At 36.5% G+C, this 66333-nt stretch overlaps 1 protein-coding gene across 2 annotated transcripts; it reads right to left on the bottom strand.

Annotated features, from left to right (window-relative positions):
* Window positions 1-14989: 14989 nt before the first annotated feature.
* APOB (apolipoprotein B) lies at window positions 14990-52336 on the bottom strand. Of its 2 annotated transcripts, none has more exons than XM_005012904.6 (29): window positions 52179-52336; window positions 50518-50556; window positions 47666-47781; window positions 46629-46774; window positions 45375-45528; window positions 45034-45189; window positions 43902-44026; window positions 43629-43714; window positions 42674-42893; window positions 41469-41696; window positions 41075-41192; window positions 40830-40976; window positions 39504-39712; window positions 38905-39142; window positions 38172-38348; window positions 37678-37869; window positions 36884-37051; window positions 35468-35679; window positions 35027-35209; window positions 34686-34807; window positions 33813-34023; window positions 32330-32505; window positions 32013-32200; window positions 31588-31733; window positions 28748-29124; window positions 20082-27659; window positions 19150-19264; window positions 18119-18302; window positions 14990-16991 (listed from the first exon to the last, which is right to left on the bottom strand). In XM_005012904.6, exons 1-29 carry the CDS (start codon window positions 52234-52236, stop codon window positions 15171-15173), a joined length of 13890 nt encoding a protein of 4629 aa, XP_005012961.4. In that variant the 5' UTR covers window positions 52237-52336; the 3' UTR covers window positions 14990-15170. The 2 variants fall into 2 exon arrangements, with proteins under 2 accessions (XP_005012961.4, XP_071892588.1); XM_072036487.1 differs by having other exon boundaries at window positions 50518-50553; window positions 52179-52322.
* Between the last annotated feature and the right edge of the window lie 13997 nt (window positions 52337-66333).

The raw sequence follows: 66333 nt of genomic DNA on the forward strand, positions 1-66333 counted from the left end.
GGCCTCACATTTCCAGAAAAGGTGTTGTACAAGAAGTGTATTTTTAACATATATTTATGGGACCAGAACCAGAAACCTGATTGATTTCTACCAAGACTTGATGGGTTAAAAGCACCAAGACACTTCACACCAGAGCAGTGACTGTAGGGGACTGATGACCAGAGAAAATCAAAGCTTGTGAAACAAGTATTGTAAGTGCTGTGCTTCAGAAGTCCAACTTGTTGCTCTTCTGGTATTTAGGATCCCTTAACGCCGTTGCACATTCCAGCTGTGCATTCCAGACTGCTCCGGTTCTGAAAGTATGCTTGGCTTGACAAATACACTCTGTTACACTCTGTTTTTCATTTATTTATTTATTTTATTCCAAGTAGAGATGTATTCACTTGCAATCATCAAAAAAATATATATTTCTGGAGGAAAGCTTGGGCACAGCATGCCAATACACCGATTATATAGAGTAAAGAGGTACTGTCAGGCTGCATATGTTTTAAATATCTAACTGCAGAGACCAAACTATGTAGGGACATCAAATGGATCTGTGACACTTGGAAAACTATGGGTACATGTCTTCCAGTAAATTAAACAGTGTCAAGGCATTGGTACGGGTGCTGGAACATGCTCATCTGCTCTTTTCAATTGTTAGAACAGTCCTTGGCATGGTTTTGGCCCAGATCTACTAACAATCTCCCAGACAATTCCTAGGTATGGCTTGTGAGTTAGTACAGGCCAGGGACCATTGCCAATAGGCAACATGAAGGTGTCTGTCCTGTTCTAGAGGTTAACAGAGTTTAATATTATGGATGCAATCAGATTGTTCCAGATGGCTTGATGGCCCTGACACTGTTTAGTTTACTAATATAGACATAACCTTTAGTTTTTTTTAATACTCATCCACATGGACCTGTGACTCACATGTGCCAAACAAGCAGCTGTGGTGATTTAAGATGTTATTGCACCTGAGGTCTTTGTTACTGGCTCTTGCTGGAGGTTGCTGACCCCACTGTAGAGCTGCCAAAAGTAATGTGCTTCAAGTGTTTTAGACCAGTGAAGGTCAAGTAACGATGTGAGGTCTGTGCATATACTGAATATGGGGAAAAGATGGGTGTAAGAAAATCCTTCCTCCTCTCATTACATCCATGCATTTACAAGGCTTTTTCTCAGGTCAGTGCTGTCACTGGAGCTGTTGTTGTCTCATTCTTTAGCACAGAATGCTCTTAATCATGAATCACTTTTTGGATAGCACCCTTTTCTCAAAGCTGATGTTTGATTTCCATAGACTGCACTGCTTTTCCTTCAAACTGGTATTGCCCATGAGTTTTGCACCCTAAAATCTATATAGCAATGATATTTTCACCAATTATAATCACACGAGCTTTTAGAAACAAATTAGCTCAAAACAGTTCAGTGTCTGTTCAGTTATCCCAGGCAGCTTTACTGTGAAAGGAGTCTTAAGGCTACATACACAAAACAATTTCATGGCACACGCAGTCCTTTAGGTGCTTAAATCCAAAATTTAAATATCACAGAGATTAGAAATGTAAAATAATAATAATAAAAATAATAATAAAAAACCTCCTCCTCTCAGCTGTTGTTTAGTGACAGAAGGCATGAAGTCCTAGTGATGTGTTAGGTTCTGCTGATAAACCCCACAACATGTTTAGTTTTAAAATTTTAGTATCATTACCAGAAGATCTTAGGTCACCTCGGACTCTAAAGTCTATCAGCTTTTAATAGATTTCTAAGTCAATCCTGATTGTTCTGAATATTCTAGCTAATTTGGGATATTTATTTTGAAAAAACAAAAAATTTAATTTATTTTTTAACTCTTATCTACTGCTGTAAAAGAGGAAAGCTCAAAATGTAACAACTGTAGCTTCTCTTTCCTTGTAGTGCAGATGAGTTTGTTGCTGACAAAGAAGACTTGCTCTCTGTTTCTAGCTCTCTACTCACCATGTAAATTTGTCCCTCTAATGTTTTTGCTTCCCTCTCTCATTGCCATGCCCAGGTAAGGTTTTGGGGCAGGTTTCCCAGTCAGGGTGTGATTCAGAATGGGCCATTCCTCTCTGAAAGCTGCATTGCCCATACACCACTTACAGTTGGCCCTTCTGGCTGGCAGAAAATCTGACGAGTCTCATGCATATGCTATGAAATAAACATTTTTAGCCTGTCCCTTTCCCAGCCCTGATTTTTTCCGAAGCACTGTCCTCCTACTATAGTTACAAAGGCTGGTGGTTTGTAGAGGTGATCCTGTAGCTGGGAGAGACGCTGCGGAGAAAATGTGTATTCAGAAACACTGTGCGAACAACTCAATATCAAAAGCCTTCTCCTCTGTGGGATAGGTCCCCACTTTGAGATGCTTAATTTTCTAAGTTGTCTGACTATAGCCCCACTAGGATCAGAAAACCTAGCTGTGGCAAGGTAGATGTAAGACAGAGATCCTAGCACTAAGGATATATTGATGTGGTCTAGAAAGGAGAAGAGAGGTGAACGAAGGACACACAGAGTGGGAAAGGACTTCCTGAAAAAGTAGGGAAGCAGTAAGATCAGCCTATGGAATCAACCATCTCTGCCCCGACTGCAGCCCACTCAGGGTCACCTGGCCAAGCAGCAAGGTTACACACAGGAAAGAGGGAACTAGACATGTGAAAATAAAAATAAATAAATACATAAATAATAAAAAAGCCCAAACCACAGTATTAATTAGAACAATAACAGAAAAAATGTTTAATGAAGAGGGGCATTGTCTAAGAGTCTTTTGGTAGCCAGAGCAGTGGCTTAACCGAAGCATAAAATATGGAGAAATCCCCCCAAGCTTTATACCAGATACTTTCAGGGTCATATCAGAAGGGACATGAAAAGGACATAACCAACTTTGAATACACAGGATTGAAGAGCCAGCTGAAAAAAAAGATTCTCAAATTCTGTTTGCATCACAGTTGGTGTGTATATTGCAGTGCTATGGGCACTCCTAAAAAGACATGCACGAATACATGAATGCCCTTTTTTTTTTTTTTTTTTTTTTTTTTGTCCCAGAGGGCACTATCCCAGGCAACTAGACTTCACAGCCTGGTCTTAGAAGTAAAGCTCAGAAGTAAAGTTAATTGAGCATAGGCTGTTTGTCTTGCTCAGTTTCCTTGCTTTCCTATAGTGCTTCCTTGATTGGAGAAACACAGAGCAGTAAATGTAATTTAAAAGACATCCACAACATTTCCGACATCCTTAGCATCATAGCACATGCCATTCTTGTCCTCCAAAGTATGTGGGGAAAGTGTGGTCATCTCACACAGTGCACAAGGACAGCTGCTATTTAGTGGTTCTGTTAATCACAAGTGCATTTTAATAACAAACAAATTCTACTACTTCTTATTTTAAGCCAAGTTCATGTGTTTATTTTAAGAACAAAGGCCCAATTGCATAAAGTATCAGTGTTGCTCTAGCCAAAAAAAAAAAAATGTAGACATCTCACTCCTCCCTTCCCCAAAAGAAAAAAAGATGCCTTATCTGGTTGACTGCAAGAGCAACACTCTTAGATTAATCTCGAAAAGCCATCTAATGAGCAAGAGGAATGCATTACATCTAAACAAAAGATCACATTTATTGGCCTATCTTTTCCTGAAAGCAGATTCTACATGTGCTGAAGATAAACAACAGCAGCAAAACAGGGAGTCTATGGACATAAAATGTAATCTAGAGCAATTTTCTGTGACTTTCAATGGGAGTGGGGAACATGTGAGCTTCTTCCACTATACTAAACAGTTTTGAGAGCTCAAGAAGCACTGAAGTCAGGTTTAATACATGTTTGTGTTGCATGGTTGATTATGAATTCCACTGGAAGACTTTCCCGTGGCTGGGGCATTCATAGACTTTTCTCTGAGGAATCTCTAGCATTAAATGAGTATTAACTCACAGCCTTTCACATTTTTTGGGGTGCTTACATGTCCACACCTTCCCATGAAATTGAGTGAGTTGGAGTCAAATGTACATCTGGAGATCATCTAATCCAACACCCTGAACAAAGTAGAGCCAACTTTGAAGCTGAATTCAACTGTGAAGTCAGATGAAGCTGCTCAGGACTGTGTCCATTTGAGTTCTGAACATCTCCAAAGAATTTGATTCTAGAACATCTCTGGGCTCCTGTGCTAGTGTGTGAACAGTCACAGGGTGATGTTTTTTTTTTTTTTCTTTTTCACATAGATATTATCTATCGTTTGTTGTCTTTTCAGTCTGAGAAGAGATTGATTGTTTCTTCTTTTTAACCATGGAAGAGGTTGCAGAAGACACCAATAGTCTTTTCTTCTTGAGACCGAACAGCCCCATCTCCCTCTTGTTCATACACTGTATTCTGACCAGGTTGTTGGTCTCTGCTGGACACTGTGGTATGTTCATGACTCTCCTGCACTGGGGAGCCCTGGACTCTGAACCCTGGACAAAACAATCAGGATGTTTTTCTCACAAGTGCCAAACAGAGGAAAAGGATCTCTTCCCCATCCCACTAGCTGCCTTTGCTCAGCGTGCAGTTAGCCTTCTTGGGCTAGAGGCCATGCTGCTGACTCACGTTCAACTTCTTGTCCATTGGCAGACTAGAGATAGGTAGATATAACATCTAAATATTATGACCTAGCAGTGTGCTCATGTGGCCAAGAATGCCAATGGCATTCTGGCCTGCATCAGAAATAGCATGGCCAGCAGGACCAGGGCAGTGATTGTCCTCTTGTACATGCCACTGGTGAGGCTGCACCTCAAATATGGTGTTCAGCTTTGGGACCCACCCTACAAGAAGGATATTGAGTTGCTTGAGCATGTGAAGAGAAGAGCATCAAAGCTGGTGAAGGGACTAGAAAACAAAACACATGAGGGAACTGGGGTTGTTCAGTCTGGAGAAGAAGAGGCTGAGGGGAGACCTCATTGCATACTACAGATACCTGAAAAGAAGTTGCAGCAAGGAGGGTGTTGGTCTCTTTTCTCATGTGAAAAAACATTGATGCAAAAAATCTCAAATTGTGCCAGGGAGATTCAGACCGGATGCTAGGAAGAAATTCTTCATGGAGAGAGGGTTCAGGCACTGAAATGGGCTGCCCAGTGAAGTGTTGGAGTCCCCATCCCTGGAGGTTTTTAAGAGACGAGTAGACATGGCACTGAATGGCAAAGTTTAGTAGTGTGACAGGGTAGGTCAGGTTGATGGTTGATGATTGTGAAGGTCTTTCCTGACCTAGATGATTCTATGATTCTATTATTGTAAATGTGCATATTGCACATTGCATATTATATATTTTATCTTATACATCCAAACCTTTATACTACCCACAAGAAAAAAAGTGTTTCTGAAAAAGTTCTGTTGCAGACTTATCCACAGTAGAGTAAATGGGCTATCTGCTAACTACATTATTCTGGACATCAGTAATCACTATGGGAGTACTTGACTTCAGAAACAGAGACTGGCTGCACACCAGATACAGAGCAGAAGTGGAGACGGGGTGAAGAAGCAACTGATTTTAGCATCAGACTTTCCAGTATGTGCTGACTTGTTGGTACCAACCTTTGTAGGCTATGCTTTTCTACTTTAAACAGTTTTTTAGTTGGAATTATTATTATTTTTAATGGAAAAAAAAAGTTATGTAATTTTATTAAATAAATCATCTTCTCCCTGCAATATCTACTAGTTTGCATGCCTTGCTAAACATTAAACCAGATGAAATGGGGCTTGGTTACATACGGTTAAGTGGCACAATTTTTATGAACAGAAAATGAGATAACTATTTGTTATTTTTAAAACAAATGTTCACCCATAAAAAGAAACATCTCGATTAGACAGAAGGTGACTTCACAAAGGTGCATTATGTGGCAGCCAAAAATTGAAACGGGTGGTAGATTATTTCCAAAGTTAAAAGTTTATGGCAAAACCACGATATAAATTAACTGCTAGCAGCCGTTGAGTCTATTTCTCGGATCATTTATCTGTATGAGAGTGTTATATGTTTGATGCCTGGTATGTATGATGCTTTTGGGGTGGATTAGAGTGTTTCTGAGTGATTTAACACATGAAATCAGCTCCAAGTTTCTAAAACAATAAACATAATGATCAGAAAGAGAAGTCAATACATGCATCTTGATTTCTTGTTGCCATTACAATGTGCCTATCTACATCAAGGCCTTCAACACCATTAGATTTATTAGATTATCTCCAAGTCATGAATTAGTTCTGTTCTGACAACTCTGCTGAAATGCAGAGAAGTATAATTCCCATTTTACTGCTGGGAAATTAACATATGAGAAAGTAAAATGACCAAATCATGCAATGGATCCAAAGCTGGCCTAAGAACTGAACTTCAATCCAGAATGTCAGCTATTAAAACTAGATCCTGCCTCTGTAATAGGTAATATGTTGTAAGGATAATCAGTCATGGGGTATTTATTAAGATTTGCAGATAGCAGAAAGATAGAAACATTCAATAGCAAGCTTAAGAAGGAGGGCATGAAGGTCCAGATGGCATGGCTATGAAGAAGTCACCTGCTGCTGAGATCATCCCCCACTAGTAAAATAAAAATGCTAATTTTTTAAAACTAAAGTTTGTTTCTCAAAGGGTCTGAAAATTTCAGTTTGAATGATTTGGAGGAGGAACTGGCAAATGCTGAATATGATCCAACTGGACCATTTCACAAAACTGTAAAACAAATTCATCAGGGTGTTTCAGCTAAAAGGAGAAAAAAAAAAGTCAAAATGTTTCACTGTGACATTTTACAAATACAACTTTCTGATTCTTTGTTTAAACAAGAATTGAAGCTTTGGATGATGAACTTTGTGGAACATCATTGGTGAAGCTGCTGAACTAATGGGAGCTGAGTCGGAAGAGTTACCTCAGTTAGCTGCTGACAGTCATTTTGGGAAGGCTTGGCTGGCTCAATGTGCTGAAACGAAGGGGATGACCTAAGGATTAAGAATTAACTTTAGGCTTTTGACTTGACAGTAATGTACATTGTACATGTGCGTGTGTTTGCATGGATGTATGTGCATATAGACAGAAGTGTCTGAGACAAGGTTGGGTTTGTAGTGTTGTAATGCATTTGACTTCATAGCTTTGTGTATGTGGGCTGTGTGTGAGGGATGTGTTCTTTTGAGTTTGGCTGGCTTTCTGTTCCGCAACTTTCAAATTAAAGTTTTGCATAACTTTCTGTATTGTTTGTAAGTAGTTGTAAGCCAGTCATTACCATAGAGAAAAACAAAAGCTTATTAAAGAAACAAATGTAATAAAGACAGAGAAAGAGCATTATGGAGAGACAAAAAGCCTGTTAACAATGTGAAATGCCTGTCTGAAGTGTCACAGAAGACAAATGCAGTAGGTGTTTGTGTGACCTTTTTATTAATTAACGACTCCCTGATAATATTCCAAGGTAGTGACCCTGAAATAATTTAAATTAGAAGCAGGAAAGTGCAATTAACACATACACTGAAACTCAGAGACAGTCATACCACCTTCCATTTTTCTTCCTTTTTTACAGCAGTGTATTACAGCCCCAATGGGAGTGGGAGGTGTGGGGGAGTGCATGTACATGCAAGAAATGGGGATTTTTCTGGCTAAATGCAGAAACTCGATTCAGTTAGCATAGGGTTCTAAAAGCTTTTTGCTACTGGTTTTGAATCTTGACTGTCTTTCAGGTTGGCTACCAATTGAAAACTTAAGAATATTAAAGGCTTTAGGAAAAAAAAAAAAAAAAAGTAATTTCAGGGTCATTTGTGAGTGCCATGAGGGGACGATTAGGACACTGATGACAAAGCTGTACGTTAACAGATGGAGTGATTTCTGGGGGTTCCACCATAAAAAAAAAAAAAAATAATAATAATAATAATAAAAAAAAAAAACAACACACTTTTATACTTCAAACCTGCACAAAGAGCTATAGTTACCAGTGCTTTCAGGGCAATGGTACAGTTGAACAGAAGGGCACCCTTATATCACTTTTACAGAAGATGGTCCTGAATAAAAACAAAATCCAGCTTTTCAGAAATAATGTCCTACTATCATAGCAAATACTAAAAAAAGATACTAGTGCAAAATAGTGTGTGTATGCTCACTTATTTTCCTCCGTTTGGCTACAATTCTGGGTTACATCTAACTGTGGCAGAGGTAGTATTATCAGGAGAAAAGTGTGGGGAAAAGAAAAGTAAATTATGAAGGCTAAATACTTGTCATCCTTAGCCAAAGCTATACACAAAACAGAATATAGCCTCTGTGTATAACAGAGTAGAGTATAACCTCTGCTTACAGCACACACCTGGCAATCAAGTTCGGTGTATCTCACATAGCCTTTGTTATGTCTAAAATTTGGTGGCGGAACTGCTGCTCTGTGTTTGATCCTCTCCCTCTGCCAATGCCCAGACTAGCAGATGAGCCATCTCCAACCGTTCTGAGAAGATCTCTCAGTGCTCTTTGTTCTTTTAACAGCTACCAAAATCACAGTCAAAATACACTTTTGTGGTGTGTTCCTGCATGTTGGGAAAGCCTTCATGGTTTGGTAAGGCAGGGATACTTCTGTCTAAACTGTCATGAATCACATTGAAGAGAAAACATGAAGAATTGACTGAGAAAATTTAGAAGCCTTCAGAGCAATTCAGGATACTTATAGAGTACGAAACTGATAAAGATTACAGGATACAGCTGTGGGGAATGAAAGCATTGGCCACAAAGAATTTGTCATAAGTTGCTTATACTACCCATGTGATTTTGCAAATTTATGCTCATGTAGGTATATAGCCAGCATTATAGGAATGACTGACTGGTTATGGATACACTTACATACCCAATATATAGCAAGCTTGCAGAGAAGACGTACTTTAAGGAGGACGGTAGGGCAGGCCTTGGCCCATCCCAACTGCAGAGTGATTCACATCAGTAAAAGAACAGTGAGGTCTTGCTTCTTCTGAAAGAGAATGCAAAAGAAAAGGTTTTCAGCACAGTAGGTGAAAGCATGTTTAAAATCCCCTTGCTCAAAAATTCTGCTGCACCTGGAACCCAGAGGTATAAAAGAAATTAAGGAGGATCTCTGCAGTACATGGTCCAGGTTGATACAAGTCAGTATCACAGGCACTGAAGGTCAAAGGGAATGATGCATTATACTGAAGAATTGTATGAGATAGTTGGCAGGTAATACCCTGGAAACTGCAGATTCCCAGGGTGTTTGTGTGGCTGTGTATGGTTAAGAATGAACCTATTTTCTGGAGAGAAGACAATTCGAGTAGAAACAGAGTTACATAGTTGAAACATAGAGCTACTATGATATCTTACTGTCAATCTAAAGACAGAAGTTCAAACCTCCTAGCAAACATGCCCTGACACCTACTTCCCCTTAATTCAGCTGTGATAGATTATCAGGTTGCACAAACCAGAGATAGAGGATGCATGCATGTGAACCTGTTTCCTTGACCATTCTATTTAAATTCCTATTTTTGAAATATGCCTTAATCATACAAGTTCAACAGCATTCAAAACTAAAGGTTTTATCAGAAATATGCTGCTATGAAGTATTCAGATTAAATAATTAAATATGAAGTATTCAGATTATTTGTTGCATCTGCGTTTGATACTGTGGCCTATGCCTCATGGCTGGAGTCAACAATGGTGCATTTACACACAGATATTGCACAACTTCTATATTTTTGTGTAATAATGCATTGGAATTATGAGGAAGGCTATTTCTCATAAATTATTTACCAAAGAGTAAGTGTGGTGTTACATACTGTAACATAAAGCCACACCACTTTAGTCACAGAGGGTGATGAGGTAACTCAGGCTGGAAGGGACCTTGCGATGTCTTTAATGCAACTTCCCACTCAAAGCAAGGACAACTTTAACTCATGTTGGGTTGCTTGTTTGCCTGGTCACGTATTGTAAACCTCCAACATTTGCTTTTTTCTGCAAGGTCCCAGTTTCCCTCAATGCCTTGAATGGATAATGAGATGAGAGAGATGGTACTGAGAGGAATAAGCATATTTCCATGTTTTAAAATATGGGACTAGAACCCAAGATTTTTGGCCCTGGCATGCTTTCCCTGTGATATTAGGCAAAACTGGATATCAGTAGGTATGCAGAGAGACTCTGGTTAGCATTGAACAGGCAATCTTCATTCTGGCCTGTCTTGAATGTGTTAGTGCTTAATTTTTCCTGTCTGCATGTTTTTTCAAATATATATGTATATATTTGTATAGATTTTTATAGATAAAAAATATATATATTTTTTGTCCTACAGGATCCCAAAGTGCTTCTCAAATTATACTCATAACTAGCCAAAGCCTACGGCTGCTGAGGCCAGTAGACATTTTGCCATTGATTTCATTTGGGCCAGGATTTGGCTGCGTAGTAACAGAATACAAGCAGTTCTGTATGTCCGTATGACCTTTAATAAATTCTGCTTTCCCATCTGAGTAATAAATCTGCCAGCAGAAGAGGAGTGCAAAATTTGATGCCATTTACTGAATAACTCAATTTAAACTTTTTAAGGTATCAGTAGGCCATAATGACAATTGCTCTGCAATTATCAAAGGCATAAAATAGAGCTGGAGATGGATAATGCACTATACGGTAAGCTTGGATGTAGGTATGTGTGTAGAATCTGTGTATACACAGCAAATGCATACATGTATTTTTAAATCACTTAATAAAAGACCAAGTCCAGTTAGTTGCATAACCTAAATTCTGGAACATTTTTGCTGTCCTACGTCTGCAAAAGTTTTTCATTTAGGAACACACACGTTTCTTGTCAATGTTATTTCTACAATCACTTAGTTAGAGCAGGGCATATTGTTCTCTGAATTTCTTGTTAAAATGTTTCACTTAATTAAACTTTTACAACCAGTTCTGCTCTATGTCTGATACTTGCTGTAAATTATAAAGAAAAGCCCCTCTGGCATTTATGAGAATTCAAATGAGGAAGACTATAGGAAAAAGAGAAACAATGTCAGTGAGCCCCAGATAGTTGCTCGTTCCCTGTTATCTCCCACATAATTCAAATTAATGAAATATATTACCTCTTATTATATAAAATAGGTTGAAAATGAGGCCAAAATTGAACTAATAATATTTCAAATGATTATATTGCTAAAGTTTCATAAGTGGAGTCAATTGAACCATTATTTGAATGATTGTGGTTTTGCCTACATTTTATGTAATTACATGGGAAAAAGAAAAAAAAAAGAAATTAAAGAAACTTGCTAAAACAAATTTGCTACAACAAATTAGCTAAGAAAAAATTAGGAAAAATCAAACAGGAATAGAACTTAAAGTTACACATAGTTGTAACTGCTCATACATCATACCTGTGCATGCCAGACAACCCCCTCCCCTTCCTCTGTCAAAACGTGGCAGCACTATCAGAGGGGTGCTTAAGATGACACCTCCTGTGTGGGGATTTTACAGCAGCTAAGTTCCAGCAAGATCTAGTTTTTGAGATCAATGTTCTGCTTCTAGGCCCTCCCCAGACCGAAGGGGAAGGACTGCAAGATGGCTGTCACATCGATTACAGGGCTGAGAGCTCTAATCCAATTGGCGGCAACACTGCTATGAGACTTGGAAGTCTCCTCTAAACCCTAACCACAGTTTAGTGTGCGAACTATTGTGTTTGCTCTTGGGAATCTTCACTCTTGCCAAAGAGAGCCTGTATTTATGCTATTTGGCATATTTATTATCCAGTTAACCCATTCTTTTTAAGTAAATCCTTCTTCAGAATTTATAACCCTCCCAAGAACTATGGATGATGGACAGAAATAAATATCCATGAAGGGGAAAACAAAAGAAAACAGAACTTTAAATCACTCCTCTCCCATAACTTTTATATATATTTTTTTTCTATTGTCCTTTGTTTCACAGGGCCATTTTTCATGATGGATGGAAGCAAGAATCAGACAGGGTCTGAGAAATCTGGTTGTGCTTAAACATTTGTGAAATTCAGGGAAATGAGTTGTGTAATCTGACATCAAGTAAAGATCAGATGACACGGAGGCTTCAGTTTCCTTGTGAATGAAGGTGAAAAAGCTCTGCAGTCAACATCTTTATTTATCAGGATGCTCAAGAGAATGTGTAAACAGAGATTTTTATATCTCTGGTTCCCCTGGGCAGGGTGACATACACAGATCAGTTTTATTCAGGATGAGAACTTTAAAAAAAAAAATAAATAAACAAAACAAAACAAGAACTTCTGATGGCTAAAAGCTAAAGACAAAATTGAATTACCTTACTTTCTAAGAGATGCTCACTCTCTGATGAAAGCTAGATAGTTGTGTATATACAACTGTGCTAAATTCATTCTGATTTGAAGGTTAATTTAGCATATGTGAGAACAATCACGGAATCACAGAATCACAGAACTGTCAGGGCTGGAAGGGACCTTGAAAGATCATCGGGTCCAACCCCACTGCCAAAGCAGGTTCCTCAGATTAGGCTGCCCAGGTAGGAGTCCAGACGGGCCTTGAATATCTCCAGAGAAGGAGACTCCACAACCTCCATAGGCAGCCTGTCCCAACGCTCCATCACCCTCACCATGAAGAAGTTCTTTCGCATGTCAGTGCAGAACTTCCTGTGCTCTAACTTGCAGCCATTGCCCCTTGTCCTATCCCCACAAACCACTGAGAAGAGGTTGGATACATCCTTCTGTCCCTCACCCCTCAGATATTTATATACACTCAGGAGATCCCCTCTCAGTCTTCTCTTCTCCAAGCTGAACAGACCCAGGTCTCTCAGCCTTTCTTCATAGGGAAGATGCTCCAGGCCCCATATCATCTTTGTGGCCCTCTGCTGGACTCTTTCCAGGAGATCCCTGTCTTTCTGGTTAGCCCAGAACTGGACACAGTACTCCAGGTGAGGCCTGACCAGGGCAGAGTAGAGGGGGAGGATCACCTCCCTTGACCTGCTGGCCACACTCCTTTTAATGCACGCCAGGATCCCATTGGCCCTCTTGGCCATCAGGGCACATCAGTGCTGGTTCATGGTCAACCTGTTGTCCACCAGGACCCCCAGGTCCTTCTCCTCAGAGCTCCTCTCCAGCAGGTCATCCCCCAGCCTGTACTGATACTTTGGGTTGTCCCTTCCCAGGTGCAGGACTCTCTCACTTGCTCTTATTAAACCTCATTTGGTTTCTTCCTACCCTTCTCTCCAGCCTCACTGAATGGCAGCACAACCTCCTGGCATGTTAGCCACTCCTCCCAGCTTTGTGTCACCGGAGTGACATTACCGCCAGTCTTCAGGCACCTCACCCATTCTTCAGGACCTTTCAAAGACGATAGAGAGTGGTTCAGCATTCACCTTTGCCAGCTCCCTTAGCACACGCAGATGCATCCCATCAGGACCTATGGATTTGTGTGCGTTGAGCCCACTCAGACTCTCCCAAACCACTCTCATGTCCACCAGGGGGGAACCCGCCATTTCCCAGACCCTTTGTCCTATTGCCAGGGGCAAGGAGTCCTGGGGGAGTGTCCTTGAAGCAAAGACTGAAGCAAAGAAAGCATTCAGAATCTCTGCCTTCTCAGCGTCTCCCGTGACCAGGACACCCCCCTCATTCAGCAAGGGGCCCACATTGTCTCTAGTCTTCCTCTTGCTGTTTACATACTTGAAAAAAGTCATAATTTGTGGCAGACTTAAAATCATAGAATGGCTTGTGTTGGAAGGGACCTTAAAGATGCAAATTCCAATCCCTTCTGCCATGAGCAGGGACTTAGGTGATATCTGGTAATAGGATGTCAAAGCTATATAGCCCAACCTGCTCTGAGATCTTGCTAGATCAGCATGGATGTGCTGCAGAGCAGCGAGTGTTATTACTGCATAAACTCAGTGTGGGCACTAGAATCTCCTGTTTCCAGGACCTGAGCTAGCATGACGCTGCTCTGTACTGTAAATATGTATCTGCTCCCACAAAACTTACTCAGGTATTTGCAAACTAGTGATCCATTGCTTCCCATATGTAACCCATCATGCCATGGGATGAAACCAAGCTCTAAAAGTTCATGACTGCAAAAAAATGGATAATTTCTGTTTTCCCATTAATGAACCAGCAAAAAATCATATTTCAGACTGGATTGATTGTATTAAAACAAACATGTACACAGAATTTCTAGTCTTGTTTGTTAAAGAGTTTATTCTCAAAGAGATAACATTATTTTAGCCTAAGTAGGCTTTTTTCAAGGACTATCTATACAGTATTCCAATAGCTGAAAAGAAACCATTACAATTCCACACATATTCCACCCCAAAGTAGTCCTATTTTGTGAGTGAATTCTTCAACTTTATTAAATTCATCTTTGAACTTGGAATTCATTTAAATGAGGTCTAGGCTCCTGTTTTGGAGATTGAGGGGAAAACGCTTCTATTCCTGTCATATTCAGTGATGTCAGGGAAACTTTGTCAACTAAATTCATGGTAAGCAAAAGTTAGTCAGCTTGATGTCAAAACAGAAGTATCATGGGGAAACAGGTAAGAAACCCATGTATTTCTGAATGATAAATTAGCCAGTAGGAAAAAAAAAATCTAAATGTCTTTGCGAAGCTTTCTGAAAACTGATATATGTGTAGATTTCTTTTTCTCAATAGAATGTTGTTGTTATCTGCAATTGTCCAGGACTCAGATTTCTATTCAATGATAATCTTTTCTGCTTTTTGATATTTTTTCTGGAATTCATTACTTTTTTTCATATCTTATTTTTTGTATGCTCTCTTGTGCTCCTTTCCTCTTCTTTTTCTCCCAAACTCATCTATGAATGTATTTCTAAGTTGGGAAATAAATGTGTTTCCAAGTTGTTCTTCACCTGGCTTATAAATGTGACCTTTATTTTAAACCTTTTTATTCTGTGTATTCTGTAGCTTTTGCGACTATTTACAATATGTATTGCACATTACTGGCTTGATCCAACATACTGTGAAATCAATGCAAAGACTTCCTTTTGACCTTGAAGATTGTTGGATTAAGCCCTATGGTCCAAGTAAAACTAGCTGTAATGAATGACACAAAAATGTAATAAAGAACTCATTTATTGGCTTATTAAGCTTATTAAAATAACCTACTGTAGATTATTCAGTTTTCAGTTACAAATTCGGATTCAAACAGTATCTACCTGAAGTTCCAGCATGCTGATTGCTGTTATTTTTAAATACATTGTGGTATAAACTTATCACTTCTCTTCTGCATGTCCATTCAGGTCTTCATGCGCTTCTGTATGTTTTCCACAATCTGCTGAAGACTCAGCTGCTCAGTGGCAAGTTGTTCATCAATGAATTTTTGCATTTCTTCCCATTTCCTGGAGCCTTGTTCAATGCCTTGCTGAATTAGTGTGCGTGTTAATTCCACCTTTTTTCTGAGTGCCTCTCTGCTTTTCTGGGGCATTTGGTTAATGGACTCCCAATCAAATGGCACATCTATTCTAAGCTCTCCTTGACGAACAGCTATATATGGTTTTATGCTGTCAGCTGTTACTTGCTCAAGCCAACGAAGAAGCTCAGAGATATACTGCAGTAGTGCAGAGTACTTCTCTATAGTTAGATCAATTAACTTTTTGGCCTCACCGATTAGCTTTTCTTGAGAATCGCTAAGCTGCTCATAGATCTCCTGGAGTTTTGCCTTGACTTGCTTGTTATATTCATTGATTTTCTTTTTAGCAGCTGCAGACCAGTATCGGATCTTTTCCTGAGCAGCAGATGAGAGCTCCATGACCTTCTGTTTTCCTTTTCCTTCAACATCAGCTATAAGGTCATAGTATTCCTGGCTGTATTTTTCCACCAGTTCTCTTACTTGGTCTGCCAGGCGTGTAAATGAATCAGCAAGATCTCCAACATACCTGGTCTGCCAATTCACTAGTGTGTCTATTAGATTCTTCAGCCATCCTAATACCTTGTCTTCTACTTCATAGTATTTCAGTGACCATCCAAGTGTAGTTGGATCAAAATATTCCTCCCGCAATGCCCTTATATAGAGAAGCAGCTGGTGCAGCTTTTCTGAAAGCTCCTGGAATGTCTTCTGGCTAAAAACTTTCACGTGAGAAACGTATTTTTTAACATCTTCTGCCAAGGATCTAAGTTTCTGTGCATAGACTGAAGCCATTGCATCTTTGTACAGCTGTTGTGTTTGAACTTTGATGTCCTCAAAATTTTTGGACTGCAAGCTTCTAACTATATCTTCTGCTTTCTGAAAAGTTTGTTGCACTATTTGTTTAAGGTGGTTAAGCTTTCCTGCAAAGTCAGCTTCCTGGAGAGTAGCAAATGTCTGCCTGATTTTTTCCTGCAAATGTTTCAGCATTTCTTTAATTTGATCAAGTACATTACGACCTCTAAGAATTGTTTCAGAAGCAGGAACTCTGACTTCCAGCTCATTAATAGCTGCAATCAAGGCATCAAAGTATTCCTGAAGTTTTGAAAGGCACATATCAGCAGTTTTTGCTGCCTTCTCTGTAGTCATAAGGTATAATTCTTCACCAGTGTACTTTTCAGAAAGCCCAGGAACCTGGAATTTTGTGGTCTTCAGGAACTCAATGACTGAATCAATTAGGTGTTTTATTTTCTTGTGATACTCTTCAATTATGTCAATTGTAGCATCCAAAAGCTTTGCTTTTATTTTTTGATATTCAATCTGTCCAGCTTGATCTGCTGCTTTTTGATACAGCTGTTTAGCCTTCACCTTCATCTCCTGATATTTGCCAGAGGCCTCATTGGCAGCTGTGCGAAGCTTAGCATCTATTTGGTCTATTTGTTTTGCAGCAAATGCGTATGCTTTGTCAGCATTATTCTGCATGATATTCTTCATCTTCCAGGTGGCAGCACTAATATCCAGTCCCATATGCTCCTTATGGTACCAATTAACAGATCTATAGACTGCATTTGTCATTTTAGGTACTTTGTCTTTTAGACCCAACAGCAAGTCTTTGGCAGCATCCTCTTTCCAGTTGAATTTCATTTGAATCAGGTGAGGATTCTTGAAGGATATCTCACTGCTTAATATGTCAATGTCCTTCTGAGGTGCAGACTGAAAATATAAGATGGGATAACCAAAAGATAGCTTGTAAATAAAACAAATTCCACATTATTTATATTAAGTGTATTTCAATGTTCTCATTTTGCACAACTTTAAATTAATATTGTACTGGGTCTGTCCACCAAAAATGTATACATGTATTAAGATACATACACTACAAATTTTTGTCTACTGTATGTTTACTCCCATCTTGAAATGTTATTTTGGAAAAAATTATATTGTATCAAGGTGCTCTATGCCTCTTTGCACAGGAGTACCACAACATAATTTAGTCTTTTTGTTTGTTTTTAAAATCAGACTGTAAATAAGATTTTTCTTTCCTTTCTATTAAATGCCTATGAGGCCTCATAAAACCTGTCAGTTACTTAGGAAATGAGCCTTCAGCTCCTTCTTGAAATTATTTGAAGTGAATTTAAACAGCCTTTCCTTAATATGAAAACATTAAGAGGATTTCATTTTGCAATCATTTAAATCAATGAAACAATAAGTGAGAGCTACTTAGAGTAATACAAGACCCTCAAATCTATTTACATAAACACATTTTCCAGTTTTCAGTAATAAGTAATGAATTATGAGTTGATGGTGATTCTTAAATTAGTTTATCAACTTGGAAGGTAAAATATTAATTTTGTAATCGTTGTATGCCAATAATAGCATCTTTTGTTAGCAAATCTAAAAAATTTTTTACTTCTTATAATGTATTAATGGATCCAAAAAGAAGACACTCTAGGTCTGACCTCTTCCAGGGGCTTGATTCCTATAGGGGCACCTTTTGAAATAATTGTAAGTAGCCTGACAGGAATACACCAAGCCTGATCGTTCAGTTGTCAAAAACTGTTTCTGTACTTCACTTTTGGCAGGAATGTTTTCTTGATCATGGAAGAGGGTAAAATTAAGTGTGTGGAGAAGCTGAAACAGTCTCTTCACATAGATGCTACTTTTAGAATTGGCAAGGCCAGTGTAGGAAATAAAAAACATAATTACTGATAATACACTTTTTCTTTGGACAAAGGGTGTTTAACTTGTGTCTTAATATCAAAATACACAATCTTTAAAAGGAAGCTTTTTCTCTGACCACCGCCAACCTTTTTGCTTGCTATTGGTCATATCAAGCTTACCCGAGTTCGGTAGTAAACTTTCTTCTTCAGAATGTCAGTTTCTACTTCAATGAGATAGCCTAAGGTCCCAGCAGAAGGTGAAGATACTGAAGACGATATTGTGCTGTCAGTCTTTTGATAACGTACATGAACATCAGTAAATGTTGGGCTGATGATGTCTAATGATGCAGTGTTGGCCACAATTCTACAACAAAGAATACACAGCTATAATGAACACAAGAATACAGCACAGGCCCTAAGGAAGTACACAATGCAGTATGCCTAAACATAACACTACCTATGATATTATGTATATGTCCTTGTGAACAATACTTTTGTCATCAAAAGAAAGTAGGGCTTTATTATCCAAATTCCTTAGGGTTTAGCCTAATATATTCAAAACTTCATGTTACTCCAATTTTCCTTTTTTTTTTTTTTTTTTATTTTTAGATACTATATTGAGCTCGGTTGAGAATTTTCATTGAATAATTACAACAAATCAAAACCTGTAGCTGCCTTTTTGTAAGCTTTCTAAAGACTTCTGTAAGCCGACTTCAATTTTTTCCATCAACATAAGTTCAGGCAGTATTTTGTATCTGCATTTGTACTTGCCTTCACAGACTTCTGTCCCTTGGATATATCAGCACAACACTTGGACATCAAAACAGGCAGTTAGAAGGCCAAGTCTGTAATCCCTAGTACCAGGATTTGTGAATAAAAGTTACTCTTTAATGACTTGTGCTGACAGAGGGTTCCAATGAAAAAGCGTCGTTGATGGTCAGATCTAGAACCACTCTGAATATGAAATGCTGGGTTTATATCTTAGCAATTATGAAATAGGGCTGCTCAGAAAAGCTATGTTGGAAATACTGAGAGGGAATAGCATTTCAGCTATCTCAAGATAGAAAAAGTTATCACCAATAATGACAGATTAGTTACACAGGTTCTTACTAATTACAGCAAAGCACTCTGGGGCATTTGTGTTTAAAGCAACACGTACATCATTGGCACTTTTGTCTATTATAAATTAGATTGTCAGAACAAATCTTTACCCAAATCCCCGAAGAGTGACATCTTGCTTGTAGTTTGCACTCAAGTCACGGTGAGAAAGGCTGCCAGTGGTCTTCATAACAAACATGTCTCCTTCATATTTGCAGTTTGAAACAGCTGTGAAACAGATTTCAAATGTGTGTTTTACCAAAACAATACAAAATACATGTTGAGCTAGTCCACAACTAGGCCAGTTGTGGACTGTTTCATTTGTGTGCAAAATTATACTTCCAAATGACCATAATGCCCGAAATAAAAAGATACAAAAATACTTGTTCAACCAGAATATGTTAAAATTAAATTTCCCTCTATGTTTATAATAACAGGGGTATAACATTTTGCATTCATGCAGACCAGAAATGGGGATTCTAGATTCTAATCTCTTGAGAGTTTTATAATTTTGTTCTTATGTATTCTTTTACTATTATTCTAAAGTCTAGAAGTAAAAACTGTATGGGATGCCTGAGCTTTCTGAGTTGAAATATTTTGAAAACCAAATATGTTTAACTCTTAATGACTAATTATGAAAATTAATGGTTATTTATGAAAATTAATGGTTAATTCTATGATTCTATAAGAAAAAAAGGTAGGCATTTATTTATCTGAACTGAATTACATAAAAATTGAGCCCGCTTTCTCTCCTTTAAAGGTATTATTATCTTAAGTAATGGAGAAATGTTATGATGTCTGCAATTTAAAGTAAGAAACTGTTATATAAAAAAGAGATCTCTTCCATTTTTTTTCAGAGTATGCCATTAGTTATACATATAACTTGTAATTAGCCTTCAGGGTGTCTGACTGAGACTGATAATAATTTATGAAAAAATGCTGATGAAGACAAAAGGAGATGTATAATCTAATGTAATTGCTAAACAGAAAAACAGTATGGAGTGTTTAGCCCAGAACTGCGGCACGTAGCATTATAATATCTTACCATTCAAGTCATATTCCAGGAACAGTAATGTTGAGCTGCAGGTAGAGTCGACAGACAGTTCAAAGGAGTCCTTTTTATTTGATAAGTCTGTTCTCCAGGTGACATTGTACAAAGGGGAAACAGCTTTGAAAGATCCAGTCAAGGCACCAAATGATGGAATGTAAATTCCAGCAGGCAAGGACACCTTGAGAGGGGGGATCTCAATTTTCTGTTCGGGAATTGTAATTGTAGGGAAATCAAAATCTGCAATCTTATTAGCTACTTCATCCAGATTTATATGGAAACTGCCAAGAGAAATACTCTTTGGAAGAGTGAATTGAGACACAGTTATTTGGTATTCAGGTACAGTCAGCTCAAAATATGGTATCTTGTATTCTTCTAATGTGATGTAATTGGCTCCTACATCCACTTTGGGGAATCTTAGTCTTGGCAGCGTGGGTAAATTGACGTCAAACGGCATCATGTTTAGTGTCTGTGGAATTTTTATGTTGCGCAGGTCGATGGTGTAGGCTGGGACCTGCAGAGTGGTGAAAGGAACTCTGAACTCTGGAGTGCTGAAGACAGGACTTGGAACCTTTAGATGAAACTCAGGAATATTGAATGTGAAGCCATCGGTTAACTTATTCACAGGTATGGGGAAGAAGGTACCATCATCACTCTTTGTGTACACGAGGGATGCTGAAGCATTTAAGTATTGTTTTCTGTCAGCACTGGTAGTGACGTCCAACTTCAAGATATCCCATAAGCTCTTATCAGCAATGGGACACTTCATTTTTTTGAGGAAGTCTATGTATCCTCCCAAAGATCCAGAAATATCAAACTTTACCTTTGATTTTTCATTTAATAATTGCATATCATGTCCCAAAGATAATGACTGAATTTGGCTTTCACCCTTCCAGCCAACTTTCTGGTTCACAGTATTGATTTTCATTAGGACAACCTGATTAATTGAGGCTATGTCCAGGAAGGAATTTGGCTGAGTGGCTTGAATCTGAAGATCTGCTGACATGCTCCAAGGAGCCATCTCAAAGGTTGCTTTGCATTTTTGAGACCCCGTTGTTGTGAAAAGAGGTGTATATCGTGCATAGTTTTTGCCATTGTGCTCCCAGACTGCATAAACACGTCGAGTAGATGCTTCAACTGCAAGTATTTCTTTCATGTCACTGTTCCAGAGTCCGTCTGCTTGGGAGTTGGTCTCAAGCTTGAGAGATGACCGGGCTCCATTAGCATTCAGGTAAGTGTTTGCCTCGTGGACCAGAGTTCCAGAAAATGAATTTCCAGTGTAAATTACTCCATCAATATTCCCCTTTGTTGATGATTCTACTGATAGGTAAGATGTAAGGCTCTCTAAAGCAAATTTGTGAGTAATTCCTCCCTTAGCACTGGTGCCATATTTAGGAGTATTAAAATCATACATTACTTTTAGCCCAGAGGAAAGAGTGGGTTTAGACTTAGTATTTCCTGAAAGCTCTTGGCTGAAATTCACTTTTAAAACTGGTGTGTTAATTTGAGCATTTGTTGTCAATGATGCTTCCATGTTTCTCCTTGTGAGACTAATAGTGCTGTCATGACCTCCTCCTAGAAATTTGTTATTACTCAGAGAGAGTGCTGTGGCCAGTTTCAACCCCCTTTTTCTTGTCAAGCTCGTTGAACCATCCAGCTTAAACTGTAGTGCATCAAAGACAGATGAAGATGAGATGCTAAGTTGCCCAGCAATATCTGACTGATTAAACAGACCAGCATTTGCAGTCAAAGTGATCACACTGGATTTAAATGAGAAGTCATAAGTAATATTTCCCATGGCAGGAATTAAGATGTGGTTTGATGGGCTATTGATTCTGAATCTAGGAAGCTTTAGAGTGCGTAGATCCTGTGGAACATGAAGGACTGGAAGTTCCAGAGAAGGTAATACTAGTGTGTAAGATGGTACTGAAAAGCCAATAAATGGGACTGTGAATCCTGTTGTACTTATTTCTTTTGGGAGCATGTAACCAAAGGCTGGCATCTCAGCAGTAAAAGGAGAAACTTCAACATTCACGATTGGAATGGTGTATCCTGGAATCCTGAAGGTCCGTGGCAGTTTGTTCAGTGATGTTTGTATTTTGTATTTGTCAAATTTTGTTTTGGCTTCGTTATATGACTTTGTGAGAAAATCTAAAGCTGTGTTTCTTCCTCTCTCAAAATATTTGTTGAAGAAATTGATGTATTTATTAAGTGCTTCATGCACTGTTGCTAAAGGAAGTGGGATTACATGCATGTCTTTGTTTTTCTCATACTGAGCATTCAAATTTAAATCAAATGATTGCCTTGTAGTCTTCAGTAAGTCCTTCAGGCCTACCCGTTCCCACAGTGAAAAATCTTTTAGCTGAGGAGTCTGGATTCCAGTATAGGGAACATTAAGCTGAGGAATGGTTAGAGGAATATTTAGGAAGTCTAGGTTGGCATCTCCGCTCATTTCAACATGAGCTTCAATTCTGTCATCATTGTTGCCAGCAGACATATTATGGGAATACCTGTACTGATTGAACCTGCCAGTAGCTTGCCAGCTGACCTGCTGAACAGAAGAACTGAGTGAAAGACCATAGTTATTCAGGAAGTCAATTTTGCCAGTCAATTTCATTGGGAAGCTTATTTTCACGTTTCCATCATTGTTCGTTAATACTCGAATTTCAAAAGGCTGTGCCAAGAAGAAAACTTCATTATTTACAGTCCCAGTGATCCGTCCATTGAGACGAGCATTGTGAGAGCCTGTTAATTCTACTTTCATTCCTCCAAGCTGGACTGTACCTTTTACATTCAGAACGCTACGCCCCACACGCTGTGACTCGATCTCAGACTGAATCTGAAGCGTTGCATAATTTAGAAAACCACATTCATATCTCACAGCTTGGCTGACTTTCAGGTACTTATCATTTATTCTATAGTCACCAAAGAATATAATAATGGGACCCTCAACCCTGAAGGTGGCATGTGAATCATGAGTGCCTTCATCGGAGAAATTAGGAGAAGCCCATTTCCAATTTCCTTTACCATTGGAGGTAAATGATATATGTCCTGCTTCTACCTCTGTTGTCATATTATTGACGAAATCAGCCTGGCTGGAGAAGGGAGCTTGCGGAATATTCAGTCTGTGGGAATATGCTGTTCCACTCTGAATCCAAATTTTTCTTTGCAGCTTGACCATTAATTTATTCTGAAGTTCTATGGAATTTTTTGTTGTATAGAAGTTTGCTCTGGTTTCAGCTTCTCCTTCTACAGAAGTCCCTAAAAATACCAATTCATTGGTGTGATCAACTTTAAGGAACCTGTGGTTGACCTTCATGGAATTTTTAACGTTCAGCTGTTTCATCTCAGGGGCCAAGAGACGTGAATCTGCAATAACACTAAAAACTAGGAAATCTAATTTGGATGTTGTTTGAGCCGAAAGGGAGGTCACAAATTCTGGACTGTTTACAGATGTTGTAGTATTATGAACTTCAGCTTGTGTAGACAGAGTGAAGAATGGAGAGGTAACTCTGAAAGCACCAGACAGCTTGCCAAATGTAGGGACAGTCACTGTATGTGGGATACGTGGAAGTTGGAACTCTGGTATCTTCAAGTCAGGAATCTGGAGCTCATTTAGATTTAGCTTTGGAACCAATAATTCTGGTATTTGAAACTGAGGCATTTGTAATTCTGGAAAAGAAATGTCAGAAAAAGGCATATCTCTCATCTTTAGATCTTTAAAATACAAATCAATTGCTGGCAGCTGAAAATCACCAGACATGAGTTGGTCTATTGTTCTCACAATCTGCAATTTAATCTCATTTAGGTCAATTGTATAAGATGGAACTTTAAAGCTATTTAGAACAGTAAACTCTGGGGTAGTAAATTTCATTGGGATTTTCATGTCCTTTAATCTCTTAATATTTATCTCATAGGAGGGGATATGCAGATCAGTTAGTGGAACAATGAAGTCTGGTGTTCGAAATGTTGCTTCCTGGAGACTTCGGAGACTGAACTCAAAGGCAGGTATAGTGACTATAACAATTCTTATTTCAGGGACTTTAAATCCTGTTTCAACAAACTGGTTTAAATTTTCAGCCCAATTTTTTAGGTCATACTCTTCAGCCAAAATAACAATTTTTTTAAAAGCTATGTTCCACTGTTCAGAAATGTATATGACAGCAGAATTGTAGAATTGGCTTATCTTCTGAAGATACCATTCAAATTCTTTGGAGATATCCATGTCAGAAATCCTCTCTCGCAGGTCTTCCAGATGCTCATTTACTTTGGCTTTCAGATTAGCAAATGTTGTTGAGTTTATGAGCTCTTTCAGCCAGTTAATTATGGCAGCAAGCTTGGTGTCCTTTAATTGTTCTATGTATTTTGAAATCACAGCACTAAAATCTTTCATATACTGTTTTAATGCTTCTGCTTTCTGTGGAAGTTCTAGATTTCTGAGCTCTTCATTTATTTTTTGTGTTACTTCTTGGATTTTCTCATTTGTTTTATCAACAAACTGGTTATAATCAAAAGACTTGAGTTTTTTTATAACCATGTCAAGGAACTTGTTGACTTCCTTTATCATCATTTCATAATCAAAGGTTTGCACTTTCTTGACAGCATCATCAATAAAAGCAACAATTTTATCAAAGTAGGTCTTCACATCAATTTTTTTCAGGTAGACAGTCAGCTTCTGGACAGTTTCTTTTATTCTGTACTGGTTAAGAAGTTCTGTCATTCTGTCCATTAAAAAATACACCTGCTTATCGATTTCATATTTTACAATCAGTTTATGTATATGACCTCGGAAAGCACTGATCTTCTCGGACACTTCATAATCTTCCATCCAATTTAGAATAAAGTCTTTGATTTGTTCAAGAACTTCTTTCATTTTTTTAATTGGCAATGAACGCTTCAATTTTTCTAAAACTTGTTTAACATCAAATATTTTAATCTGCTGTTTCAATTTTTCTGCAATGCGTCTGACATCAATATTCTGAATCTGAATTTTGAGTTGTTCTAGGCTTTCCTGTATTCTAGCAGTGATTCTGTATTCATCATCTACGTTTTTAATCCAAGCCATTGTGCTGCTTCCAATTTTGCTGGGATAATCTTGAAAAAAAAATTGTAATCTCTGAAGAGTGTCAACTATAGTCATTCTTATGTTATATTTGTTATCTAGAGCTGTTATTTTTTCAACAACTTGATCAAGAAGCTGTGCAATAAGTGCTTTAATGTCAAACTGTTCAAAATTGTCTTTGATGTATTGCTCAAGTTGTATCAGATAGACCTGAAGCTGGAGCAGTATTTCTTGAAGATTTTCCAGGGCTTTTTCCAACATAATTTGGAGATCATCAGATGTTATTCTGTAGTCCTTTGTGAAAGCAATCAAATTAGTTTTCATGGTGCTAACTCTGCCTTTCAGATCTAATTTCTCCACATAATCATTAAGGTGCTGTGGGAGTTTATCCAAAGTTGCCTTGTATTCTCTCATATATTGATCTATGTCAATGTTTTTCAGGTAACTTTGTACAGCCTGAAGTGAGGTTAGCATGGCACCTCTGATTTGCTCAAAGTAGACTGGTAAGTGTTCCAGGAGTGGTAGGTTAATAACATGCATATCTTTATTTTTATCGTACTTCACAGAGCCAGAGATGCTGAATTCTTGAGGCTCTGACACACTGCCCCTGAGACCTAATACGTCAATGATGTTAACTTCTTCAGGTGTGAATGGCAGTGTGATTGATGTATCCAACACAGTGAGGTCTGCTAAAGCTCTTCCACTAAGTTCCACACCGGTCTTTTCTGCATCATTGTAAGCATTGAGATCTTGTGAATATACATTATTGTTCAGCTGACTTTTCAATTTCCAAGCACTGGACTGTTCTGATGGAGTAAAAAGCATATGAACTTTGTTATCAAGCTGAGTAGTGTATCTTCCTCTAGACTTGAAGCTGTGACTGGTAGATCCTCTGTAATCATGGGAGAAAGTGAAAGCAAGAGGCTCTGCTTTAAACAGGAATTTGCTGTAAAGGTCTCCTGTATGTTCACCCATAGCAATCAGCTTTCCATTACCATTGGTATGGACATCAGCAGTAACAGTAAATGGGGCCATAGTGGAACGCAGAGCATTGCTGAACCGGAGAGATTTAGAATCACAGTTTGTGTTCATAGTAACCGAGGTAGCCAGTCCTGCTATATTGAGATTAACTCTGTGACTCACTGCTGCACCTTGAACATTTGCAACTGTATCTGTTTTAAAGTTTGCAGCTAGATCAGCATATGTAATAGTGTAGGTATGCCTTATTTCATCTGATCCATAGGCTGCTCTCATATTGCCACCCAAGTTCAGCTTCAGAAGCTCGAGGAGGAGTTCTGCTTTGTTGGAAACTTCAGTTTTGGTGTATTTAATATTATTGCTCAGCTTAGCTGTGAGTGATCTAGGCTGCAGTTGCAGATCAAAGCCATGCTTGTGGAACTTGTCAAAGCTGAAGCTGTTGTCTAACTTTGAAGAAAACATTAGGGATAAACCAGGAATAGTCAAGTCATTTGAGTAATCCAGCTTAATCTCTTTGAATGACCCTTGCAAACTGTTTGAGAACTTGAGTCCTTCTCTATTAACTCTGAAGTTTAAAACATGTTTATTGTCCATACCCAGAACTGTACTTTGATATTCACTTCCCAGCGTTACTTCCATTAAGCTGACTCTTCCACCAAGATTGAATTTTGCATTGTTTTTACCGTAGCGCCCAGAAGAGGATAGTGACATAGAGCCTCCAGCAGTATCAAGTTTGGCATTCATTTCACTCTGCATTGTCAATGGACTAAATTGCACATTTGTAGTTGCACTGCTAGCTAGACCATACTGATTAACATTGAGTGATGACTTATGTGCTGCTCGATTCCTTTGATCAGTCAGAGAGATATCAGTGTTGAAAACAAGATCCTGGGAATTGAGAGAACCTGCAAACAAGGCATAATATTGAGCTTGCTTGTAAGTGGCTTGATACTCAGAGCGAAGTGCTGCCATCTTCTTTGACAAAATTAATTCAAGCTTATTGACAGCTGCAAGTTGCCGATACCTCCCATTTGTTTCAGATGTCATTTTCAGCTGGCTATTTTCATACTTCAGTGAAGCTGTGTTCTTTAATAGTCCACTTTGTACATCAGAAACCGAAGTAATGGAAAATACATCATCACTGTATCTACCAGATAGTTGATTGGTAGCTTGCAGGTAAGGAGAATCCAACTTCAGATTTGATTTCCCTTCCAAAACCCGTCTCTTTTCATTGTATGAGCTTGACATAGTATAAATGCTCCTTGCAAAGACAGAAGCCACTTCCAGTTGCCCTTCCATCTTGACATTATTGATGTTCATGTTATTTGTTTTTTCAGAAACAATATCACCAGAAAATGAAAGCTGAGGACCCAGAGTACTGGATGCCATAAGTGATACAGTGCAGTTTGAAACTAGACTAGGTTCATAACTCTTTGTCCTAGACAATTTAAAAACTGAAGTTAAAAGTCTGTGCTTGAGGTGATTTTCATATGCACAGGTGAATCCATTTCTATTATAAGATGCTTCACCAGAACCTGAAATAGGAAAAAGAAGACAAAAGATAATGATGTAATCTATACCGTTTTGTCTTTAAGATTTTGTCTGATGTCACTAAGCTTTTATGTTACTGCTTGAACTGCAGTTACTGTTACTATACCATTTTGCTTTAAAATAAAAAATGTTTTGGTTGATCCTGAATATTTCTAAAATAAATAAATAAAGAAATTATTTTTATATTTGGGACTAAATTTTCTGTGAATAAATCACAGAATCACAGAATCACAGAATTTCTAGGTTGGAAGAGACCTCAAGATCATCGAGTCCAACCTCTGACCTAACGCTAACAGTCCCCACTAAACCATATCCCTAAGCTCTACATTTAAACGTCTTTTAAAGACTTCCAGGGATAATCAATCAAATCAAATCTCTATGTTGCTGTATGAAATATAATTACGAGATGATGAAAAGTTATGTCATGATTTAAAATTTATTTAACAAGATGGACTCCCAAGAATAGCTGAAACTAAAACATAGCTAACATTCCCTTTTCTAAAAATGTCATTTTTATCATATTTTATATGAGGTGGGAAGTTGGTAAGAGACTAAAGTTAGCCTGACCTTTTCCAATTTAAGAACTATCTTAAAAGAAAACTAATTTTAACACCTGTCTAGTCTGAATCTGGGCTAACTCCTATATAGTTATGGCAGTATATGGACACATGTAAGTAATAAAACATATATGTTTGTGTACATATATAGAGAGAGAGACAGAGAAAAACAAACTGGAGGCATACCTACATGCATGTCTGATTTTGAAAACACTTGACTTGTGAAATACACAACTGTTTCTATGATCATGCCCTCAGTTCTAAAAGAACTGTGCCTTTGGTATGGAATATATTCTAAAATATATACCTTAAGTCTTTAGTAACTTATCTGAATTTACCTTTAGTGCCTAAATTAACGGATTCAAATAGTATCTTTAAAAACAAAGTGATTTGAGATTACACAACCTCTTTCTTTAAATAAGCAATGTAAAAATAAATGGGCTGTACCTGATACATATAAAAGAAAGTCATTAAAATAGTTTTGCCAGCCTTACGGTATTAGCATACACTCTTACCTTTCACATTGTAGGAAAGTAGCTCAAAAACTGAATCAGCATTTGTGGTGTAAGTAGTTCTTATGCTGGATGCTTTCTCTGTGCTGCTATTAGCCAAAGTGTATGCTCCTGTCCAGTTGTAATAGTTGCTGTACACATTAGTAGAGACCTCTAAAGTACCCAGGAGAGGCACAAGAAGAGGATAGGATTCTGGAACAGTAAATGCTGGGATTCTGTATTCCTGAGATGGTACATTTATTCCTATTGACTCCATTACCAGAGGAGGTGTTTTAACAGTTTGTGGCACCCTTATGTCATAGGATGATCTTCCACCAAATGGTAACGGAATGTTAATTAGAAAACTGTTCTTATTGAAGATGTATTTGATCCGGCCTTCACTAGAAAATAAAAGTGATTCTGTTAAAAGATGTGCAAGTCCACGACATATACACAGAAATGATTCCTACTATTCCCAGGATACTGGGCTTACATGGTTATATCAATGTCCCAACTTGACTTTTAGAGAGAAATGTAATGATCATCTCAACATTTTAGAAGCACTCATATATCAGAATCTCCTGAAAGCATTTTTGATATCTGATTTTGGTCAATGTTTTTTCCCCTTATTTTATAATCATGAAGACTGAGAGATCAAATAGGCATAGAATTATAGAATGGTTTGAGTTGGAAGGGCCTTTAAAGATCATCTAATTCCAACCCCCCTGCCATAGGCAGAGACAGCTTCCACTAGACCAGGCTGTGAAACCTGTAGACCAGAAACACATTATTTCCATAAGGCCTTGGATTAGAATTCAAACATTCCTGAGTCTTTGTTCAGAGCTCAACTAACCTTAGCTCACAGGTAGAGAGTGTCTTTCAAGGGGCCAAACATGCAATTGTTATGAATCTTGCATTTGATTTTATAATCTAAGAATCCAAATCTAAATCTGCCTTATGCACATTCTTGAAAAGATGTATTGTCATGAAAATGAAGGAATTTGAAAGAAAATTGCTGGTATACAGGAAAAGATAATTCCTCTAAAAGTTGTGCTGCACTTCAGCAAGGTGTCATGCTGAGTACCAGAAAAAAAAAAGTGATTATATTCTTTTTTTTTCTTTTTTTTTTTTTTGTGTGACATATTTTTAAAGATATGTATGAAAAGTCTCACTAGCATTAGATGTTGTAAGAACCTAAATTAGCAAGAATTTTTCTCTCTGATCACAAGCATTTCAAAAGTTTAATCCAAATATTCAGGATTTTTATTTATTTATTTTATTCTGAACAAAAATATATAAAAATGTAATAATTCCACCAGGATTTAGGACTGGAAAAATGGATTGTTAGCTGAAAAGTTTGTGGGGAAAATGTGTAGTTATGAAAAGGCAAAACAGGAGGAAACTTTGCCTTAATTTGTTCATGAACAATAAGCTGGCAAAGATGCTTTTCTTGTTTGTCTAACTGGTCTTTTATAATACCAAATGTTCTTTTTTACACTTAGAGCTATTTCCTAAGATGAAAATTAAGCAAACATTTTAAAAATTTGTTCCTTACATGAAATGGTTAAAAAAGCAACATCACAGAGAAGTAGAAATTCCTGTTATTCTAATGTCCACTATTGGTAAGAATGTAGAAGAAAAAAAAAAAAAACAAAACATTTTCCTTGCTTATACTTAGCTTAGGAATGCAATGAAAGAAATAGACATGTAACATTTTATATTACTACTGTGAAAGACAATATATGGAAAAACAACACTACAAGATAAAATGTAACGCATCTCCCCATCTGTTTATATAACCCAATCTTACACTAGCTTATTTAGTTCTTTGCATTAATTTTATGGATCAATATTTCCTTGACTCATTAGCAAACTATACAAACATGATTTATCAGAGTAGTAGCTGTGGGTGTACCACTGAAGATATTACCAAGCACCACTGCTCCTTGAATCCTTATGCATGAGAAGCAATATAGTATGAACACTATTTGGCAAGAACAATATATGCTAGAAACTGCAATGAGATCAAATTCTGGCAGGCACATGAACATTTTAATGACTGGATCCACTTAGGCTGATTTATTGTTTAATTTCCTAGAGACAGAAGGAATATACTATTTATTTGCTGCTGGTCTCTCTTTTTGTTGGTCAGGCCTTACCTTTCAGAAATGTTTTAATATATTGGATGATTTCTATCAAATTTGACAGAAGGGTAAAAGCCTCAAGAGTAATTACATTCATACAAACTCTGAGAAATCCAGATTAGGTGGAGGAAATGGTCTAAAACTAGTGCAAGTATCCAGCCCATATGTGTACAACCATGGCATGTGCTGCCTCTGAGCAAGTGACAGATGGAGTCAGGGTATTTATACATCTACTATACCAGTGAAGGTCAACCAGAGTGTTTAGGGGAGTAGGAAGAACTGTCCAGTAGGACTGCACAGGCAAAAGTATAGATGTTAGGGTTATGGCCAAAGACAAGGTGTCTGTAGGGATGCAGAACACAAATCTGTGTGAAATCTGTCTGCATTAATTCTGTGACTCCAGAGTAAAGGTTGTTGAACACTGTATTTTTGCTCAGTTCTCATTACTATACAACACAGGACTTCAGGATGTATTCATTCATATGCTGTAGGAGTGATTAGTGTAGATTCAAATCTGTATAATTTAGTCTCTCTTCTCCTAAAATTCTTTGTTATTATTCTAATGTTATGATGTTTACAACAATTCCACAATGCTTTATAAAATAAAATAAAATAAAATAAAATAAAATAAAATAAAACAAAACAAAACAAAACACACAAACATAGGAATAAATATCTGTTTTCAGTTTTCTGTGTAATTATCCTTATTTCTCTACCTACCTTGTCAGGAAAAGTTCTTCAGGAATGGTGATAACAGGCAGGTTAATTTTCTGAATGCTCAGTTCCTGCAGTCCACTTAGTTTGGCATGTAGAGTCTGGGCATAGGGGACATCTTTTGATGCCTTTTGCAGCCAGGTGTTTGTTGCCTGCAATGAGGAGAAAGGTTTTCCAAAGTAAAACAAAGATTTAGGACTTTCAAACCCTTTGAAGTTATGTAAGTTATCTGAAAGCCAGCATAACTATTAGTATAGCACTAGGCATCTGATAAAGTGGTTGGCTTGATCAAAGTTGAAAATATAAATCTTACTCAATCTGATGAGTGCTTTTACAAGTAGTACCCATTTTGTCTTCCTTGGGGGAGGCAAAAATTAATTAGAACTATGCAGTCATGTTTTAATTAATATCTACTGTAGGTTGAAACATACCACAATAAATTGTGATACAATATGTCGCATTGTCATATCCGTATGAGCAACCTTCTGATCCAGCAGTTCATTGGCATATTTCTCTAAAGTCTTTGGGTAGTCTGAAAAGTCCACTGGGAAGACAGAAGACATTCTTTTCACAGCAGCACTGGCACCTGAATTCCACTCTAGCTCAACTTTTTCAGAATCTGAAAATGATGATTTTAAAACAAAAGAGTAAAATTAGTATATTTTTGTTCTATTTAGGGATATAGTGTAAACTAAGGTATATGTTTAAAAGTATAGGTTGTACACATGGCTTATGTTTTTGCTCCTACCATAACTGAAAAGAACTCTTTCTGAAATTGTGTTTCCATGAGTTGTTGCAGATGAGCTCATCTGAAGATATCCTTTGCTGGGTGAATAATTAACCAATGCTTCAGATCTAAGTTCAGTTTGCAGGCGAGGAATAGAAATGGTGCCTCCTAACATTGCTTCTTCCATTCCAGCATATCTGTGAAAGCAAAATGTAAATATAAATATAAAACATTTCATTCTACGTTTTTACTGTTTCAGGAGAAATTTCAGTATCTAAATCTAAAGTAAAAGCATAATAGATGTTACAAAAAAATAGAATGAATAAGACTTGTAAACTTATTTATGAGTCAATTAATGTTTTCAGCTCCTGTCAGTTACTTTGTGAAATTTAAATTAAATTGTTATAATGCAGCTGTTTGGATGTACATAAGAACAATTCCGTATTATATTTCATATAAATCCGTAATACTGAAATGGATGAAAATATCTACCTGTCTGTTAATGCTCTACCTGAACCAAATTCTGAACTCAAGCCGAGTTCTCTATTAAGGATACTGAGTATGACCATGAATCAAGTAGAAGTAAAACACTTGACAAAATATATTATGCCACTGGGCTTCATTTTCCTTTACTCACATTTATTTTATCTCTGTAACTTTGTTGACTTGAGCAAACTTCTAATATTATGTTAGTGCAAATGAAAGGGAATTGAGGTCCCTGACATCTGTCCAAAGCTCCTACTGATATCAGAGGCAATTCTGCATGAACAGCAAAGACAAAGACTCCCTGGGGCACCATCAGGATCACAGAATTCCATGGAAGATTGAGGTTTATTAAAGAATGTGATCAGCTCATTTCACCATGGGCTTGTGAGGCAGACAATTTTAGAAACCCTGGCAGGCTGAACATTTTTGTTAGGTCCCCTGTAGATGTTCCCGGAAATATTCTCATCATGAAGCGTGGGAATTTTTACAGGAAGCTCTCAGTTATTTTTGGTTTTGTTGCTTATTGAGTGCTGTTAGATTCCTTCATGGGGAGATGTAATAACTTTTCTTCTTTTTTTTTTTTTTTTTTTTAAAAAAAAAAAAAGAGCTGAATATATCTACTAAACGATAATACCTCTCTGAACAAACCTTGCCTTGTTTATACCCTTCGACTATCACACCTGCAATAACACTAATACAATGTCATTCTTGTAATCATGTTTGCAAACATGGCAGAGCTACCTCAAGAATCTTCCAACAGAAATTATACATGTGGCAAGAAGGATCAGTTGGTGTATTGGGTATAGTTATTTTATGTACATGTGACGCGTAACAAATAAAATAACATTTCAAGGGTTTTTCAAGCGGGTTTGAAGAATGAGTTTATATGTCTCTATACATGAATGTGCAATTTCTCCAAAAATGAGAGATTGTTTTCCAGAATTTTCAACCTTCAATATAAACTTCAGCTATGTTATCCAAAGGTATCTGAAAAACTCTAAGTGGTTTTCTGAGTTACCTTATTTGGCCAGTAAGAGTAACTTCAGAAATCTTCTTGTTATTAAAGTCCAAGACAAAGGTATACGCTTTCTTCCCTGAAGTGGATTCATCACTAATTCTGAAGTTTGTACCAAAGTCAATATCAACCTCTGGAATCTGGACATCACTGGTCAAAATCTTCCTGTCTCTATTGTACTTGAAGGTCAGTGTGGCTTCATGCTGTTTTACACCTGGAAAATATGTACTCTGGTTATTCACAACTATGGAGTCTTGTGGATTTTTCTAAAAAGGAATCAAGAACCAATCAACTGGAAATTATATCATCCTGAGGATGTAAGGCAACCTTCGATGAATCTCAGTTAGAAACTAGGTCATCTTTTTCTCCTCATTTTCTAAATCCATCGTGGACTAATCCTGTCACAACTTTGTTACTTAAGGTTGCTGTTTCCCTTTAAAAACTTGCTTTTTATGCAGTTTTTCTTAATTTGTAAGCATTACTTTCATATTTCATCAGAAATTTTCAGGTATTTTTTTCTTACTTATATTGAACCCGTTAATTTCTCCTTTTCCTTTCTTTCATTCACCAACATCACATTTTCATTTAAAATACATGAAAGCACTTTTTGGGATGCAAAATCTGCCTCTCATCATGAAGATCTTTCATCGGGATTGAAAACATGAAATGAAATGAAATGAAATGAAATGAAATGAAATGAAATGAAATAATGAAATGAAATGAAAGTGAAAGTGTTGGCCTATTTGGGAGTGAAAACAATGTTATATGTTATACTGTAAATACCTCTATTGCGATTTATTCACAAAAGTCTTTTTCCAGTTCAATGACATATAGCTCAAAACTGAGCTAAACCATACTGATTTTTCAGACTCTTACCTTCTGCTTGGAGCGCAAACTTCAAAGTGTCTATCAGTCCATTTCCCTCTCTCTGTAGGTCATAGTTTGCACTTGCAGAGTATTCCTTCACTTCTCCCGTGGACACTATTTCAACTTCATATCTAAAGAAGGAGTAAACAGATGTCTTGTAAATAACTAATTTTGCCATGACCACAAACAGGAGAAAACATACAATTCTCTATAGCTCTCTTTCTGAGCAGCTCATGTCTGTGATTTGATGATTTTTAAAGCTAAGATTTATATGAGAGTGTACAGTAGATACTAAGCCCTGAGAAGGGAGATTATTTAACACAAAATAGACATAGTCGAAGTTTTCTTACCTGGTTTCTCCAGTCAAGGGATAATATGGAGCTGCATCTGTGGCACTGGCATTGGAGTACAATAATTTGGTGCAGAAATTTAGACCAGCAATGAGAGGCTTGCATGAAGTCCAGAACTCTCTGTTCTCAATCAGAGGTGGAATTTCTTCAGTTTTGGTTGGAGACACCAAATGTAATGTGTTGCTAGAACAGGAAAAGGAAAGTGTGCCATTTATTCCCAGGACAGGTGTTCAGAAATTATACATATTATATCTGATTAGTGAGGTTACAAAGTTACTTTCTGAATAAAAATAACTTACTGAGAAAGGGGCTTAATGAAATAACATTTGGTAGTTAACAGGCATTCTACTGCAATAATTTAATGTGAGAGAAGAAAAAAATAAAAAAAGAAAAGGGAAGGCAAAAACACAGCTTTGAAAGTTCTCATTGAGTTCCCATTACCTGATACTGAGGAGTTTTGTTGGGGTCTTTGGAGCAGGAATGCTGAATTTCAGCTGTCCAGCTTTCACACTAACATGTGCTTCAATTCCAGACTCATGGAATATATTGGAATTCATCTCCACACCACTTCTAGCAAATTCAGGCATGTTTATTCCCAGGTGTGTTACAAACTCAACTGCTACCGAAGGTTTAGCAATGAGTTCTGCTTGCATCTATTTAATAAAACCAAAAAGATGTATTTATTTTTACAATACACTTCCTATGCCTTTTAGAAAACAAACATAATATCCTCATTACTGATAAACTAGAGGTAGGTTTTGTATAATTGATTTTGCTATTCAAAATAATTGATTCCCAAGTCACATCAGCTGAAGGAGCACAGAAGTGGTAACAGTCATGTAGCAAACACAGAAAGATATCACCAAGAAACCTTATCTACTTTACTGTATAAGTACTCATGCTGCAGAAGGAAAGTATGTTAAGCTACTTGCATGTATTTTTAAACAATGGCTCTGAAAACAAGAGCCTGTTTCCCATTGTAGAAACAAAATATAGCAATTTTCAAATGCAATGAGTAAGGTATTTGGAAAATGAAAAAAAAAAATGGATCCAAGATTAGAAATTCTCTAAACAGAAGATAGCTAATGTTCAAGCTTTTGTTTAGCTATTACAGAAAGAAGGGACAGAATGCAAAATTCTTTAAAAATGCTCCACAAGATACTAAAAAGCAGCCAATAATAACTTTGAGGGCATTTTTTTAAATGTTTACTTAAATATGTTAAAAAAAAAAGTTTATGTGAACTGCAACTATTGAGGACTTTATATAAAATATTGACTAAAACAGAGTAAAATAGTTTTAGTTCTGGAAAAAGAATATAAAATATTTCATTTTTTTTTTCACTTTAACTGGAGAATTAATTTTGTTGCATCCTCTTTAACTTTTAAAATACTGAAATATGTTTAATTTTGTATAAAAAATGTTTCCTTTAGCTCATTTTTTCAATATTTAATTGGAAAGCAAATTTTTCACTTTGATTTGGTTACAACAAAAATTCTTATTAACTGGTCTGAACAACTAATTCACATGCTGTAGCTTTTGCTCTACTCTCATTTTGAAAGCATACAAAGAGAACTACACAGAGTTTAAAAGGATTACTGTAAAAGGGTGATTAAAATACATTTAATTCATACATTTCGTTATATCTCATATTTAATTTATCATATGTGTTCTCACTTCAATGTAAATATCCACATATTAACTGGTGACTTCTAATAAGTTAGTTTTGTTTTAGTTTTTGTTTTTTACTTTAAGAATATTTTGTAGTCTTTAACATTCTTTTGGTGTTACAGTCTAATCCCTAAATAGATTGTAGATTAATAGGAGAAGACAGAACAAAGAGAGCTGTTGAGACTTACACTTTTTTGATGAAGCTTCACAGCTACTTTGGCACCAGGTGTCGCTATTCCGGACAAGGCAAACTTCAGTTGCAAGCCTGCTCCAGTTGGGAGCTCAAACTCGTTGTCCATGAACATGTAGTGGACAAATAAGTCTCTGTCAACACCTTTTGAGATGGCCTGTGCAATCTGTGAATCAAACAAGAAAATTAACAGATCTATGCTGGATTCTAGATTTTATCTCCTCTCTTGACATACACATATGAAAGTGAGTTGGTTTAGATGACATGTAACATTCTGGCTTCTCCAAAATCAATGGCAAAACACTTTTTGACTTAATTGAAAGTAACATTTTACTAAATATTCCTAAACTGTACTACTTCCCCTCTTCTTTTTAAGATGATAGACTATTGCTTAATATTAATGTACATTTTTCATAATAAAAAAAAAATAGTAATATAACATACTGGCAAGCACTGAGATTTTGGGCATTGTTCCAGTAGATATCTCAATCATACAATAAGATCTGAACCCTCCTTTTTTTCTGCCCTTCCATTCACCCATCTTCCAGGACTCCACTTGGTTATTAAGGGGTCCTTATAGATTCCGCAGAGTCCTTCAGACTACATTTTGGTATTTAATTTTAAATAATTCTATTTTTATGTGACCAGCACTGGCATCAAACATCCATTCTTTATATAGAATGAATATATATCAACACAATCTAAGCTTTAAAAAAATGGTAAAACAAAACAAAACAAAACAACAACAACAAAAAAACATGAATAACACATATTAGTACACCAGAAACATACCATTTCGGGAATACTCTGGAGAGTTTTAATGCTCTTTAAAAGCATGCTTCCCAGCAATTTGAAATCATTGAGTTTCAAGTACCCAAGTTCTTCTCCCAGGATTCTCAGATATGCTCTTCCTTCAGGAGCTTCCTTGTTGCTTAATTCTTTTAACAGTTTTTCAAGGTTGAGCATTATTCCTTTCATGACCTCCTGAAAATTCAGTCAGAAAGTAGTAAAATAGATTTGTGAGAAATCTGTAAGATCATGCATTTATAACAATTACTCAGTTAATGTCAGGTAATCTGCACATGCAGATCTTGCCATTTTGTCTGCTTCCAGACAAAGGCCCTCCCACATGCAATTAAGAAAGAGCATTGCTAAATAGCATTAAAGATTTCCATTCTAGCGTACCAGAAAAGAAGAAAGCTCATATACACTAAGCATGTAAATGCTGTAATTACTGAGTAAATATAGGAATGCTGTACTGCACAGATAATGTTTTCAAGCTGTACCTGATCCTGCTTGCCATCCTGGGAGTAACCAAAGTAGTCAAAGAGAGCTCTGGAAACCTGCTCTGGCACTCTGCCGTCAACCCAGTACAGGGCCTTGCTTGCAGTGTCTGGGAAAAATCCTTTCTCTCCAAACAAAGCTTCCAGTGTTGGTTCAAAACCTTTACCATCCAAGCCAAGCTGAAATGAACAGAACAATGCCATAACTGAGAGAGCTTCCGAACTTCTTTGGAGCTTTACAACAAACAGACTTTCTAGGGAACAAAAAAATGCATTTAAAGTGTGTCCTACAAGTCTGATTCTTAAGGGAAGATATGTCACAGAAGAGAATACTAGGTCTTATGATTCACTTTCTTTCTTTGTCGAGGTCCAACATAAAACCTACACATAGGCTGTACCTCACTTAGAATCTACTGTGAGTACTTCAGTGTGCCAGTAATGACTCATTAGCATGAAGTCAATTTGTTACAGATGGGTTCATTTTACCCTAGCTGAGGCCTTCAATAACTCCAACAGGGTCGTCCATCCAGTCAGTGGCAAGTGACATCACATAATGGATGGCTTGCTCTAAAGCCCATTGAGATCAAATGAAAGTCTCCTTGTAAGTATAGTGATCTTTAGATTTCTCCCAAAGCTTGTAAAAACAATACATTATTCACTGAAAGTTGTTATAAGCAAACAGAAGTGAGAAAGAAAACAGCTGAATACTAGCAAAAGCTTTTGATAATTGTTGTACCTCAAAGATATCGCTTGGGCCAAATCCATATATATCCAGGGTGGTTTTTAGCATAGTCTCTTTAGGAACATAGCTGTTTGGATCAAATATCACATTTCCTTCTACTTTGGCAGAGATGGGATCAACTCCAGGTACTGAAACTTTTTTGGAAACCTGATAATTTTTTGAGAATTTTCTGAAATCTTTGGCTGTTGGAACCTCGTTTCCTTTCAGAGCTTCTTCAAGCCGGCTTTTAAGACTAGGAAAGAGGATAGCAATGCAAATATGATTAGTATGAATTCCAGAAATGCATTTAGGTATGAGATTTCTTGTGTCCCTTGTAGACATTCATACAGCTAAGGTAAATGGCTAGCTCTCTGCACATAATACTAATAAAAATAAGACTAAGGGCAAGAGTACAAGTTGGCAATGCTCTAACAAAACCATAGATTTACCCAGCTGATGTTCTTCTTCAAACAAATAAAACCAAACCAAACAAACAAACAAAAATGCAAAAACTGCATTTCTAATATCATCCTGGTGGCCAGGATGCAACCACTGCAATTATGGAAAAACTTTGTTCTTCTTAGAAGAGCAGTATATAACAAAATTTTACTTACTCTTCAATGCCTACTTCTTCAGAGTCAAGGATGTTGGCAATGTGTGAGGCTACAAAGCTTTTCACTTGCTCATTCTTCTCCTTTGTGAGGACTCTCAAAATCTTTGTAAGATCACTTGGGGAAGGATTTTTCATCAGTATGAGATAGGCTGCTAGACGTTTGTCTGCAGGTGCATCCCCTTGGAACACTTTCAAAAGTGCTGACCGGTCCTATGTAAACAGAGAAGGATATATTTTGCACTGATGTAGTAGACATCAGTGTCTGGCTACTAGACAATAGCGTCAAACTGCTTTGGGAATATATAGGGTGATAGAATTTCTAGAATACATTTTTTTCAGGACTGTGTAAATACAGAATACCTTGTTTCTAAAACTGACCAAATGTGTTTCATTGGTATTATTCTGATAAAGCTTCTTTTTGTGGATTTTTTTAAATAGAAATTACTGTTTTGATTCAAACAGATTTTCTTATCCTGTATCTGGCAGGTTATTTTTTTTTGTTTGTTTTGTTTAGAGTAATGATTTTTTGTTGTTGGGAATCTGAAGTGTTCTGGTCTGTGGAAAAAACACTTCAATTTTGGGAAAAAATTTGGGAAAACATTCAGTTTAGAAAATAATGTCATCAAGATACTCTGCTGCAGGAAAAAATGAAAACGTAGTTTGAAAATAATTAATAACAATAATAAAAGACAAACGCTTTAAATGATACTAAATCTGAGGATGTAAGCTCCAGGTGCCTTCAGGTCCCAGACTCCTTAAATCTTGTCTGGAAACAAGATCTCATCTTTTAGAGCAGGAACTTGTTGATGTTAAAACCGCTTTTCACTATACTAAGCTGAAGTTCACTGTATAATGTCACCTGTTCTGTGGGAGGTGCTTTCATATCACTGTGATATAAACATAAATCTCACTAGTACTGCTAATTACAATGACAACAAAGTGACAGTATAGAATAGAAACATGATTTTTCTTAGTTAAATCTATTTAAATCTGGATTAATTCCTTAGTTAAACCTAGCTTCAAATAAGAACTCCATTTAAACGACTCCGACAGGAACAGATCCAAACTTGCCATTTGAATTGAAACTGTCTCTATAAAGCAGCTTCATCTCAAAGGAGCAACACCCACTAACTCTGAAGTCTGCAGAACTTCTCAGATACACGAACAAAAAATAAACTATAAAGGAGTTCCAAAAAAGCTGCAGACAGCTAAAAGGGAGATAGCTAAAATATAAATTAATAGGAATGTCCTAGTTTATTCAATTATTTATGTGAACAGTCAGGGTGAACTGAAAGCAGTTTATGCTGGTTCTTGTGACCCAGTTTACCTCTTCAGTAATAGTCATTTTCCTGAATGCCTGGATGGCTGCTTTCTGAACTGAAAGTGATGCAGCTTCATTTCTAATACATGTCTTAAGAGAAGATTTCAGGTTGGGTTTAGCTTTCTCCATTACTGCACCCATGTTTCCAATAGCCTGTCAGGGATAAAAACATAGAAAGATGATGAACTTTTTTTCTCCACCAACAAAAGTAAAATAATATACATGCTACAATAAGGAAAAAATAAAAATACCCGAAGTGTGAGGTATGTGAGTTCAGCATCCCCAGAACAATCAGTGCCAAGCAGTGATATCATGAAGTCTGCAACATTCATTATTTCCTCTGTCACAATCATCTTCTCATTATAGAACCTAAAGCAATAAAGATATTAGAAACAAAAGGAGAAAATAGGAAATGCCTATTTACTTTTATTCCAGTAGAACAAATTCCAGAGACTAACAAAAAAATAAAATAAAATAAAATAAAATAAAATAAAATAAAATAAAATAAAATAAAACAAAATAAAAATAAAAATAAATAAATAAATAAATAAACAAACTCAAAGAGGACTACTCTTAAGGTTTACTCTAAGCATGGTAATGTTTTCTTGAGGTTATTTTGTAAAATCACATGCTACCATTACTTACTTAGTAACAGAATGACTCAAGCCATAAAAGGAAGCTCTACTTGGCTGATACTGGGCCATGTTAAGAATTTCCTGTATTCTTTCTGGAGTTGGAGAAGGCAATAATGCCAGTGTGTATGTAACCAAGTCTACCACAAGTGGATTCACATTTCCAGTTCTCAGTATTTGAAGAATGGCGCTATAGCACTCTGGAGTCCCACACTGAATCAGGGCCTGAACTGTGAAGGAACTGAAAAGAAAAGGGATGGCCTTGGTTAATTAATTCTTTGTTTGCTGTTATCCCTGCATGCTTCATGTCTGAAAGAAACATTTGACAAGTTTATTAAGGTGGTTAATATAAATCATGTATGCTAATGTGTGACTGGAAGCAAGTCATGCAATTGCTTATCAGAAACGAGTTTCTTAGTTTTACAAACTACGATATAATGACTAGATATGAACAAGAATAAAGTATTAACAATACTATCATTACACAGACATATCTTTTTTTTTTTTTTTTCCCTCCACAACCTCATACTTTCCCATACATTTACGTATTAAAATACATTGAACTAGGCTGAGGCTTTAGTCCCTCTACAGACTGAAGACATGAAGTATGTGTAAATCCAGCCAGGACAGGAATAGTCTGGGTGGGGAGTGGAGGATAGACCAAAGATTTGTGCCCTCATGTCTCAAAATATTTCACTTTCAAAACTCAGTACTTGGAAATTGGTATTACATTGTCCTTGAGAAAAAATAGATAAAAGATATTTGGCTGTAATAACATATTCACTGGACTGCAGCAGGTGTACACGCTTGGGATGGCGGTTGGGAGAAAAACTCTGTAATGTGCTTCAACTCTAATTTATAGTTCAGCTTTTCCAGTAAGATTTGAAGAATTGAGCATAAAATGATCAAGCAATATTAGTACTTCACAGAAACCTAGAACTTTCAGACCTATTTAAATTCTTATATTGTTTTCATATATTTAATGTTCACGTTGTCATTACCATCCAAGAATTTCTGATGGAAAAATATTAAATTCAAAGTTCTTACTTACTCTCATTTCTCTCTCTACATAATTAGCATGATACTTATCTTTATGAAAGACAATCTTTACCTCCATTAAACTACAATTTGAAGGAGTGTGAAGCAAATCAACTTTGGAATTATTTTGCTATGTAGTTGATACTTGTTGTATTTATATAATGAACTGTTGGAACATACCTTGAAGTTTCCATCATCTTTGGTACAAGAGAGCCAAGAGTGGTGTTGTGCAAATTTCTAAGTCCAGAAACAAATTTGTAAAAGAGTCTTGCTCTCTGCTGGTTTTGCTGGGAGGCTGCAAGTTTCTGCAGTTCCTGAAGAATTTTCAAAACAGCATCACCCTGACGGGAAAATTTGGCATCTGCAACTTCCAGGGCAAGTCCTTTCTCTTCCAGTTCATCTATCAATGAAAAAATGGCATTCTTTATATCTTTATCAAGGAACCTGTGTTCATTTTTACCTTTTGCTATACACAGTAAAATTAATATCAACACTGAAGATGGTTTTATACCACAATTGATGGAATTTAACAGCTGAACAGTTTGTAAAAATAATGGAATGGAGTTTAAATACAATTCTCTCCAAAGTAGAATCATGATATTTATTTGCATAAAAATTCTTAAAATTTCATGAAAACATTTCCTTGACACTTTTTGTATTAGCAAAGTTTGCTTTTCTAACTTTTAATGAACATATCTTAGGAGAAATATGCTCTGACTAGGAATAACAATTACATTTTAAAGAAGGGTTTTTCAGAACCTAATTAGAGAAATAATGAACTGTTTAGATTTGGTAGCTGAAGTTAAAAGTTGCAAAAGGAATTATGGTTAACTAAGAAAGTATCATTGAGCTCATTTCTGAAAAGATTAAATTATTTTCCATACTATTTATAACTCTTTAACTATAAAGATTAATTTCAAAATTAAAATAAAGACAAAGATCATTTAGAATTTCAGTGATTTTTAATTTTTCAATTTTCCCCCACTTCTCCCCAAATCTTGTTTATGTCTAAGTCAATAAAGATTCATTAAAATTTGTTTTATTTTTTTTGGTGCCCTCAAGTACATTTTTAATGAATTAACAGTTACAAAAAAAAGTTCCCGTATTTGACATTTATTGAGAATCGCAGTTGTACCTCCATCAAAATTTCTGTTATTGATCTTTGGAGTATCTTCAAGCTTCAGTGTCTGGTTGACCTCTGTCATCATGCCATAATGATTTCTAGCAAAAAAATAAATATTCAGAGCTTTAGTTGAGTCTAAATACCTTTGAGGGATCTTGCTATGCTTTTTGCCTCCATGAGAACAAAATGCATATTTGGGGAAGAAGTCATGGCAGAATTTAATACATCATAATTCTAAATAAACATTAATTTTAGAATTGTTATATTTAGTAGTGAGCAACCTACTTGTATGAGGAAGGCAGAAACAGGTGTTTTTCACTGCAGACAACATCTCTTATATGCCTTTTCTTTGCATCAATATTGTAATGACAGAATTGGGTACTACTCAAAAGAGTAGATAATGGGATGTTCTGTAAAATAAACAATATGGCAGTCATTTTACTGAATAATATAGGAACAAACATAGTTTTACAGGCTGCCACACTCCTGTAATGTTAAGTGTTACAGTATATTGAAAATGATGGTGCATTACTGTAATCATTCTCACAGAAAAATGAAACTGTGCTAGTAGTAATCTTTATTCTTAAGTCTCTTCACAGGCAAAAATCCCACTGAATTTTTTCCTCTGGCCTCACTGTGGTGTTTGGCTTAGTAGTTGCTTCATGATCAATCCCCTGTTGCTTACGATAAAGGACTCATTCATATGAACTAGTTTGTAATTTTTAAAGTAGTTCAGGCCCCTCATAAAAGCTGTTGTTCTTTGTAATTTTACTTGTATTATACGCGTTTTAAAGATTTCTACAACAAGCTGTAGAAGTGGAAGAAACCAATAAATGTATTTTTCAGAACAATATGAAGTCCCGTGTTTTTCCTTTCTTTTTAGGAAAAACTCAAAGGCACAGATGCCATGTTATCAGGAAGAAGTCTGTAAATATTCATGGAAGCAATTGCATTTGATCACTGTGTATTCCTAATAGCCTGAACAGTATGTCAAAACTTTAACTTTAGGGCAGAGAGCCCTGTCCTGTGCATCACAAATATATCAGGGTGTTGGTGGACTGTATGTTTTACATGAAATGGAAATGTTGAAAATTTTGACCCACTAAACAATTTGTACATGATCTGATAGGTTATTGTGTAGTACCAACTACAACAGTACCAACTCCTCTATAGAAGACAAACTATGAGATGGTCTCCTCTAAAAATTCATGGAACATGGAAGACGGTAATTATATTATTTTTGTCTGCATCTGTTCTTCTCTATTGACTGCCAGCAAAATCACAGTCTGTTCTTATGCAAGGGTACAGCAAACCTATTGAAGCTTTTATAAGATAAATACAAAGTTAGTATGTGTTTATCATTTTAAGTGATGCAGTGAAGAATGTTATATTACAGATTTTATAGTGGTATACTTACTAGTCCCTTCACAACAGCAATGGGACTGACATAATCTCTGATTGGGCTGAAGTTGTCACAGGTTTTCAGGTTCCTGTTAATTGATATATCTTCTGCAACATTTCCTTTCCTGGATTTGAATTCAACCTCAGTGTCGCACTTTCCATATACAGTATCCTGGAGAGAAGGAAGAAATTGGTACCTTAATTCATGCTGTCAGACATTTTCTTATCTAACAGAAATGCACCCTCTCTCATCTGAATTTCCAGGTCTTCTGAAAATTATATTTAGGAGTAATTCTACTAGGTGAGATTTCTTCCATTTGTTAAGGAAATAACGTGAATGCTTTTCAAAACACTTACCATAGAAATTGTTTTTACATTTTCCACTGTTTCTGTTGGCACGAGGAGAGCTGAGATGATCCCTCTCTTGAGATTCAGGACATTCAGAGGTTCATCCTTCTCTGGATACAGCTTGACTTTTGTTCCATCCTGAATGCTGAATTTTAGCTCATGTCTGTCCAAAAAATCCCCAACATTAGTATGAAAACATGTCAAAATCACATGGTGAAGAACATGCTATCAATAAAATGATGGCATCACATCATTTTTGGTTTATGATTATTTACTATTCATTGTTACTACTATTACAGAGACTTACTATTAAAGTAGGTAATTCCCAGCAAAATTCTAACCAAGGACATTCTGATATCACCAGACTACGTCATCTAAGGACAAGTAAATATCAGGAGCAATGGCTGGAATTTGGAATTGCACAAATTCAGAGAGGAGATAAGCAAATTTTTAGAATGAGGTAATTATTAACTACTGCAATAGGCTACAAAAGGATGGAAAAGATTCTCTACTAGTTGTGGTTTTTAAATAAAACCATGATTATTTTGTGAAAAACATATTTCAACACTTCCTCAAGTTGTTTTAAAATCTATGGCGTGGGAAACAAGAGGAAGTGGATAGTGAGGCACTGAAACATGCATAAAGGAGCACGAATACAGCACACTAAACAGCACTGAGGACTAGCTGGGTGGAGGAAATAATAGCAGTAAGCTACGAAAGCAGATAAGTAAGGAAAAGATAAGTCCCATGGGTCATTAAAGATCATGATAGGAAAACTGGACTTCAGTCTCAAATGCCTTTCTGTTGCACAGTCTTTGTACCATATCAGCCATGGAAAATGATCTCAAAATGGCTGCAGACAGCCATTTGAGAATTTACTTATAAGAAGGAACCTTCCACTTGCAGTAAACTACTGGGATTCTAACCAGCAGTTTCATGATGTAAATGACACAAATCACAAAGACATTCTAAGTGAAAATTCTGGATAGAAAAAAAAAAAACAAAAAAAAAAAAAAAAAAAAAAAAACAAAAAAAAAAAAAAAAAAAAAAAAAACACTTCCCTAGTCACAACTGAGAACTGTATCAAGTTAGCCCTAAATACAATAGAGTATTGCTGTGGAAATAGCGTATAAACCTGAGATTTTATCATCAGCATGTTCTAAGCCTAGTCGGGGCTGTAACATTACCAGCTGTTCAGTGTTAAGACTACAGGTATTGATGTATTGATATCAATGTATTGTACTGATAATTGATATTGCTTACTTGGACATGGCATTTGCAAAGTCTTCAGAGTTCTTTGACTTTTTCAGCATGGATCTTCCCTCAGCATCAACACCAAATGTCTCCCTTAGGGAGCAATGCATTGTCCTCAGGATGAAGTGGCACAGCTGTGGTACCTCCAGTTCAACCTGAAAACACAAACAGGATGTGTTTATCTGTTTTTTCATTACCATGTTTCTAGATCATCCAGATCCAGTTTTGAGAACATAGTCTTCCTTGGCTTGGTAAATCATCAGAATCATGCTGATAGCAGCTCTTGGAAAAGATTCCAAACTGCTCTAAACAGCTTAAGGTAGCTTGAGGTAGAAGACTTGAAAGCAAGTATTGGCTTGGCTAATGCCATCGAGTGTACACAAAATAAACAAGAAAACTAGGTTCTGAAAAAGTATAGTACTAGAAAAATTGTATGAAAACTTGAGTCATTATAATGATGGATATTTAGACTGTCAAATTGTGTGAGCTAAATAAAGAATACTTTCCCCAACTACTCAAATTCTGAAAATAAATAAATAAATAAATAAATAATAATAATAAATAAATAAATAATAATAATAAAACACATTTAAAAAGGAATAGTTTTGGGAAGCTGGTGCAGGATTAGGATGGACATTAGTTTAATGCCCTGTGGAGCCTTTTACCCCTACTGCACTGATCCTGGCCTGAAAATTACCACTAACAGGTGACCAAGTGGTCTTCATGGCATCAGTGAGCTGTCTTAGTTTAACCTCTAGAATTGTTTGATACACATTTAGCCTGGTCGTGAAGCAAAGTTCAACTATCAGGTCTTCCTCTCTCACCTAAAAGTATAGCCAGATCAAGACAGAACATTAGCATAGTGGTATGAAGGTATAAGGTGCCTTCTGTCTAGGATAGGGAGGGTTAGTCTTCAGGGTTCTCAACATGTACTTTCAAAAGAATAATCCTGTTTGGAAAAACACTGAAGGATGTTTCTCAGTTGTCAGCTCTGATTTTACTCAGTATACAGGCCCAATGAGTTGTATTTACTCTCTTTTCCTTACCTTGCAGGTGATCTTTGAACCACTTCGAGAATCTGCTGTTCCTGTGATTCCATTTGATGTTTCTGCTTCATATAAGTAAACATATTTCCTGAGGTGTTTAAATCTGGTTGCATCTTCTGCAATTAGGAAAACAAGAGAGCTTTTATCACATAGTAGGATTATGAATAGTGAGATCCTTACAATACATACTTAATGTCATTTAACTAAAATGAATGCCCCTCATAAAGGAAGCATGAGAAGTGCCCCACTACTCTCTTTTATACTTGCTATAGGGGAGTTTTTAGACAGAGAAGTAATGCCTTCATGTCAGCTGGATGTTTTCTAAAGTAGCTATAGCTCAGACAAAATTTTTTGGAGGAAGCATAAGTTTTTGGGTCCAATGCTGTATAGAACGAGAACTGACAATATTACCCCATGTGGCCTCAAAATCACACCTAATTGAGTCAATGAAATAACCAGCAGAAAAGTTAAGATGTGGAACTGTTTTAAGAATGACCCCATTACTTTAAAAATAAACTAACCAAATGGCAGTTTTTAAATTCTTAATAAAATTAATAAAATCACCTAAGACTTTTGCCTTATAATTCAAAGAAGATGCAAGAAACTCTTTACCTAAATCAAATTGGAAAGACTGAAAGCAAATAAACACCGAAAGGAATAGAATGTCAAAACTAGCTTTCTCCATTACCATTTTACCATTTCATCTGAATCTACAGAATACCTTCCTGAAATGTGATATACTGTAATGAATTAACTTAATAGATCAATGATTTTCAGTAGAGTAGACTTTTTAATGGTGTTAACTTTTTGCTATATAAAATTTGCTATATGAAAACCATCTACTGCAAGGCAAAACCACTCAGTTTTTGAGCGAGGATGAGGCAGGAGGAAGGATTAGTGGAGGTGTTACTCTTTTATATCAAAGGAAGCCATAAAACATAACGGGCTTCCTCAAAGGGATGAATTTCAACAATATTTAATGTGTTCCTGTTGTTTTCAGAGGCAATTTTTCTGTAATTTTAAATCCTACAAGCAGGAATGAATGTTATAACAGAGACATAAAGAAAGAGTTTTGGCTCAGCGTCAAATACGGGGCTATAAGATATTATTTTTGTGTCTGGTATGTGTAATGTAGGCCAAATAATATCCTCAGGTACAATTCACTCCCATTATATTTACAGGCATCATTTTAAACTAAACATGTGATCAGGTATTTTCAGTGACTGTGTTAAAGAAGTTTAGCTGTATCTGAACCTGAAATAACTGTTCCCTCTGTTAAGACTGAGCAGCTCACTGCAACTGTGACATTATAGTGATGCTGAGTGAAACTCGATTTCCTAAATACCTCCTATGTGGTTATTTGTGACTATCTGAACATATCTGATCTACTTTTGCAGAAGAAAAAGGTACAGTCATCTTGCTATAAATCCAAATGCCCACCATCAAATCTGTATGATTTTGCTTGCCTACACCTGCCATCAATGTACTCTTCCTCTTTTATAAAATATTTGTCATGTCACAGGTCAAATGAAATGGTGTCTTGTCATATACAACACAAAATTGCATTTTTAGGGAGGAGAATGGAACATTACTAAGAATTATGTATTTCCTCATCGGACTATAATTTTTATTATCTTTAACTATTTTAATAGTGTTTTAACTGAGATTAATTTCATGAAATTGCCCAACAGAATTAATATAATTAATACTTGTTACCATATAGTAATGAGTGTTACTGATAAACATTTGACAAATAATTTAAGTCATCTAATTAACCTTAAATTTAACTGCAGAATAAATAAATAAATAAATAAATAAATAAATAAATAAATAAATAAATAAATAAAAAGCTTTCCCTGTTACTTTTTACTATCCTGGACTTTATCACTGCTTAACTGTACATTCTCAGAAATATTTGCAATACCAATATCTCCTAGGCTAAAGCCAAAAGGTTAGGTATTGCTTCATTTTCTGCTTTTGCACAGGCATAGATGGAAGAGGAATATGGAAATGATAAGATTAGAAATGCAAATACCAATGAATTTATTATATCAAAAATACACAAGAAATTGGCAGTGAAGCCCAGAAAAAAATTTGAATTTCTTTCAGACAGCTGAAATAGCCTCAGTTGCCTGGTGGTGGTGCTAAAGTATCCAACATGTGAAAAAAAAAGCCTGAAGATCAAAACGGACAACGACCAAAAAAACTTATTTGGTACTTTGACCCTATGGTGGAACATTATGTGTCTAACCAAGCAGTCAGGGCCAGTCAGAGTTCATTGTGGAGATAGGGCATAAAGTCAGCATTTCCTGAGTCTTGACTTGTTTTAAGGAATTGCTGTCCTTGCTGACAGAGTTGATGATTTATTCTGCAGTTATCTAGTTAGATATCCAAGTGCAATTCTGTGGGTTTAGCAGCCACTGTGAGATACATCAGAAGTGAGTACATCAGAAGTGAGATTCAGCTCGTGGTAAAGTGTAATGTGCATAACCTCAGTACTAAAGCTTCACATCTGATAAACAGGGACTTCCAGATTAAGAAATTTACACCTGAGAATTAAGAAATCAACAAAACAATGAAAGAAAAGCTTCTTAAAGGGAGCTTTTTAAAAGTTTAGAAACACTATCTCATCTCCTCTGATTTTACGAAAACTTTTGATATTCTTAAGGCTAAGCAGTATGGATAATTAAATACTTAAAATAAATGACAGTTAAGACTTCAGAATATCGGCATCACTTTTGTTACACTTATTTCTGAGGCAGAAATGTGTGGAATAGGAAAAAGCTTTGAATATTGTATTTAGTTAATATAACAACATGAGACAACAAAAGTTGATGCAAAAAATCAGTTACTTGAACATCCAGGGTTTCCATTTTCAGGTGTTTCTTCTTCTGTGAAGAATAAAAACAAGAATTAAAAGTAGTCCAGGCTGTTTATAGTCATAAAGCAAGGACTATATACATATAAAAGGAAATACTACATTTTCACTGTAAGGGCTGTCTAATTAATACCAACTTTTGATGTAGTTTTCACTGAATTAAGGATCAACTTCTAGGTTGACAAGTATTTTTAATGGTTCTATATTACATGAAAAATTTTAAACAATAGGCACAAAATTCAGAGATAGACAGGTGAAATACACCATGTAACATAGCTTGCTTGCTTTAAAAGTTTTGTCTATTTGGAACACAGAAATACTGCATAATGAATGAATGGTTGTATTTTGCTGTTTGTACATTTGAAAAATGAGAACTTTGATAAATAATACCACAATTCTCTGCTATTAGACCTTTTTTTCCAAGAATCTTTTTTTTCTTTCTTTTTTTTTTTTTTTTTTTTTTTTTTGGTAGACAATGTAGGGCAATAAATAAGATTGAATTATATTGATCAAGACAAATATACTTGTTGATTATACTTGTTTAAACAATTAATATGCTTTCTCTGGCAACCGGTGTGAATATTCAGAGTTCACACTTTGGAGGAAAAGAACGCGAATTGAAAGCTTATTCAATTTAAGAATTGTTTGCTCCATTATGCCTTAGACACATCCCGTATGACTATTGTAAATATAATAAAACATATCCTAGTAAGTTTGCTGCACTCATGTGGTGCTATGTCATTCCATGGACATCACACATGAATGCCAACACTTTTCAGAATATTTCCTGCAGACTTTCCAGGCTTCCATGATGGGAATTCCAAGGCAGACCACTCTATAGCAATATAGTAGCAACAGTAATAACACTAATATTAAGCATTAGAAACAAGTGCATCGTTCAAAATTTTGTAACATCAGTCAGGAACAGAATCATAGTCCTGCAAAGGTGTATTGATGCTGAATTGGATCTGCATATAAACCCTGACTGTGGTTCAGAACTGCGTAAGTGGCCCCAGACTCATTTCCCTCCTTGAGGTTCCTGCAGTCATAACACTACAGTGTCATATTTGGAAAAGCCACTTCTTGGGAAGCAAAGAGATAGCTCACAATACACTGCACCATATTGATCCAGACTATCTTTGATTTTAGAAAGAAACTTCTGGTCTATTGCTTTTATTACTACTACTAATGGCTGTGTCTCCTTAACATAAAATTGTGTTTCAAACCTAAGTGCTACCAGCAAAATACATTTTGCTTTATTGCTCCCATTTTTTTTTTCACACACCCCAAACATAGTTCAGCAAACCTGCGATAAGCCTGTAAGCTGCAGTATTTCCATGGATGTGAGCAAGGACCGCATTACAGTAAAACAATCAGACCCAAATAAACTATGTGAGTTCCTTATAAGTTGTAAAATATATTGAATCTGATCAAAGGGCACCAGAAAACATTTGTGGTTTTTCCTGTTGGGACCCTCCTATGGTTGCCCAGTCCTCCAAAGGGAAGATATGGCCTCTTTAATCACACTTACCCTAATTCTATAAACCACTGTCTTGCTGGTTTTTGCATTATCGTTGTTTTAACGAGTTCATAAATAAAGCAGCAAAAAGTGCTGCCATAAAAGGCAGTACTTACGTGTGAGAACACCACTGCTGAGCAGCAGCAAGAGCAGCAAGAGCTGCACAGGGCCCATGGCGAGCCCCGAACCCTCTTGCTGCTCTCTCTTTTCCTCTGCTTTTCTTTCGCTCCCCTCTTCACCTCTTCCCTACTGCCTCAGAGGGAGAGTGAGCCTTCTGACTTGGACCTTCACTTATATAGTCTGTAGCAAGCAGCTGAGGCAAACGGTTTAGAAAGCTCGGAGCAAATTGCCAAAGGTCCAAAGGTGAGAGATCTAGATCCTCACTGCGCTCCAAACACTGTGCTGCTTTGGTTGCTGGGAGTCCCCAAAGGCAGAAGACTGAACACATACTAGATATATGTTACCCTTCCAGTATTTTGTTTTTTTTTTGTTTTGTTTTTCTTTAACAGAGTTTTGAAAACAAAAGCCCACAGCTACACCATCTCCCAAGGTGTTCAAATATGTTTCCCACATTTACATAGGAAGGCTTACAATGCATAAATTATAGCTAGAAGAAATGATCACTGCAGCATGCTTTCACCACAGATGTTGAAAGGCTTAAGAAATTTGAGAAATTTGTGCAATTTAGACATCTTCCCTTTACAGGCAGAAGAATGAAAGGTTAAAGATTTTTACTTTGTTCTGCTAAAATCTGTCATATGCCTTTCTAAAAAAAATATGTATATATATAATATATATAATTTACCTGTAATGTTCTGGCAAATCAGGTCATACTCATGTTGAAAGCGAGCTCTGTAGAATTCCGTTGTCTCCTTAATTTAAATTTCATTTCATTTGTTAATTGTAGCAGAACTATGAAAATGAGACAACAAATACATCTGAATGAAGAAGAAAAGCCTACAAATATAAACTAAATTCAAATACAAACAAATAAAAAGCTGTTTATGAGCCAGCTGAATATGAGCCAGCAGTGTGCTCAGGTGGCCAAGAAGGCCAACGGCATCCTGGCTTGTATCAGAAACACTGTGACCAGCAGGGCTAGGGAGGTGATCGTCCCCCTGTACTCGGCTCTGGTGAGGCCGCACCTCGAGTACTGTGTTCAGTTTTGGGCCCCTCGCTACAAGAAGGACATCGAGGTGCTTGAGCGGGTCCAAAGAAGGGCGACAAAGCTGGTGAGGGGCCTGGAGAGCAAGTCCTATGAGGAGCGGCTGAAGGAGCTGGGCCTGTTCAGCCTAGAGAAGAGGAGGCTCAGGGGTGACCTTATTGCTCTTTACAGATACCTTAAAGGAGGCTGTAGTGAGGTGGGGGTTGGCCTGTTCTCCCACGTGCCTGGTGACAGAAAGAGGGGGAATGGGCTTAAGTTGCACCAGGGGAGTTTTAGGTTAGATGTTAGGAAGAACTTCTTTACTGAAAGGGTTGTTAGGCACTGGAACGGGCTGCCCAGGGAGGTGGTGGAGTCACCATCCCTGGAAGTCTTCAAAAGACGTTTAGATGTAGAACTTAGGGATATGGTTTAGTGGGGACTGTTAGTGTTAGGTTAGAGGTTGGACTCGATGATCTTGAGGTCTCTTCCAACCTAGAGATTCTGTGATATGTACATTGGTAAGAAGACTGGTTTTATGCCATGAGAAATCCCAGTAGTTTGAATGCTCTCTCTACTCATATCTATTGAAACTAATATAGGTGAGGGGGTTGCAATTAGTTGATCTTTAAGGTGCCTTCCAACCCAAACCATTCTATGATTCTAATTTCATTAAAAAAAAAAAAAATCTAAATATGGAAATAGTTGAGAACATTTTGTTCAGTAAATTTAATTTTCATATATCTGATCAAAATGAAATGTTTTGACTTTCCCAAGTCAAAATATTTCCTCCTAGCTTGTTGAATCAAAAATTAAATTTTGGCTTAGCTAACTGGTAATTCCTTTTCCCTTGAAATGTTACCATGCATCATAGAAGTTATCTGTAAAGTCTCTTATTTCTTTGTATCTTTTCGCTCTTGGATTTCACAGTTAAGTTACCTTACCATTCCAGCATAAACTACAACCACATATCTCCTAGCATCAGTTCAACCAAACAGTAAGCATGGGGCATACTTTTCAATAAAAGAGATATCTTATAATTAGGATTCTGTCTGATCATATTAGTTGGAACATGCCATTTCTGAGAGATTTATTGCAGAAATTTATTTTCTTTGCTGAACTCATCAGTATTGGAAACACCACAAAAAAAAAAAAAATTCTCAGGCTTTTCCATTTCTGTTTCTGTCCTTGGTTCACACCAATCAGATACAACACAACAACCAACAGAGTATTGTTTTTACTTCCAAAAAGCAACATAGCTTTTTGCTTACTTTTGTGTCCACAGCTGCCTCAGTATGTGTTGTAATACAAGTGATTCTGCCTTGTAACATGATTCTACCAAAGAGACTGTACAATAACATTGTATTTTTGCTCCTAGCATGTGACACCCCTTCTACATTCAAATATCAAGAGATTTTCACTATTATTTAAAATGTATTTATTTGTTCACTTTAGCACTGCAGATGAACAGAGCTTTGGATTGGCCAGTGTTCAGAATTCAGAGATTTGTTAGCTACTTCCATATTTTGCCTGTGTCTCCTCATTGCCTTCAGGTGTTTCCCTGGGCCCAAGCAGAGGCAGGCTGATCGAATTAACATGACATTGCATGGACGCAGCTAGATTACAGAAGTCATGACTCAGCCCATAAGCATGATAAGCATGTAGGTAACTTGGGTGCACCATTCTGCTGGGACAGGTTTATATTGCTGTATTACCTAGTCAAGGGACAGCAGGTGTTTCTCATTGCTGGTACCACAAAATGTCACACGCTACTTTTATCTATTCCGTCACCAAGGAATGGTGATTCCTTGATTCAATATACACATGGAGTCAGACAACATAAAGTTCTTATTTAACCATTTGTGTGAACTCGTGAGCATTGACCTCAGAACAGTTTATCTTCTAGACCAAATTGTTTCAAATTGTATTATCTCATTTTATTTTGCATGTTTCTCAATTACTTTTGGCCAAGTCACACTCTCTCTGCTGAGTTTCTCTCTTGCAAATAAAACAAAGTCTTTGGAGATGGAGCCATCCTGAAGTCTGGTGATAGTATTGCAGCTCTCATGTCTTCGCATCTTTTGCATTCCATTTGACAAAGAGAGGCAGAGGGTATCAGTGTGAGTTTGAAAGGATGACAAAAAATTGAACTTTATTCCCCAGTGTTCTATACTGGGAGTAGCTCCAAACTTTGGTTTATGTTGTATATCTCTAAACTATACAGATTTGGTCCCGATCTAAAAAACAATTACCTCAATTGTGTTCCTCCATCTGTCTTTGGATCAAGCTGTCTGCAGTGAGTGCTGTGTTCACTGTTTTTTTCCCTTGAGGATTTTTTTTTTCCTGTGTTACATAGAAAGGGAGTTTCAGCATTGGGGCTCACCATGGTAAACTCCAGGCATTGTTGAAGCACAATGTAATACCAGAGACCAGTAACTCTGTTCACCTTTCCCTTCAAAAAAATTAAATACTAATTTTAAAAATGATTAAAAAATAACAAATTACATTTAGAAAGGAACTGTTTCTGCACTTTTTTTTTTTTTTTTACCCTTACGGGAGCCTAGTAAAAGGAAAAATCCCTAAATGAGGTAAAAAAGTCATCAATGTCTGCCAATTAATAAATGAATTGATGTTCATGAATTAATGAAATGAGGTTCTATGGTTCATTTAGGAAAATGTACAGCATTTATTAATGCTCATGAAATAAGAAAAAAATCAAATCAGTGTTAGCTGCAGCTCTCATAAATTTTATATACATTTTATGCACTTTATATCTTCTTTATATCTTCTTAAATATATCTTAATTCTTTCCTAAAAATCTATCCATCAGTTTGGGATGTTGTGTGGGTCCATACATTGGGACTATCTAGAAATGCAAAACATACAACCTGCACAGATTCTTTACAATACACTACCATATATGGTAGTTCATATACATGAAGAATGACTGATAGACTGAATGTGTCACACGCACATGGATGGATCAGGTATTCACAAGGTCCACAACTTTATGCATTCATCAGACACCCTGTGTATAGACTGAATCAATGGCCTCACGAATTGTAGGAAGTATGACAATGCTTCTTACATTCTGAATTAATTTCATTCAGACATAATATGTGTATGGTTATAATGGATATGAAAGATCTCTGATGTGGAAGACTTCATAATAATAATGCAATGCAACATTCAAAACAGATCTTACTAGATCAGGATGCTCAGTGCCTTGTACAATAGAGTCCAAACACATCCTGAAGGCAGGATCATTTGTTGTTCTGTCCTTAATGGACTTCAATCCATCTGTGGTATTAGCAGGCTAATTCTAATTCTTCCTCACCTATACATGAACAAAGTAAATGTTTGAGTCCATTCCTGTACTTTAAAAAACTGGAACAGCTGCACTTACATTGGAACTACAGAACTTGCTGTGCCATGGTCAGAGAGGGGAGCAGCCTTCCTGATCAACCTGGGACTATTGTACTACCAATATTTTAAATTTCTAGGGCCAGAAATAAGGCAAGTGAATAATGAAACAACTCTCGTGCAGTGGTTAGGACATATATCCTGTGAGAGTGAGAAGTTCTAGCTTCAGTTATGTACGCACTGCACATGTGGATTAAATGAATGTATAATATGATGTGGTTTTACTGGGCAGGCAGCTCAGCACCACACAGCCGTTTACTCTCTCCACACCCCCAGTGGGATGAGGGATAAAACTGGAAAAAAAAAAGATAAAACTCCTGGGTTGAGATAAAGGCAATTTAATAGGACAGAAAAGGGAAAATAATAATGATACAAAAATACACAAAAAAAGTGATGCACAATGCAATTGCTTACCACCCGCTGACTGATGCCCATCGCATCCCCAAGTAGCAACAGCTCCCCTGGCGAACTCCCCCAGCTTTATTGCTGAGCAGGATATTGCCGAGCAGGGACTTGTAGCTCAGGACTAAGTACATTTATTGCCTACTTTCAAACTGTTTGAACTCTTGCACATAAGCTATGGCACATCATACACATCAGTATATCACTTATAATGAAAATGGACTTGATGGTCACAGTCGCGTGTAGAATCTAGAAAAAATACCTAAGAAAACTCAGCACAATAATCTATTGCAAGCATATAACTGGGAGTGAGCAGGAGAAAGCATTTTTAGTAAGTCCTATTCCATAACACTGGCTGTGGAGGCCTGTACTTACGGTACATATGGCAAACCCTGATAGCCTCCACAGTACTAATACTCACTAATCCCTTTCTTTTCAGTGTAAGTGTAAGCATCTTTGTAACATTCCTCCTGTTGTATATAGGGATGGTCATACGAGTACCAATAAAGAGAAAACAGAGCTAATACTCTAACTGAACCTCTTAATAAAGAATTTTGGCTTGTAATCTGTTTCTTAGCCATACTGTGTGTTATTTGTAAGGCCTTAGTCTTAAAGAGTTCTCCTGACATTCACAGTCTGGATTTGTTACTAGGAAGAACAATTTATCAAAATTTGTCTTTATACTTTTGTCCACAGTTGTATAGAGGAAGTCTGTAACCTTAAATCACTCATCTGAAAGTGAACTGCCTCCTTCTTATATGTCTTTTCCAGAGAGGAACTGTTTTTCTCAGTTCTGTTTTGGTAATGTCAACAATAGCTTTGCTAATACTGATACATATACAAAATCCAACCTTTCTTTGATTATATATAACATAATAATACCATAATAAATACATTATTATAAATTATTACATTTATACTATTATATATTTAATTACATTAAATATATTATTGTATTATATCATATCATATCATATCATATCATATCATATCAATTATATACTAATATATAATAACAATATATTATATATACATGCATATATAATTTATATGTGTTATAATTATATTGTATGGATATATACATCCTTTTATTCTTCTTGATATTTTTCTTTTACATTTCCTATTTCAGTTACTGGAGATCAGTCAAATCCTTTGACAGAGGTGGTCTAACAGCCACCATCTGAGTTGACTGGATACACCCACCATCAATTTCAACTTGTGCTTACTCACAGGACAAAGGCCTCTTCACCTAACTCAGATTTTTTATTAAGTTTCACATCTCATTTCACTCAATGACTTTAGCAAAGCAGCAATACAAACAGTTAATGGCAGCAATCACACAAGATACTAAGTTTTGTATACTGCAAAGAATCCTTGTGCATCTTCCTTTCCCTTCCTCTCCTTTCTCATTTCTTTTCTTGCATCTTTTCCCACTTTTTTTTTTTTTTTTTTTTTTTTTTTAATTTCTGAGAAATATACACAGTAGATGGTGTTCACATTTCTTTATTATTTGTTGAGGTCAAGGCCAGCACTTCAGGTTCTTTGGGAGCTCCTTGGAAACATTGGTCTTACTCTTCTACTGTGTTTCCCAGATCAGTGTCATCTGTTTAGGTCTTAGCATGTCCCTCATCAGAGAAAAATGGTTGTATTTTCTGGCAAAACACCTATGGTGCTAACTACAACCCAATGGCAATTGGAGGAAACTGTGTCTCCCAAAGGAGGTGTTGGAGGTGCATAAACATACATTCTGTTTGTCTAAGAACAGCTGCCAGAAGCCTGCTGAGGCATCAAGAGTAGAAAAATATTTGGCATAAGCCATCTCCTCCAGAATTTCTCTCCTTGTAGGTAGTGGAAAATGTTTCCTTTTTACATATTTATTTAGTTCTTTTGAGTATATTCCTGGGAAAAGGGTCTGCCTTTTTTCTGCACTAACAAGAAAATGTACCAATTCTGTTGAAGCTTTTATTCATACTTTCCTTTCAAAGTATTAAGCCTCCCCAGTTCCTTCATTTTGTGTTGTCCCTAGGCAAAGAAACATATTTTTGAATTGTGGTAGGTTGGGCTCTCTAAATTCAGTTTTGAATTCTGCCAATAGATTCCTACAAATAATCCTGCAAACCTCGACTTTATTCTCTCTCTCCGAGCAAACCTCGACTTTATTCTCTCTCTCCAACAAGGTGACATGTTGAAGTGCTTAATGTATTTCTAAAACAGCAGTTTTTCCATTTTTCCCCCATTTTTCTTTTCCAGTTTCCACTATCTATACTTTCCATTCAAATATTTCCTTCTAAGCTCAGCACTGGAAGCTTGATCATCTACTGTCTCTTTTAGTGCTAACAACATTGTTACTGGTACAACTTGTTCAGTGCATCTGCAAAAAAGTTAAGACACATTTACTTTCTTAATGACAATTCAGGGATTTCCTGCAGCAAATTATAATGTTGTTCCAGTAACTGCTCTTGAACCAGTGGCAGTTTTTCTTCATCATTTTTGTCCAGGTTCTAATGTTCCATTATTGCCAGCCCCACTGAAATATCATGTCGTACCAGAGCATCGTGACATGGGTGGTTCAGTGAACCACTTGTTTTTGAGAACTCCAGCTCAAAGTTCTGTGCACCTTTTTGCTTCAGCTCTCTCATTGTTGCAACCCTCCATCATGTTCATAATGTTAGAGCACGTCTCAGCAGACATACACTGGATGCCACCTCTGCTTACAAAATTCTAACTGAGAATGATTCTCTCCACCACTGTGTTTTCTGTAAAGCTTTTCCTCATCTCCGCATCTGGCCACTTCTCAGAGACTCAATTTGCTTTCCAGACTTACACACTGAGTTCATTAACATAGAAACAACTTCTTTCTTTTTTCTTTTTGTTTTTTTTTTTTTTTTTCTTTTTCTTTTTTTTTCTTTCTTTTCAAATATTTAGCTGTCACATATGCTATTTTTTTACAGAATACCATGTTCCTCAAATATGCACACTATGATTTAACACAGTCTTCTGCATTTCGATTAAATGAAAGCTTTGGATATAAGAGTTATCAGTTACAGAACTACCGTCTCACTGTTTTTCTTTTTTGCTGGCTTCTGCTGCTCACAAACACACCAAGGAATAATGTTTAAATCTTTTCCAGTTGTTTTGGGAGTTCATTTTTCGACCACTCTGAACAATTTGATATTTCTTTTTGCTCTTTGAGCTGTTCAATAATCACTCAAAGTCAAGGTGTCTGACAGGTTGGCTTCACTCAGTGTCAGAGCTGATCCATAAATTCAAGAATTTTAACTGATTTTTACTGCACATCACAGATTTCTAAATAATATCACATGCATTTCTATGAGATCATTCCAGAGCATTTTCAAGGCAAAATTCTGTTCAGGAAGATAAAAATATCTATCTATCTTCACATGACCTATAGGGAATAGAAGCACAAAGGGACTGACTAACTTGCCTTGTGTAGCATAAGAAGCACTCACTACTAGCTTCCTTCTAACATTAGATAACCAACACTCCAGAAGATGCACCCTTTGAGGTACTATCTGCTTGAAGGCCACAAGGAAGGTTCTGTGAATTATGTTTGCACATTCTAGTCAAGGAAATAATCAGGTTTACTTATGTCTCATCTGAGGAGGAGTCTTTTTTTTTTTTTTTTTTTTTTTTTTCCGTTTTCCTAAAGTGCTGATGCTGCAAGGAAGAAAAAAAAAAAAAAGTCAGTACCTTTTGTATGACATGACTAGAAATGATAATGAAATATATGAAGCCATGAAAGTGATAGCAGATATGGCTGTCAGGTAGGGACTGAACTTTAATCTATATGCGGACCAAGTTATAAATTTCATTACTGAATGATGAACAGCACCTGCTAGGCTTGAGGCTCTGAAAAGTTAGAAAGGAAGGGGACATGTCACTCAGGTTATTGGTACTGACATCAAAGGCTTTTCGCTTTCTGATCACCTTTATAAATACAGCCTTAATGAGCAGTGGGCTCCGTTTCCTTCATAGGGCATTTTTTTTTTTTTTCAAAATTAGAAACACCATTGTAGTAGTTGTGATTTTAAATTCTAGGACAGGCCAAGGGTCACAGAGATTTCAGAAAAAAATGCCTTTTAAGGTTGAATAGGCTTTGCATATGTGCAGCAGATTATTGCAGTGGTTTAGGATTACTTGTGCACCTGAGTATCTTGCTGATTAAACCACACAATTCTACTGCTGATAAATAAAATTATTGGTTAATATCTATTTCCAATATCATTACATTTTCTTTAGTAAAATCATGCTGGATTTTTTTTTTTTTCCATTAACTCCACCATATAGCAAGAAAGCATGATAATGGAAATAAGCATGTTACTCCTTGTTGTCTTTGCTTACATGTTTGATGGTGCCCCAGGGGCTACAGTGATACCATATCTTACTTCCATTTTTAAGCATCAAATAATGTGGTTAGATTCTTACACTGGGAATATAATATGTTCTCTGTCCAGCTTCTGTTGTGGGGGCTGATGGTCTGAAAATCAGTCCAACACATCTTTGAAAAAAAAATGCCTTTTTCTGGATAATGAGTGGTTGCAATTGATTGCCAAGTTAAAACTCATTTACATTAAGGGTGCAGTGAAGATGCAGCATTTTGTTTTATGTTTGTGTACGATGTTATCCGATTCTCTACCAACAATGTCGTTATTCATTATGCTGATCACTCAAATGAAACCAACCCTCATTTAAAGCTAAGATAAGATATAAAATGAAAAAATCTGTTGAAGTTCATCTTTCAATAGAAGCTGGATCTCAGAAAAGAGAACATCCTGTTGTTCTGATGTTATTTAGTTCAGATGTTATTTAGTAACAGAAGGAAAACTTCCAGAAGTTAACTTTTTAAGCTCCTTGAAAACAAGTTTAATCAAGTTAAACAAAAAATCTAAATATTTATTTAGTTGGCAAGAATAAATTTTGGAATTACATTTTTTGTTATTAAGAAAATCATCATCTCAACGTACCAATTACTACATAATTTAAAGAAAATGGGCATGTTTCTTAGAGAAACACAATGTTAAGTGTTACTTTATCTGTAGGAATTAATTGGTTGACAATGATGGAGTTATGTTACTCTATCTGAGGATTTGACTCCATTTTGAAGCTGGCTCTTTGGCTGTTCTTGTTTGATTGTCGCAGCAGCCACTTCTCTGCTGACTGCTCCAACATTTACCTTTCTATTCCTTGGTGTTTCAACATCTTTCCCCTTCTGCATCTGTTTTGATTTTTTTGTTGCTACAATGGTGTTTAAATTAAATAAATTTTCCAGCGGTATTCTCTTCTTCCTATTCTTTTTATCTGTTTCACACTATCCCAGTAATTTCTTCTTCCTCATAGTTAGCCTTTTGCTAAGCCTTGCTTTGGTGTTAGATTGCTGAAATTCTCCTCTTTATCTTCCTGTTCACTAAGCCCTTGTAATCCTCTACCCTATCCAGAATTCAGCTGCAGTAACAAGCAAGCAGATTCTCATTACACACACTTCAGCTCCTTAAAATGGCCTTTTCTGTTGCATTAAAACATGCATAACCTCAGAGTGCTTTATTGTGTGGCTTCCTGCAATAACATGCTTCCCATTTCCTAAGATCATGACGCAATGCTTGTACAGTGGCATTATATCCTCCAGATATGCAGTTTCCTATTCTAGAACCATTTTGAGTTGCAGTGTAGACTTCGGGCCTACAATGTTCAGATGGTAAGTTTAAATGAGATGGGCTTCATTGCAATGGTAAGGATTTGGGGATAGGCATGAATATGCACATAGTTGTGAGCATTTAAGAATTGTAGTCAATGTGAGCAACAAAGCAAAGCAGTAATGTACTGAAGGAGGAGAATGGAGAACAGTGTCCAAATGTATTATAGTAATACAACCAGTGGTATGTTCTCAACAGGAACAAAAATAATAGAAACAAACAGGGCTATTATTCAGTTCCTGTGGTAAAGTTCAGAAAGCATATAGTGGAAACCAAGAAGGATCAGATAGACAGGTCAGAGCCATGGAAAATATTCCAATCTGGTAGAGACTGAAGAGACTGCCATTGTTTGCTTTGAAGAGGAGATAAGAAGAGATAAGATAAAGGCACAGAAAATAATTACAAATATAAAGAAAGAAAAAAAAAAAAACAGTGTGAGTCTCCTTTTCCTGTAGTATAAGAAGACATTTGCGAGGTACTTGTATGTGCAATCAGTTGTTGAAACACAGCCATCCAATTTTATTTTCAGCTCTTTAGCATATGAAGAATATCTGCATGGAGGTTAGAGGTATAACGTAGATCTTACAAGAGATTTTCATGCTTCAGTTAGCAACTGAAGGTCAGAAAAGACAATCCATTGAATAAGAAATTATGCCAGATGCCCAAGTCTATTTAATCAAACTAAAAAACTAAAATAAATAAATACAAAACCACAGGTAGCTTTGAGGACTTCTGTTTGAGTCTATTCATTTATGTATCTCTTAGTTTAGTAAATATGCTGGATGTTCTCTTCTAGCTGGACCGGGACCATATCACAGTCATGTTCTACAAATGCAAGCAAGAATACTTCTTGTGCCTGGCTGATCTAAATACAAACAAGAGAGACTGAAATTTGAAGATAAAACACTATGAGGATACAGAAAGAATTTAGTTTACAAATTGGACATCATAAGTCATCTGATATTTTGGAGTGTCATGTTTGGTCTTTACCTCCCTCTCCAAGAGGGCAAGAGCCTTTTATGTATCCAGTATCATAGATATCACTACATCAGTAACAAAAGAAATCTCAAAACCATATACTAAATGCCTTTGACTAAACATCTGATTAAACACGTAGATCTCCGCTGACTGTAATGGGAACTCAGACATTTAGATTATCTGCAGATCCCTATATTGCAGAAAATAGTTTCTAGCATTTCTCTGTGAAGCATTTTGTGTTGCTGTTTCTGTGTGCCTACTCTCTATAAAAATCTTCTTGTCTGAATACTAGTTGATAAAGCATGATTGTAGTGGTCTTAGAAAATAAACTTAAAAAATTATGTTCTCAAAGTAAAATTTGCTCTCACCAGACTTGTATTGATAGTCCTAGTATCTGAAGTGAAATAATTTCTGATGCACCCAAGTCAGAGTGTAAAACAAAGAGTGAGAAAGAATATAGAGTGTGGAATCATGCTCTTTGTTGATGGATGATAGAGTTTGAAATGATTATAGCTGAGAATGTAAAACTTCTCCAGTTCTTTGAAATGGCAGTTGTGCTTAGAAGTTCAGATGTAAGAATTTTTATTATGCAGTTTCATGGTATTAATATCAAACCTAATGCTGAATTTCAGTTTTCTGAGATTTATCTTAGGAAAGTGAAAATTTCCCATGATTTTAAACTTTGGTAAAAATTACTCTGAAATGACATTACATATAGGTTTAACATTTCCATCTCAGCTTTTAGCTAAGTCTGTGCTGGAAACTTTCTGCCTTTAATCACTACTGATGGACATTTAATTCATCCATAGCACAGAATTAGAGTTAGATTGAAGCACCAAATGGTCAGCAGTGAAATAGACCACAAACAAGCTATTTGGGATCTGAGTTTTCCCCTGTTTAAAATTAGAGTCCAGAAAGAGAAGACAATAATGGTTAGGCAAATGTTAAGTCCAGAAAAATAGAATGCATATTGTCTTTGAATGGGGCTCTGAATAAAAGAATAAATATTATATATATATATATATGTATAAGGGAAAGAAATCTAAGAATGGCATCAAGAAGTTGGGTAAGTGATTGGGCTGCTCAAGTATTTACACACAAGATGCCCAGAAATGTAGACAGTAACTATCACAAAGATAAAACAAGAGACCCGTCAGTACAGAAAGACTTATTTGAAAAACAAATTTGCTGTAGTGAAGAACAAGAAAGAGATAAAGGCAGAAAATGCCTGCAAAAGAAGAACAGAAAGGAAACTAGCACTACGGTAAACCGGTGATGAGGACAACCAGGTTTATTTATATTTAAAAATGACATGGACCAAAGATTACATTCTGGCTTTGAGGCCAAGTGGCATGGTACAGTCCCTGCCCATCAAGTTAAATTCTTTCATATCACCAAACAGGGTGCTCACATGCAGTATCCTGATTTGAGGTAAGTTTCAAATGGTGCCCAGGCATTATTTGGGACAGTGCTTCTTAGGTTGGGATAAAAGTGGGTCATGGACTCTATTAGATGTAAGAAAAAGTAAGGCCCAATTACCATGGTTCTCTTTAGATTACTAGTGTAGGTGTAGTCTCAGAGAGTAGAGTCCAAGGAGACATGAAGATAATATATGAAGAACTGCAAGATTAATTGTAATGCCATGACCTGAGGACAGAAGACAAACAGGAAGTAAAAACCCTGAGACATGTAAGGATAAACCCTGAGAAGTAAGGATATGAAACGTGAATGAATAAATCTGAAGAAGCCTGAAGAACTGTTCACTGTAAGCTACGCTGGAAAGCAACAATTCTGTTGGTTTCATACTGGAACAGGTCTAGATTGTCAGTTTGAGGAAAACATTCAAGGAAGTGGTATTATTTCCAGTGACTCTTCCAGTGGAATTTCAGAGATTTTTTTTTATTTTTTTTTTTTTCCAAAGGAGAAGAATATAAAACTGACAAGGGAAGGAAAATAGGTAGACTGTTGATTTGTATTTCTAGGAAAATGAGAAATGTTCAGCCACTGACAAGCATTTATGAAAAGAGAATTGTTTCTAGGGAACACTGAAAAATCAAATGAAGAGCATGATGTTAGGTATTTGCAGGAAGAATGCAATTTCTTTACCACAATGCCACTTTGGAATTTCCATATTAAACAAGGGGAAAGAACTTGTAAGGGAGAACTCAAACCTAACTGAATTAATAACCTTGCCAGAAAATACTATTAAAATAAGCAGAGTATTACAGATGAATAAGGAAAAGGAGCAGATCAACAAAGAAGTTAGATCTTGGAAGTGTTAAGGGAGAACTTAAAACTCCAGAGGGAAAGTACAACTGTTGTAAAAGAAAGCAAGCAAAGGAAAGATGGGAAAAAAGGAGTTGAAAGACACTGTTAAACTTAGTCTGAAAATTAAATTTACATCAACTTCAATTCTCTGTAACATATCTTGGGACACATGCAGGAACAGAATTGGAGATGTCGATGGAACTTTCTAGTGATGAAGGGAGGTACTTCAGCAGTGACTGTGCCATCAAAGTTAGTGAGCTATTGAGCAAAAAGAGCACAGTTAAAAATCTGAGCAAATCCGAGTATGTCTTTCTGTGGATGTAGCCCATAGACAACAAAGAGATCACA

This window comes from Anas platyrhynchos, chromosome 3 (genome assembly GCF_047663525.1).
Source record: "Anas platyrhynchos isolate ZD024472 breed Pekin duck chromosome 3, IASCAAS_PekinDuck_T2T, whole genome shotgun sequence".
In the NCBI taxonomy this organism is placed as follows: domain Eukaryota; kingdom Metazoa; phylum Chordata; class Aves; order Anseriformes; family Anatidae; genus Anas; species Anas platyrhynchos.

Bases quoted from the DNA above. Each gene is read 5' to 3' on its own strand.
- APOB (XM_005012904.6), bottom strand. From the start codon at position 52,236: ATGGGCCCTGTGCAGCTCTTGCTGCTCTTGCTGCTGCTCAGCAGTGGT. The intron at 45,529-46,628 runs GTAAGCAATATC...TTTTTTGGACAG, and splicing joins TTTGCAAATGCCATGTCCAA to ACATGAGCTAAAATTCAGCA. The intron at 32,201-32,329 runs GTAGGAGCAAAA...CATCATTTTCAG, and splicing joins AAGAGTTCTTTTCAGTTATG to ATTCTGAAAAAGTTGAGCTA.